This window comes from Somniosus microcephalus, chromosome 9 (genome assembly GCF_052327205.1).
Source record: "Somniosus microcephalus isolate GS21.2 chromosome 9, FLI_Smic_1.0, whole genome shotgun sequence".
Taxonomy (NCBI): Eukaryota; Metazoa; Chordata; class Chondrichthyes; order Squaliformes; family Somniosidae; genus Somniosus; species Somniosus microcephalus.
In genome coordinates, this window is record NC_140995.1 from 109,701,913 (window position 1) to 109,774,001 (window position 72,089).

Below are 72,089 nucleotides of genomic sequence, written 5' to 3' on the forward strand. Positions count from 1 at the left end.
GCCGATGTTGGGCCCTAGTCAATTTCAAAACCGGCTGTAAGTCCAGCGCAATGCCCTCTAGCGCCGCAAAATGGGCGCTAAGCCCACTCAATTTCTAGGCCACCCATTCTAATTCACCCTTCTTCTCAGTCCTTCCTCTGTTTATTTCTCAATCTTTAAATCTCATTGGTTAAGGAGATACACTGTTGGTCCCGTCGTTCACCAAGGTCCCAGATGCTCTGTTACTCTCACCACGCTGTTATCAGCTCGCACTTCCAGCAACTTAAAGGGCAATCTTTTTTGAGCAGACTGGCACAGGAAAATGCCTAACTAACCAGGCATGCCAGGAGATGCCTGGCTCCAGCAAATTCTGGTTTATTACTATGTTTATTAACTGTATTTACCAGGGAGATAGAACAGGTGTGTGGTAAACCACTTTTATCGTTACACTATAGTTATCACTGTTGTATTGTTATCACCGTTATCACTGTTGTATCACGATACGAGGTCGCCTCTTGTCGCGCTGTTATACCTGGGCTGACCACCTCCGACTCCGCCCATGGCTCCACCTACCTGCCCAGGTATAAAGGTAGTCGACTGGCTGGTATTCCTCCTTGTTGGACCCGATCACCCACGAGGGTGGGCTCTGTTATTTAGTCAATAAAAACCTTTAGTTACGTTCCTAACTCGTCGCTTTTTATTGGACGAATTGATAGGTATATCAATTTTATTGACTAAATTTTAAAGATGTCTACTACTGGCCAGCCAGAAGCCCTCCCAGAAGCACAGCCACACCAGCCGGCTTGGCTGCAAGCCCTCAAACCACCGTACCTGGATCTAAACCCACAGGCAGCAAACGCAGCCCTCAACTTCAAACACTGGCTGGACTGCTTCGAATCCTACCTGGAAGAATCCGGCGCCCCGCAGAGATCCAAACTAAGACTTCTGAACGCCCAAGCGAGCCCGAGAGTATACGCACTCATCCAGGACACGACTACGTACGAGGCCGCTATCAACCTACTGAAACAGCAGTACCGCAGCCCGGTAAATTACATGTACACCAGGCACCTCCTAAGATCCCGCCCGCAACAGCCAGGAGAGTCTGTAGCTGAATTTTTACGGGCGCTAAGAGCACTCGGCAGGAACTGTGACTTTAAAGCGGTGACGGCTGTTGAAAATACGGAAGATAATATCCGCGATGCCTTTGTGAAAGGCCTACGGTCCGACTACTCACGGCAAAGACTGCTTGAAGCTAAAGACCTCGACCTGGACAAAGCTGAAGCCCTCGCTCTCTCCCTGGAGGTGGCCCATCAGGACCAGGAGGCGTTTTCCAGGTACTGCTTGCGACCCTGGGACTCGGGCCCGACCCCTACCGCAATACCCTTCGCAGCGCCGCCCCCGGGACCTACCTCAGCGTCGGCGTCCCGGACCCGACCGGGCCCGCCACCCCCGGTACCGGCTCCGACATCGGGCACCCGCGATCGGGCCGCCGGCTGCTTCTTTTGCGGCCAGGAGAAGCACCCGAGGTCGCGCTGCCCAGCCAGGAACTCTACCTGCACAACCTGCAGGAAGAAAGGCCACTTCTCTAAGGCCTGCAGGAGCGGATCTTCAGAGGCCAGCAGTGCCTCATGCGAACTGTGGGGGCGGCCATCTTCTTTCACGGCAACTGAGGCCAGTATCCCCACACGTGAGTCATGGGGCGGCCATCTTTGATCAAGGCAACCGACCCCAATAGTGCCTCATGTGAGTTATGGGGGCAGCCATCTTCTCCGCCATTTTGTCCTACCTCGTGGGAGACGCCATTTTACCCACCACGCCCGACTGCCACCGGGCCCCCGGACCCGACGACCGCCTCGCCCGCAGACGACAACGACTCGCTTACCTACACGCTAGCCTCCGTCACTCTGGATCAAGCCCGCCCACACCACCTGTCCAAGTCGATGATGGACATCAAAGTAAACGGCCACGCCACGACCTGCCTGTTCGACAGCGGAAGCATGGAGAGCTTCATCCACCCAGACACGGTGAGCCACTACTCCCTCCCTGTCCTGCCAACGCGCAACCGAATCTCGATGGCATCGAGGTCCCACGCCACGGACATTAGCGGCTACTGTGCTGTGACCTTGTCGGTTAAGGGTACAGAGTATAAAAACTTTAAACTCCTCGTCCTCCCCCAGCTGTGCGCTGCCGTCCTACTAGGGCTGGACTTCCAATCCCACCTCCAAAGTGTAACCCTAGCATACGGTGGACCCCTCCCCCCACTCACAGTCGACAACCAGCGAAGGTTAAACCGCCCACCGCGTAACACCTGCAGCCTATCCACCCTCAAGGTGCCGCCACCTTCCCTGTTCGCTAACCTCACCCCCGACTGCAAACCCGTCGCTACCAAGAGCAGGCGGTACAGCGCTGGGGACAGAGCTTTCATTAGCTCTGAGGTGCAGCGTCTCCTGAAGGAGGGCATCATCGAGGGGAGCAACAGCCCCTGGCGTGCCCAGGTCGTGGTCGTTAAGACCGGCGATAAAAATCGCCTGGTCATCGACTACAGCCAGACCATAAACAGATACACCCAGCTGGACGCATACCCCCTTCCCCGCATATCTGACATGGTCAATCAGATTGCACAATACCGCGTATTCTCGACCATCGACCTTAAGTCGGCCTACCACCAACTCCCTATCCACCCCGAGGACCGCCAGTACACCGCCTTCGAGGCGAATGGGCGCCTATACCACTTCCTTAGGGTCCCCTTCGGTGTCACCAACGGGGTCTCGGTCTTCCAAAGGGAGATGGACCGGATGGTTGACCAGAACGGACTGCAGGCCACATTCCCCTACCTAGATAACGTCACCATCTGCGGCCGCGACCGGCAGGACCACGACGTGAATCTGGAGAAATTCCTCCGTACAGCCCAACGGCTGAACCTCACCTACAATAAGGAGAAATGTGTGTTTAACACCTCGCGCCTTGCCATCCTTGGCTGTGTAGTAGAGAACGGACTCATCGGCCCCGACCCCGAAAGAATGCGCCCCCTCATGGAGCTACCCCTCCCCCACTGCCCTAAGGCACTTAAGAGAACCCTGGGGCTCTTCGCCTACTATGCCCAATGGGTGCACAATTATGCGGACAAAGCCAGACCCCTCATGAAGTCCACATCCTTCCCCCTTACGGAGGAAGCGTGCGCAGCCTTCTCCCTCATTAAGGGAGACATTGCCAAGGCCACTATGCACGCAGTGGATGAGTCCATCCCCTTCCAAGTCGAGAGCGATGCATCCGACTTCGCCCTAGCCGCCACCCTTAACCAGGAGGGGAGACCGGTGGCCTTCTTCTCAAGGACCCTACAGGGCCCTGAGATCCGACACTCGTCGGTCGAGAAGGAGGCCCAGGCGATTGTGGAGGCGGTACGACGCTGGAGGCACTACCTGGCAGGCAAACGATTTACCCTCCTTACCGACCAACGTTCGGTCGCTTTTATGTTTAATAACAAGCTGAGGGGCAAAATCAAGAATGACAAGATCTTGAGGTGGAGAATCGAGCTCTCCACCTACGATTATGATATCTTGTACCGGCCAGGTAAGCTGAACGAACCCCCCGATGCTCTGTCACGAATTACATGCGCCAGCGCGCAAAGTGATAGACTTCAGACCCTCCACAACGACCTCTGCCACCCCGGGGTCACCAGACTTTACCACTTCATTAAGGCCCGCAACCTGCCCTACTCCATCGAGGAGGTCAGGACCATAACCAGGAACTGCCAGACCTGCGCCGAGTGCAAACCGCACTTCTTTAGGCCGGACAGAGCAAGCCTGATCAAGGCCACCCGCCCCTTCGAGCACCTGAGCATCGACTTTAAGGGGCCCCTCCCGTCCTCTGACCGTAATGTGTACTTCCTCAACATTGTTGATGAGTACTCCCGTTTCCCCTTTGCCTTCCCCTGCCCAGACATGACCAGTACCACGGTCATTAAATGCCTGAACGACCTCTTCGCCTTGCTCGGGTTCCCAAACTATATACATAGTGACCGGGGCTCCTCTTTCATGAGCGAGGAACTCCGTCAGTTCCTACTAGCGAGAGGTATTGCAGCAAGTAGGACCACCAGCTACAACCCCCGAGGGAACGGCCAGGTGGAAAGAGAGAACGCGACGGTATGGAAGGCCGTCCTCTTAGCCTTAAAGTCTAAGGGCCTCCCAACCTCCCGCTGGCAGGAAGTCCTCCCGACAGCGCTGCACTCCATCCGGTCACTACTTTGCACTGCCGTTAACGCCACCCCCCATGAACGAATGTTTGTTTTCCCCAGGAAGTCGACTACGGGAACCACTCTACCAACCTGGCTGACCTCTCCGGGGCCCGTCTTGCTGCGAAAGCATGTGAGGGCCCATAAAACAGACCCCCTGGTCGAGAGGGTGAACCTCCTGCACGCCAACCCCCAGTACGCCTACGTGGCTTACCCAGACGGGCGGGAGGACACTGTCTCCTTACGAGACCTCGCACCCTCGGGCACTCCGGAGACACCACCTTTACCCCCCCCCACCACCCCCCCAATTCCAGCCCAGGTAGACGGCATGCCGGAACCCCACGAGCCTTCGCCGACCACGCAGACACCAGCACTAACACCGGATAATGCAGCACCGCCGCTGCGACGATCGGAGAGGCTTACGAGGCCTCCGGACAGACTGACATACCAGAACTGGTAGTACACTTCACCCCGCCGGACTCAAATCTAAACAAGGGGTGAATGTGGTAAACCACTTTTATCGTTACACTATAGTTATCACTGTTGTATTGTTATCACCGTTATCACTGTTGTATCACGATACGAGGTCGCCTCTTGTCGCGCTGTTATACCTGGGCTGACCACCTCCGACTCCGCCCATGGCTCCACCTACCTGCCCAGGTATAAAGGTAGTCGACTGGCTGGTATTCCTCCTTGTTGGACCCGATCACCCACGAGGGTGGGCTCTGTTATTTAGTCAATAAAAACCTTTAGTTACGTTCCTAACTCGTCGCTTTTTATTGGACGAATTGATAGGTATATCAAGGTGGACATGACATTGGATGATGAGATTAGTAATGAGATAAGTGCATTTAAAATTTAAAAAGGGGATAAATAAATTAATCAAACTCAAAGAGGATAAAACCCCTGGTCAAGATGAATTGCATCCGCGCATTTTTAAAGAATCTAGGTAAGAGATAGCAGAGGCATTACTACACATATTTAATAATTCGTTAGAAAAAGGTATAGTGCCAGAGGACTGGCGGATAGCTAACGTAATCCCGATATTTAAGAAGGGGGATAGAACATGTCCAGGGAATTATAGACCAGTCAGCTTAACATTGGTGGTAGGAAAAATAATGGAATCCCTACTAAAGGAAAAAATAGAAGAACATTTAGAAACCAAAAATATAATAATGAATAGTCAGCATGGATTTCAAAAGGGGAGGTCTTGCTTGACCAACCTTATTGATTTTTTGAAGAGGTAACAGAGAGGGTAGACAATGGTAATGCAGTAGATGTAATTTATCTGGATCTTAAAAAGGCCTTCGATAAGGTACCCCATAATAGATGGATGAATAAGATCAGAGAATGCAGAATCAGGGGACAAGTAGCAGAATGGATTGCTGGCTGGCTTCAGGACAGAAAGCAGAGAGTAGGAGTAAAGGGTAGCTATTCACAGTGGCAGAAGGTGGGTAGTGGTGTTCCACAAGGATCAGTGCTGGGACCACTGCTGTTCACAATTTATATTAACGATTTAGACTTTGGAATCAAAAACACAATTTCTAAATTTGCGGATGACACTAAATTGGGGTGGATAGTCAATACTGAGGAGGACTGCAACAAGTTACAGGAGGACATTAATAAACTTGCAGAATAGGCATATAATTGGCAAATGAAATTCAACACAGATAAATGTGAGGTATTACATTTTGGTAGGAAGAATAGGGAGGTCACTTATCACTTGGAGGGTGCGAATCTAGATCGGGTAGCGGAACACAGGGGTCTAGGAGTACAAATGCACAAATCACTAAAAGTTGCGACACAGGCTAGCAAGGCCATAAAAAAGCAATCCAAGCACTAGGGTTTATTTCTAGAGGGATTGAATTGAAAAATAGTGAAGCTATGCTAAACCTGTATCAAACCTTGGTTAGGTCACACTTAGAGTACTGCGTACAGTTCTGATTGCCATATTATAAAAAGGATATAGAGGCATTGGAGAGGGTGCAGAGAAGATTTACAAGGATGATATCAGAAATGCGAGGGTATTGTAGGATTTTGATTGACTATCTTAGGGGACATCTGCCTTTAAGAGACACATGCAGTTGCACATGCCAGCCATAATACATATCAATTTACTGCTAATAATTACACTATTTATTTTAAGGCTTTGTTCAGGCATGTTATGAATTCTGCTGGAATTTTACATTTGGATCAGAATTACATACAATATAGCGATAATAAGAGTACTTCATGGTGTTATTTGCAAAGAGGGATATGGGGATAGTGCAGGAAAGTGGAGATGAGATAGAAGATCGGCCATGATCTTATTGAATGGCAGAGCAGGCTCGAAGGGCCAAATGGCCTACTCCTGCTCCTATTTCTTATCTTCTTATGTTCTTTTAAGTTCTGATCAGTATTACCCTTCTTTATTTTGAGGGAGACAAAGTTCACAATGTATTTTTATTATGATCTTAAATTTTTCGATAAGCTATGTGTTTAACTGCCCTACATTCCTGCAGAGGTTTGTCCAAAGGAAATGTTGGGAAGAAATTCCTTATTTGTGAATGTGATTATCATGAAGTCCAATTTGATATTTTGTGCAAGCTAAGGGTATATTTTAATGTATGCATTAAGTGCAGTCTTAAATGCAACATGATTGTTTTGTATGTCACACCCCTGCTTTAATTTCTATCAAATATTTATCATGTGACGGGTTAACAACTGTGCAGGGTGTTGGTGAGACCACACCTTGAAAGGATTCGCAAATTTCATGTCTCCCCTGAAGATTTACTTCTGGCTTATTGGAGAAGCCCTGGCTGGACTGAGTTTAAAATCCAGGGCTCCAGGGCCCAACAAGATGGCTACGGTCAACCTCATGGCCAAGGCCTGCAAAGTTCAGGTTTGGACTGACAAAGAAGGAATGTTCCAGAAATTAGAAGGCAGACAGGCCTTCTGCATTTATGTATGAGAAGCAAACAGTGGCATTCGGGCCTCTGATTAAAACCCATCAAGGCCGTTTGCACAGATAATCAACGGGTAATAGCTGCATTCAAACCTTCATTAGCTGACTTCAACACTGTTTGAAAACGATCAACGGGGCATTCAAACTGGAATGGCCCCATCTCAAGACCAGTTAGACAAAGGGAAACACTTATGGGACGTTTAAAAACTGATTAACCGGCCATCCAGGTCAATGGGCCCAGATCGGTTTCCTTTGTATCATCTTCAACACGTCCAGGTCAGACAAAGAAACAAGCTGATCTGGTGAGTGATAAGGGCTCCCAGAAAGGGGTATAAGTAGTCCCTCGGGAAGCCATCTCTCTCTCTCTCTCGCCTGGACTCCAATGCCCTGCCTTACCATCAAGAAGATCGACGATGAAGAGCCCGTCCAAGGGAAGCAGGATACCCGCAGTTACATTTTAAATCACTGGGGTATCTCTGCTCTGGGCGGTGAAAACCCTAAAGACATCAGCAGGCAACGGGGCACGGAGCAGGCATTCTAACATCCGAGACTGGTGAGCATAAACTTTCTGGCCCATCGCAAGACAACTTAGATAGGTGTAAAGGGTGGGAGTTAAAGGGATTGCTAAAATTGTCATTTTAGTCATTTTCCCTCGATGTGTCCATTTCTCCTCCCCCGCTAAGTGTAATTGTGTTACATACATAGTGATTTTCTCTGTATATTTGTCTCTATTTTTAATAAACATTGGTTTTCTTTGCACCAAACCACTGGTCTTGTTTTGTTTATATCGCTGCTCGTAATAAGTCCGGTGGTCAGAACCAGAGGGGAAGCTGTAGTGTATGTATCCGTCTACCTTTAAGAAAATCATTGTATGTAACCGTTCACCTTTAAGAGAACTATTTTAGGTGTGGCACTACTTTGTTGGCTTCTGTATACTGTAATACCGACGGTGACCACACCGGTATATAAGTGCTGTGTCAGGATTTATTTGGCAGATTCGCCCTGACCTTCGAATAGTAAAGTCCTGTTTTAAGTTACTCTGGTAGTCTGTGTATTAATTTACAGACTTTACAGTGGCGACGAGTCCGATCGTACCCTGCGGCAACAATACTTCCGAAGCAGTTAACGAGCGTCGAGAAGAGGCAACCGCCCTCGTCATTCTGCTGGGAGAAAACTCGTGTCTGCAGAGCTGGAAAGGAGGAAGAATTCAGAGACAAAGACTTCCATCAGCAACAGGCACTGACTGTCCCTTCTGCCACGGTGAGCAGTGAGCCGATCAGCACGAGAAGCAAGCCGGCCACGGTGACTGTGAGTAAGGGAAAAGTAAAAAGAATAACCGGAGGATAAGGGCGGTGCACTCGACCACGGTCGAGGGGGAAAGGAGCCGGACAGAAGTCGGGCCCAGAGGCGCTGAGACTGGGGCAGCGTGGAGCAAGGAAGCCGCGGTACAGACAGGCTGGGGACGCAACGGCGTCGTGAGACAGCTAGACCGCGACCGGCGAAAAAGGCCGGGCAGCGACCGAAGCCACGAAGCGTTGCGACCGGGAGCATAGGCACGGGAAGATATAAAAACTCAGCCGCAGCCAGGGAGGGAAGCACCGGACTGCGAGAGGGCTGGGCGGCGCGATTGGGAGCCGAGCGAGCGGGAGAGGCAGAGCCGACCAAGGGAGACTGAGCGAGAGCCAGTCCAGCGGCTGAAACTGTTCGCCGTCAACGGGGTGTACCCAGCGCCGGTAGAGCCGAGCGAGCGGGAGAGAGACAGAGCCCGAGCAAGGGGAACTGAGCGAGAGCCAGCCCAGCGGCTGAAACTGTTCGCCGTCAACGGGGTGTACCCAGCGCCGGTTGCCCTGCCGAGAAAAGGGAAAGCACTGAAGCCGACGCGCAGGCTGTGAACCTGAAAGCCAGCGGCCGTCGCCCGTGGGGAAAGTGTACCCCTCCCGCCAGGGGAAGAAACGCGGGAAGCCGCCATTAGGCGGGGAAGAAGACAGAAGCGGGAAACCGCCATTGAAGTGGGCGGGGAGAGAAGATAAGCGCGGGAAACCGCCATTTTCGTGGGAACCGCCATCTTGGGAAAAAAAAGAAAAGAAAATTTAAAGAAATAATTCGTGGTGTTATCAGGAAGAGAGGAAGATGCCTAAGCGTGGTAACATCAACGATTTTAATTCTGAGGTAGAAGACTGGGCCACGTATGTGGAACGCATTGAGATCTATTGTGAGGCCAATAAAATAGAAGAAGATGACAAAGCTATAACCTTGCTAAACTCGATGGGCGCGAAGACATATGGGCTCTTGAAGCATCTACTAGCACCAGCTAAACCAGCGGATCAGACTTTCGATGAAATTGTGACTGTTCTGAAGGATCACTTGAACCCCACACCGTTGATGTTGGCGGAACGATTCAAATTCTATGCGAGAACGCAAAGGAAAGACGAAAGCAACGCAGAATACTTGGTCGAACTGCGTAGACTAGCGAAACACTGCCAGTTTGGAGGGAATCTGACAGAGGCATTGCGAGACAAGTTCGTGTGCGGGTTGTCAAAGGAAGGAACGCAAAAGCGACTACTCGAAGAGAACGACCTTACACTTGACAGGGCGGTCCTTATTGCAGCATCGCACGAAGCCGCAGCGAAGGGAACTGCGGAAATGCAGCTAAAGGCAGCGGCACTCAGTGTGGATCAAATTACCTCGAGTACAACAAAATGCTATCGTTGTGGGAAGACAACACACGACCAGAACCAATGCTGGTTTAAGAACCAGGAATGTAGGAAATGTGGCAAACTGGGTCACATAGCTAAGGTATGCCGGTCAGGGAAGAAGACCAACAACCAAAGGAAGCCATCACAGGAAAAGTACAACAAGGTACACAAGGTGGCTGAGAAGAGTTCAGACGAACAGAATTCAGACTCAGACCCAAACGGCCAGGAGCTGGGCAGTCTGAGAATTCACAATGTGAATAAGAAAGCTGACCTACAAACTATCTGGGTCATGCTAAAAATAGCTGGAGTCCAAGTGAAAATGGAGTTGGACACTGGATCAGCTCTATCAGTCATAAATTGAAGGGATTACCACCGGCTATTCTCACATATACCCTTAAGAGATACCAAGTTCGTATTGCAGACATACACGGGGCATAAAGTATACCCCATGGGGAAGATAAGAGTCAAGGTGAGAGATGGGGGTAAAGAACACCCAAGAATGAACTTATACGTACTACCTGAGGGAGGACCACCACTTCTGGGATGGGAGTGGATCAAGAAAATAGACATGGAATGGCACTATCTAAAAGCCATAACGAGTGAGGACTCGGTGCAGACAATCAGCTCAGATTCTGAAACGGATGACGATAAGACCAACCCAAATATGAAAGACAAGGCTAAAATGGACTTGCCGACTAAGGTTGGAAGAACGAAGGCATGCATAAAGGCTTATGCTCCAGAGAAGAACAAAGTTTCAGAACAGAACTCCACCGAACAACGACAACATAGTTTGACAGAGAATTCTGAGTCTGTTCAGTTTACGGACATATCCATGACTGACGAACACCGAGCTCGGACTCAACTTTATTTCAAATTATGACAGCAAGTAGAACAAGTGAGTTACCGTCTCGAACAAGAGATGAAAACAATGAAAAAGTTCTATGACACCGAATGGGAGAATCTGGAAAGACAACAGAAGCAGCTAACTCAAGCAGAGAGCTACCATAGAGCCATTGTGACCAATTACCGATCACATCTCCCTTATGCTGTTCAGGAGTTAGAATATTTGCAGGAAGGAGCAAATGAAGAGGAATCTTCAGGAAGCCAGGATTTTATTCCCGTTCTTCTCTACGACTCCTTACAAGCAGAGTTTGAGAAGTTGAAGGAACAGTATGAACAGGCCCAGGCTACAATCCTGGAGGGGATTAACTCGGCAACCTCCGAAAAGCTAGTTTCAGTAGAAGCATATGAGCAACTAAAGGTTGAACATGAGCAAGAAGTCCAAAGGCTGCAGGAAATTCTTGATGAGCTCAAGGCCAAGACAGACTCATCGGTAGAAGTTCCATCCATAGATGAGAAATTAGAGGTGAAAGACATGGCAGAACATGAAAGACAAGATGTCCAAGAACTCATAAAAATATTGAAGGAAACCCAAGACAAATATGAGGCGGCAATGACCGAGGTTCAACAACTTGAAGAACAGATTCAGCTGGGAATCCTTTCAGTGGAAGAAAAGGAAACTGTAAGAAACACAGAGACTGTAAGAATGGCCCCTGAACATGAGCTAGAGAGCATCAAGGCGCAACTTCTCCGAGCGCTGAAAGCCAAAGTACAAGAGGAAAAGAAGGTGAAAGCATTGGAGGAAAAGGTGGATGAAATGGAGAAGACTCTGATCCACAGTGTTCCCGTGGAAGAGTTAACGGTCAGCCAACTCCTTCATATGCTGAGGGACAAGACTCTGCAATGGGAACAATCTGAACACGAGCTTCAATCTTCAAAGGGAAGGAGTTCGGAGCTCTCAAAAGTTATGGAAATAGCTGAGGTTGCAACACAGATTTTACTGGGATGCCAAAAGTATGCTGAATCACGTCTATGTGAACAACAGAATGTTGAAACAGCTGCTCCAGTAGAAGGATTGAATAGCCCGATCAATCAATCCCCGATGGAAGGGGAAGTATTGAAATCACAAATGAGGTCATTAGTGAAGGATTTGCAGGAAACCCAGGAAGAGCGGGATGAATATGAACGCATGAAGAAGTCTCTTCAGGAAAGATGTCTAGGGAGGGAACAACAGTCGGCTAACGTCCAGTTGGGTAAGGAAGAAGTAGCAGGCCCTCTCGCTAGACTAGTTCAGGATGACACCGAATATTACCATGACCTGTTGAGTGACACGGAATATTACGAGGACTTGGTCTGCCCAGCTTGTGATGAAAACTCCCAAAGTGCAGAAATCAGAATGAAGCACTTAAAGTCTAAGGAACATAGGGAGATGGTGGCGCTACAGCTGGCAGCTGATAAGGGAGCCCCGAGAGTCTCCAAGAAGCAGAAAAGAAAAAGACGAAGCAGAAGGTGATAACCATCTAAATCATTATCACTTCTACCAGATCATGTACTGCCTACGAAGGGAGCCAAATCAGTTGGCAAGTAGGAAAAATTACCAAGGCAGTCCAGCTGTTTGTAAAAGTCAGCACTGCTGGTTCAGCAGGACGGAAGTTCAAGCTGTTAAGTTAAGGGAAAGACTATTGGATGAGTCACGCTAGCAATGTGAACCGGCTACACCACAGAGATGTTGTTCGGACCGAGTCAAGACCAGAGACGGAATCTGTGAACTGTTCCCGCAGAGACTGAATCTGTAAACTGTTTTCCGCATAGATTATACCTGTGAATTGTTTTACATGAAGTTGAATATATGTTATGTTTAATGGGGGACTAAGTATGTTGTAAGCTAAAAAGGGAGGATTGTAGTGTATGTATCCGTCTACCTTTAAGAAAATCATTGTATGTAACCGTTCACCTTTAAGAAAACTATTTTAGGTGTGGCACTACTTTGTTGGCTTCTGTATACTGTAATACCGACGGTGACCACACCGGTATATAAGTGCTGTGTCAGGATTTATTTGGCAGATTCGCCCTGACCTTCGAATAGTAAAGTTCTGTTTTAAGTTACTCTGGTAGTCTGTGTATTAATTAACTAAACAACTCACAGACTTTACAGAAGCGATTCGAACTGCACAGGGCTGGAGCAGCTCAGATACACCTGACTGGCCAGACACAAACCCCTTACAACCTGGAGTACTGCGTACAGTTTTGCTCTCCTTATTTAAGGAGGGATGTACTTGCATTGGAGGCAGTTCAGAGAAAGTTCACTAGGTTGATTCCTGAGATGAAAGGGTTGTCTTATGAAGAAAGGTTGGGCCGATACTCATTGAAGAATAAGAGGTGACCTTATTGAGACATATAAGATTCTGAGGGGGCTTGACAGGCTAGATGCTGAGAGGATGTTTCCCCTCGTGGGGGAATCTAGAACTAGGGGGCATTGTTTCAGAATAAGGGGTCACCCATTTAAAATGGAGATGAGGAGGAATTTCTTCTCTCAGAGGGTCGTGAATCTTTGGAATTCTCTATCTCCGAGAGCTGTGGGGGCGGAGTCATTGAAAATATTCAAGGCTGAGATAGACAGATGGTTGAACTACAGGGGGGTCAAGGGTTATGGGGAACAGGCAGAAAAGTGGAGCTGAGGCCAAGATCAGATCAGCCATGTGCTTACTGAATGGCGGAGCAGGCTCGAGGGGCCGAATGGCCTGCAGCTGCTCCTATTTCTTATGTTCTTATGTAACCTAACAATAACCCAATGGTGTCACGTTTTGGTTTGATTTTCAAAGTTTATCCCCAATTGCAGCAGGTAACTGTGCTGATGAATTGACAGCCAGGAGCTTTCAAAGAGAACTAGCATATCTAATCCAAGTACACATGTTACCAACTATAAGAAGCAGTTGAAGTATCACCTTGGCTTATATTACCAGAACATTGGCCTCTGAGTCTGAAGATTGTAGGTTCAAGACCTGCCCCAGGGCTTAAGCACAAAGGGGGTGAATTTCCACAGGGGTGCTACTATTCCTACATTACAATGGTGACTACACTTCAAAAGTACTTAATTGGCTGTAAAATGCTTTGGAACACCCTGAGGTCGTGAAAGGCGCTATATAAATGCAAGTCTTTCTTCTTTATTTTATTCGTAAGAGGAAAAACCGTGTTTACGCCAATGTTCCAGAGTTTCTGTGAAGCTATGGGAATGATTGAGAGAAAGCCTGTGGAAATTTACCCCCATAATGTAATGCTCTGGTGCCGGACTGAAGGAGTGTGGACACAAAAAGATGGCACTATTTCAAAGACGAGCAGGGGACTTATCCCTGCCAATATTTATCCCTCAACCAACATAACAAAAACAGATTATCTGGTCATTATCACATTGCTGTTTGTGGGATCTTGCTGTGTGCAAATTGGCTGCCACGTTTCCCACATTACAACAGTGACTCCACTTCAAAAAAAAGTACTTCATTGGCTGTAAAGCGCCTTGAGATGTCTGGTGGTCATGAAAGGCGCGATATACATGCAGGTCTTTCTTTTTTTCATTGTCGGAGATGTTTATGAATGAGATGTTACATAGAGGTTCCATCTACCTGTTCTAGTAATTCAAGTAGATGTAAAAGACCCTACAGCTTCACTTGGAGAGGAACAGAAAGTTCCCCAATGCCCTGGCCAGCATTCCTCCCTCAACCAACTCAAAAAACAGATTATCTGGGCATTCATTTGCCTTTTGTAGAACCTTGCTATGTGCAAGTTGGTTGGTGCATTTGCCAACATAACACAGTGACTGCATTTCATAAGTAATTAATTGGTTGTGAAATCCTTTCAGGCGTCCCTTGGATATAATAAGACTCAATTCGAGTGCATATTTCATATACTGTTTAATATTCTCCCAAAAACCAAATGAGTTATGAAATGTTTAAAATCTATTATGCAATACAAAATGTATGTGCTAATGTGTTAATTAATCTTATTTGCTTTGATGAGACACTTTGCTAATTGTAGAATCCATGAAATATAATTGTTAGCATCCTGGTATTTGCTCAAATCATATAACAACTCTCTGTCAGAGCTAATGAGGGAATTTCAAACAGCATTAGACAATAAAAAGACATGGATACATCAATGTATTTATTTAAGAATTCATTAGCCTTTCCATACACCTGAAAATGGAATCCAAATTCTAGGCAAAATAGCAAGACAAAGCTGCAATAACTACCACTGTTTTTAGTTTAAAATGATTTTACACACATTATCGTAGAATATGTAGGAATATAACAGTAATGGAGATAAAATCCAATCCAACACATCACTTCTGGCTAATTAGAGAAGTGTCTACTGTCGAATGACATGCTAGAAAGTCATACATAATTACTTGGAAATAAAGCTATTTGGGAAGCAGCATCCAATTAATGCAATTAGATCATTCATAAAAAGTCAACAAGTTTCTAGATGATTGTCTAAATCGTGGAATGTTGACGTGTTTCTGATTTTCTGTCCATCAGAGTGATTTATAAAAATTCGAGATATGTTATTGGCGGTTGTGATTGTTTATACTGTGGCGAAAAATCCACAGGGCAGTCGGATTTCAGGGTAAGTCCCGTAACGCACCCACCAAAAAGCTCTACCACTGACTCTCGGAAAGACCAGAGTGACCAGAATCAAAAATATTCTCACAGGCTAACAATCTCTTAGCCCTTGATCTTTGGCCTTTGTAAGGGGGCCAAAGATATATTCAAAAAAATTGGGGTTCTGGACCTCACCTGGGCCTGCGCTCCTCCGGGTGGGGCCCACAGCTGCCATTCGCCATTCTGATCCTCCGAGAGGGTGGAGAGACACGAACTACCAGCCCCTGGTTCTGCGCCCTTCCTATGCTGCTAGTTTTGTTTTTGGCAGGCAGGGGCTCCCTTTACTATACTGAATATGATGGCATTAATAACACTGGCTGAAAATTGAGGTTATATATGTGTACATACTGTACAGAACAGATGGTGAAAGTCTCTGGTTGTCCTGCTCACCCGCACCATAGCCTACTTTTTCTTAAAGTTGTTCTTAAATATTCATTTAAATATGTCTAATGTTTTGGACCTTTTCTCTTTAAGCTTTTTTAGCACATTGAACTTTTACATTTTCAGCCTCTGGCTATCTCCCAATCCCCGTTTTCTGTGCTGTGTATTCTATGTAATTCTATGTAATAACTGGGTTAGGCTGTAGCATTTTCAGACACCGTAAGGCCAATTTTCCTCTCCCATTACCCCCTCCCAGCACTAGGTAGGTGCATTACACCCAAAATGTTTGTCAAGACCTCAATCCGCACAATTTTGCTGTCCAGTGCACACTATAAATGGTTGCGTTGGAACCAGGGATGGAAACAGGAGATTCCATCCACATCTATATTGCACTAAAGTCCCTTCAGCCTCTGTTTAAATTACACAAAGTTTGAAGTACCATTTACTGGATTTTCTTTGCAGTACAAATAGATATTCTCCAATCTGCTGAAATCAGTTATTTAATTGCTAAATTAAAATTGTTTAAGTCAACATAACCATTCTGATTAGAATCACTTTTTTGAATACTTAAAAATCTAGATCATCCTCATCGATCTCACTGTTACCAGGTTTCTTTGATTTGTTTCTCATAGAAGCTTTTTGATCTGTATCTGTATCTGAATTGTTCCCTGCATCTTTCTGATCTTCAGATGCTTCAGGACTTGTGCAAGTACTTTTGCTGTCTACATCTGATGAGCTTTCCGGGTACATTTGAGAAGATTTGTTTCCTGGACTGTTTGAGCTGCTACTTGTAGTTTCTTTAGTGCTAATCTGAACATTACCACCATCAGTGTCCTCCTTTGCAGAATCTTCCGGTATTCTCTCATCGGAATGCTGTGGGCAACTAATAATATCTAATGAAGCACTTTGTTCTGCAGATAATTTTACATTCATGTCTTCTACCACCTCTTCATTTTGGCTTTTAACAGCATTAGATTTTACATGCTCATCAGAAAGTTCTGAAAGGTCATTATCCAAACTTTTATCCTCATCTAGCTCTCTAATGTTATTCTCTGCAGTGTCTCTTGTATTGTTTTCCTGTTGACTGTCAACAGAATGTGATTCTTCTAATTTGTTATTGTTTTCTGTCTCTGGATCCATATCGTTGCGCAATACATTATTTTCTTCATTCTGTTCCTTGTATTCCTCAGTTGCAGTGCTGGCTTCTTCATTATTGTGTTCACTGCTATCAGTTTCACACTCAACACAGTTAGAATCTTCTCTGTCATTTCTGTGTTGATTTTCGTCTTTAAAAGCATCATCCTCTTTATCTTCATTAGGTTCTTGAGCACCATTTGGTTTTATATTTGGCGATTCTCTACCTCCTTCACTTTTATCTTCTAGATCATCTTCGCATTTATCCACTTGTTTTTTCTTCTCATCAATATCCTCCAAATTTGGACCTACTACATGGTTACCAGTTGACACTTTTTCTTCACCCTGATCCAATGTTCTATCTAATTTGTGATTTTCACATTCATTATTCACATTGACATTTTCTTGATTCTCATTCACTGGTTCATCGTTTTGAATCACATGTTCTATTTTATTTTGAACAGGTTCCATGGATTCACTCTCACCAAAATCATGCTTATTAATTTCCCTATCCAACAATTCCTCAGGCCCATCTGTGTCAGTGGCGTGATTCTTTATTTTCTCATTAGATCTATTAATTTTCATCCTAAGGATCTCTCTCAGGTCAAAGTCTTTAACAATAGGAATATTTGTCTGCATTGCGGTTGTTGGAGCCTTACATTTTTCCGTGCAGGAATCACAAGGACAGAATTTATCAAGGTTAAATTGTTCATGTGCATCAGTATTGTCACCTAACATTTCACTAAAATTCAAATCCTCATCACTTATCAGAGATGAAACATCATTTGTGCTGTGATCATGATTATGTTCTTTAGAATGTGGAGAAAGCGTTTGCATTTTATACATAGCTTTTAGCCGTCTCCGTCTTTGTTCTGTTTGCTCAGATGATTCACTTCTACGTGGTTCCTGTGGAGGTGATGGCTTCTTTCTTCCTGCTCTGCTTTGGACTTTTTTTAGTTCTCTTTCAACGCTTCCTTGGATTCTCCTACTAACATCTTCTCTTAAATCTTCAATCATCTGATCTAATTCATCACTAGCTTCTAAATTCCACTTAGTTTTAAATTCATTCATTGCATCTACATAATGTGTAATAAACTGCTTTTCCATTTTTTTCAGCAGTTTCAGTAACCAGACTGGGTCAGGATCAAATGATTTCCTCTGTGTTGGCACAGGCTCTTGGTCTGCTATGACAGCTTGTGTTGCACAACAGTGATCTGATGTTATTTGCGGTGGTGTTTTTATTATGCCAGTACTATCGCATTTTTCTTTTATTTTATTATGCACAATTTTCTCTTCCTCAGGATCATCTACATCTACTGCCTCATTATGGTCTTTTGCCTTAGTCTGATGAACTATTTCTTCCATGTCACACCTGTTCCCAGCCGATGGTTTCATTCCCTCTACATCTGGAGCAGCTTGTTTCTCCAAGTTTTGATTTGTGTCCTGTGGGCTTTTCCCAGTGTTGATGTCTACATTTTCATCCAAATCTTCAGCATCATTACTTTGTTCACCACTGTTCCACTGAACACGACAAGCTATGTCTGGAGTGACTGGACTGGACGGTGCAACATCTGACTGCGATATTTTTGAGTTTCTTGAAAGGGATCTTTTTTCAGTGATAACAATATCTTCTGACTTGTTCTTTGCATTCCTGCAGTTTATTAACTTTGGTTTCCTACAAGAAGCATTAGTCAGTATTGATTCTGCAGATGATATTGAGTGTTCTTCATTTTTCTCATTTGGCTTAATACATATCACAGATTTCTCATCAAAAGAGTTTTTCATTAAAGAAGGTTGATTGTGTTTTGATGCGTCACCCTTCTTGTTATTAAAGGTTTTTAAATTTAAGTTACATTTTTTTTTCTCTGTTGCTAGAGAGACATCAGTTGCCCCACCCACACTCCCATCGCCTGAACCCCCTGATCCACTATTGACATCCACTCCAGAGGAAGACACTAGTGTGACATTATCATCTGCTGAATTATGGCCTTTAAATGTTTTTGAATGTTTTCCAGCAGTTTGAGAAACCTCTCCCACACCTTCTTTCGCAATATCAGTAAACCAGAGTGACTTTAGGATACTTAGAAGCTCTTTTTGTGCAGAATTATTTGTATTATTGAACTTGTTTGCAGAATCCAAGGATTCTTTGTCAAAAAATTGCAGACTGGCAATGCATGTCAACAGGGCCTTAGCTGAATGGCTTAGATTTCTTTCAAGTGCAAGATTTAAATCTGGCAGACTGTTTGACCTACCCAATTTTACTCTCTGTCTAGAAGAAAGAAGAACTTTTATAACCTCAACAGAGGAATGCACATTGTTGGGCAAAACTTTCTCATGCAGGTGATTAGTCGTAGGCATTTCAGAACAGCAAGAACTAATTGGTTTTGACTGTAAAATATCCACCTCTTTGACAATATGTTGGCCAGCACTCTTTTCTTCTGCTTTTGGGCTTCCATTGTTTTCCAACTTTACCATCTTGGAAACATTTTCCTCTTTAGATTCCTGATTACTTACAGTAGATTCCACTTCACATGGTTTCTCTTCTAATGTTGTAGTAGCCTCTGCTTCACTTCGTTCCCCTTCTGGCATCACATCTGTTGCAGATTTTTCACACTTACCTTGGAATTCCTCTGTGCGGTCATATTTCACGAGCATGTTTTCGGATGGCATTTTTTTCAGCCATTCATGAACAACCTCTTCAAGTGATGCATTTGGCAGTACACCAGGAATAAGATCATTCTTCCCACAGGCAACTGCAACAGTATGTGTGGATTTTTTACTTTTATCCTTTCTGGTATTATTACTATGTTTACATTTTTCTTTGCTGCTGACTTTTTCACTGTTTCTGTCACTGTCACTTTTATTGACGTTTTCTTTGTGAGGTTTTTCACTGGTACTCTTTTCACTTAAATTGGACCTAGTTCCTGATGTGGTTGGCCTAGATGCAGGAGGTTTTTCACCTGCTACTTTATCAGTAGTCATGTTGCTTTTAGACTTGAGACCTGAGTCTGTTAATAGCTGTCGGGTACTTTTACCACCAGCCTTTCCCTTTTGTGAAAAAGACTGAGGCATGCTCTGAACAGAAGCGTTTTCTGTAAATGAGTTTGTCTGAGTTATTGTATCTTCATCTACTTTACAAGACATAAGTTCTACCTCTGCTACATTTGATAATTTTGAAATACCAGTTTGTTCCAGCTCATCTTCAACTTGTTTTTGGTCTTGACTTTCAGCTTTAGCTTTGACTCTATATGCTTTTGAAGCAGTAGAGCAAATGCTACCAGCTGTTTCACTTCTCTCACGCTCCATTTTTATATTGGTTTCTATTTGTAAAACTTCTGGAAAACTTGATGTACACAAAGTTGGTGTTTTATCCTCATTGCTTGTATTTCCTTCTTCGCCAGCTTTAAAATTTGGCTTTGAATTACCAGAGACAGATGTGGAAGGCCTGCATTTATCATCTGACTTGGCCTTTCTACTTCTACTTGTACTGTTAGAACTGCTACAATTTATTGATTCAGAGTTTGAGGATCTCTGACTTTTGTCATTGGAGTTTTTCACAATAATTTCTGTATGTTTGCTCTGTGATGATAGTTCGGAATGAATGGAAGTAGCTGGCTGATATTTTAGTTTCACTCTATTCTTTTCACTTGAGTCTTCTGAACATGAAACATTGCCATCTTTACCTACTGTGAGTGATGGTGTCATCTTCCGTGCTGCTGAGGATGTAGATGACAAGGAGAGAACAGAATCCACGTGGTCATCATCAGCATCCATATTTGTTGTACATTTATTGCTCTTTTTGGAAGTCGAGTAAGTTGTATTGCTTACTGGTCTTTCATTAGTGTCATTATCTTGGAGATGTAGTTCATAATTAATGCCATGGCCCTCAGGAGAAGACTGTCTTTCTGATTGATTTAAGTTTTGTTTAATATGGCTGTCAGTGTTGGATTTCCCTGAAGATAATGAAATGTCACTAGCTGGCCTATTGTCTTCATATATTTCTCTATTTGGATTTTTATCCTTGTGGAGGGAGCAACTGGATACAACTGAATATGCTTTGCCTTCTTCAGCATATCCAGCATTCCTTGTGGCATTTGTTTTACCACTGAATGGGGTGGAGCAGCACGATGCGGTGCTTGAAAATAAATGGTTCAATGCAACCGATTCTTTACAACCATCAATTGAATGTTTTGAACAGCTTGAAGGTACATTTTGAGCTCTTCCTTCTGAACTACCTTCATCTTTGATTTGTTTGTTGCATTTCAAGCAATGAAAGGATTCAGAGGTGTTACTTACTGGTTTATCACCTGCTGCTGTACTATCAACGTCTTTTAAATCAACCGAAGCCTCTTCCGAGCTGGTGGACGATGTTGCTGGCCTGTCATTTTTTGCTATCTCTGCTGTTTTAATGGCAACCTTCCTCTTTGAAGAAGCTGTGGAATTGCTTGGTGAAACACAAGAGAGGCCATCATCATGTGAGTTTTGGTGACTGATGTTTCTAGAAGAACGTGATGAAGTACGGTGGGTAATGGCACTATAACTCCTAGAAATAGATGCTCTACTTTCATGATGTCCTACAGTTTTAGAAGCGGATGTACAGCTACCACTTTGGCTACTACAGCGACTCACAGAGCAATATTCTACTCCTCTATCTCCATTTTTCACAGTCTCCGTGTGGCTTTCCATCTGCTGTACAAAGTGTTGTGTATATTCCTCACTAGATGTTGTCTGTATGCTTTCAATAGATTCCTTTTTGTATTCAACTCTCCAGCAAGGTGATGCATGTGAGCAAGAAGAATGAGTGTGTCTGCCATTTCTAGAGTTTGCTTCTGGAATTTTATCAGCATACATTGGATTTTTCCAAATGTCATACCCCTGACAATGTTTGCAGCAATTCTCACAGTGGTTTTCTTCAGGTTCTGCTCCATTGAGCTTTGAAGCGTAGGCGCCATCGGCATCGTATGGATAAAATGACCCATCAAAACCATTGTCAGGATTCCTTTGCTCAACCTGTTCTGCGGCACAATCTTCTACTGAACATAAACGTTCATTATTGGTTTTCCCTGCTAAACTAGACCTCCTGATCTGTGTAGACCACTGAAGTGTCTCACGATTAAGCAAACGAAAGCGAACCTTCATCTCTACTGAAAGGCTGCCATCCTTATTCACATGAACTCTTTTCTCAATGTCATCCTCTATCATAGAATCAATAAATTCTCCATTTTTTTTGTGTGGGCGTGAGTCCATAAATGAAGCATGACCACTGTTGCTCGATGACGTGTTCAAGCCATTAGGATATGATTTATCTGATGATAACGAAACTCTGGGTGACTTAGATGGTGATCTGGGATGAATTACACTTTTCTTGGCTTCTAATCCAAAGTTACCTATAAAATACGGAATGGCATTTCACCAGAATATTCCAAGAATTCCAAAAGTACCACAGAGGGAAGGTGTTTGCCGAGTAAATTTGATATGGCAAAGGGAGAGAAAAAAGACAAAAGGAGAGAAAATATATTTAATTTGAGAAACAATCATATCATAATTAACTTTCATAATGTTTAAATCTTTCATGATAGAATAATTTAAAGTATATTGTAAACTAAAGCAAGGACAAAAACAGCAGATATTGGGCCGTATTTTCCGATCGGAGGCTTCCCGTGTGCGGAAGCCTCCGATCTGGAAAAAATCTACGCACTTGCCTGAGGGCCCCCGAGGTGCATATAGTTCCGTTGCTGGGCCTCTCCAACTCCAAGTGCGCAGGGCCCGCATATCCCAGAGGCGCATGCGGTTCGCAAGTGTCCCTGGGATCACGTGGGCCATGGGGAGCCAATCAAAGAAGGGAATCTCCCTTCATACACTTGACAGAGAGACCTGCCAAATATATGAATGAAGATCACCCCAAAAACATAGAAAACTTTAAATATATTTTAAAAAACCATCACCTTTTTAAAATTAGTTGAAATTACAATAAATTAAATATTTTAAACAAAAATTAAATTTTTTGAAAAAAATAATTAAAGTTTTTTACAGGGCTAAAAATAAACTTACCTTTTTTTAAAGTATTTTTAAATGATAAATGAGTGAAATTTTTTTTTTTACTTTTTTCATCTCTTATCCTGGTAAAAGCAGGCCTTACGCGTAAGAATTGTAAGGGTTTTCTGCTGTTGGAGGGTCTCCAGAAAGCGTAACTATCTGCCCGCGAAGGCCCTTCTCCAGGACAGGTGTCCAATCTGTCAAGACCATTCTTGACAGATCGGAAATACCGATTTTCAGTGCATGCGGTGTCCCTACGGGTGTGTACACAGCACGTACACACCCGTAGGGATCGGAATATCCGGCCCAATATGCTTAAAATAAGAAAATTGCAAATGTATACTATTACAACCATTAGGATTAACTCACTGTTGATAAAGAGAAAAACATTTCTTTTAGTTCAGTGGCACTGTATTAAAATAAAAATTTGAAATGATTAAAACATTGATGTTAGGATAAATATAAATTTCTCAGCGATTTTAAAAGAGTTTTATTATATTCTCACATGGTATAATGCTTTAGAATAGTTCACAATAAATGTAAATGCGCAAAGCAGCCAAACATATATAGGAAAATAAAAGTGTCTGCAGTGAGATAAGACTATCCAGACTAATGAGCCCGGTTGTGTTTATTTTATCCTGAACTCCCCCTCCCCCACCATTACCTGTTGATGTTCTACTTCAAGGAACACGAATGTCCTAAAATTGTGCCATGGGATCAGAGTGGTCTGAAATTGCTCTCTTCACTATTTTAGCAAAGGCATTAACCCATTTATTTTAAATACGTTAGCAATAGGTCACTGTAGTGTATGTAACCTGTACCACCTTAAGAGACTACCTTAAGGTGATGAACTACTTTCTGATGGCTCCTGTATATTGTAGTACCGGTGGTGACCACACCGGTATATAAACCCTGTGGAGCAGTTTGTATTTCAGTTCAGCCCTGACCCTCAATTACTAAAGACCTGTTTAAGTATTCTGTTGTCTGTGTCCAGTTATTCAGCATAACTACATTTGGAAAACACAGACTCAACAGTGGCGACGAGTCTGATCGTACCTAGCGGCAGTTTTGCATCCAAGGAAGCTTCGTCCTCAGAACGGGCGTCGAAAAGGGGCATCCGCCCTCATCATCCTGCTGAGCACCGCATCGCATGGGAGGCATCGAGAACCCGGTTTGGATTTGCTGGCCACGAAGTCCACCATCAGCAACAGGCAGTGATCATCCCTTCTACGACGGTGGCGGGTAAGCCCGATCTAGCGACACGGAGAGAAAGTCGGCCGAGTTGTCAGTGGGAGAAGGGGAGGGAAACCGAAGAAAAGGGCGGAGAACACGACCGCAGCCGGTGAAAAGGGCCGGACTGCAATCGGGCAGAGACACGCAGCAGCCAGAAAAGCGTTAATGTCCATGAGGACCGCGGGAGCGGCGGGGAACAAGAGCAGCAGCGTCGGGGGAAATAAGGACCGCTGGGAGGCGAGAACGGCAACAGCGCGGTAATCGCCATTTTAGTCGGCGGGGGAAGAAGATAAGCACGGGAAAAGCCGCCAAGCGCGGGAAGCCGCCATTTTGGAAAAATAAATAAAATAAAGGAAACTCAACAAGATGCCAAAAACGGGTAACATCACTGCTTTTGATAGCGATGTAGAAGATTGGGCCACTTATGTGGAATGCGTTGAAGTTTACTGTACAGCGAATGAGGTACCGGCGGATAAGAAAGCACTAACCATATTAAACTCGATGGGTGCAAAGACGTACGGGTTATTAAGGCACCTTGTAACACCAGATAAACCGGTAGGAAAGAGTTTCGCTGAGATTGTTACTATCCTGCAAGAGCATTTAAACCCCACGCCGCTGCTGATAGCGGAACGATTTAAATTTTACAAAAGAATTCAGCTTAAAGAGGAAAGCAACGCTGAATTCTTAATCGAACTGCGCAAGTTATCAAAGTACTGTCAGTTCGGTACAGGACTAGCAGACGCTCTGAGAGAAAAGTTCGTGTGTGGGCTACTAAAGGAAGGAACCCAGAAGCGACTGCTAGAGGAAAAGGATCTTATGCTGGACAAAGCTTTCAGCATTGCAGCATCGCACGAGGCAGCAGCACGAGGCACTGCGGAAATGCAGCAAAGGCCATCGGAATTCAGCACCAATGAAATGGCATTGGGTGCAGCAAAGTGTTATCGTTGCGGAAGGACAACGCATGATCAGAACCAGTGCTGGTTCAAAGATAAAGAATGCAGGAAATGTGGCAGACTTGGTCACATAGCGAAAGTATGCCGGTCAGAAAAGAAGACCAGCAACAAAAAGTCGCCACAGGAGAAGTACAAGAAAGTACACAAGGTGACAGAGAACAGTTCGGATGAACAAAAGACGGATTCAGACTCCAGCAGTAAGGAACTGGGTTGTCTAAAAATACATAATGTGGGTAACACAGCAGACCACCAAACTATCTGGGTCATGCTTCGGATAGCAGGAGTCCAAGTGAAGATGGAATTGGACACGGGATCGGCATTGACGGTCATGAATAAGCAAGAGTACAAAAGGTTATTCTCACACATTCCCCTGAGGGATACGGAGATTGTATTGAAAACATACACGGGGCAAAGAGTATACCCCATCGGAAAGATAAAGGTAAAGGTGGTCTACAATGGTAAAGAAAGTCAGGGAATGGACTTGTATGTGTTACCTGAGGGAGGTCCACCACTATTGGGACGGGAATGGATCCGGAGAATAAATATGGACTGACATTCCTTACAAGCACTAACTGTAGATTCCTGTAAAGAGGACGATGTCAAACCTAAACGACTGTCCAAAATATTGGACGATGCTAAGGAGGTGTTCCAACAGGGACTGGGAACACTGAAAGGAATTACGGCAAACATCAAGGTTGAAGAACATGCAAACCCCAAATTTTTCAAAGCCAGACCGGTACCTTATGCGATACGACCTGCTGTGGAAGCAGAGCTGGAAGGGCTAGAACGTTCAGGAGTACTGTCAAAGGTGGACTGGAGCGAATGGGCCACGCCCATTGTTCCCGTCATGAAGCGTTCATTGAGCAACAAGCCGGGGGAACCTGGGAAGGTTCGCATCTGTGGCGATTTCAAGATCACTGTTAATCCGGTTCTTCACACGGTGCAATATCCGCTTCCGCGGATTGAGGATATCTTCGCTTCACTGTCTGGCGGGAAACACTTCACCAAGATAGACCTGGCGCAGGCGTACTTACAGATGGAAGTTGATGAAGCGTCACGCCAGTATCTCACGATCAACACACATAAGGGCTTATATCGGTATAATAGACTGGTTTTTGGAGTGGCATCGGCTCCAGCGATTTGGCAAAGGGCCATGGAGCAGGTATTACAGGGAACTCCAGGCACACAATGCTACCTGGACGACATTCTGATTACAGGAGATGATAAGGAACATCTCGCGAATTTGGAGCAGGTGCTCACCAGATTGAAAGAATATGGACTCAGAGTTAATCGGCAGAAATGTGAGTTCTTTCAGAAGCGAATCTCGTACTGCGGTCACGTCATTGACCAGGAGGGGCTTCATAAGTCACCTGACAAGATCGAAGCTGTTGTGAAAGCTCCCGCTCCGGAAAATGTATCCCAGTTGAGGTCGTTCCTTGGGTTGATTAACTATTACCACAAGTTTCTTCCAAATTTATCCATGGTGTTACACCCGCTGAACACTCTTTTGCAAATGGGAGTACCATGGAAGTGGAGCGAGGACTGTAAGCGGGCTTTTCAAAAAAGCAAGGCACTGATCACCTCTAAGGAAGTGTTGGCTCACTTTAACCCAACGCTGCCTATTTGCTTAGCTTGTGATGCTTCGCCATATGGTATCGGGGCAGTGCTCTCACATAAGTTGCCAAATGGCTTGGAAAGGCCAGTCGCGTTCGCATCCAGATCATTGATCTCCGCTGAGCGCAACTATGCTCAGATAGATAGGGAGGCTCTCAGCCTCGTGTGGGGAGTTAAGAAATTTAACCATTACCTGCAAGGCCAAAGGTTTACGCTGCTGACAGATCACCAGCCGTTGGTTTCCATCTTTAACCCTAAGAAGGGTGTTCCGGTTATGACGGCGCAGAGGCTTCAGAGATGGTCCCTTTTCCTAGGGGCACATCAATATGATATCGAATTCAAAGGTACAAAGCAACATGGTAATGCTGATGGGCTGTCGCGCCTGCCACTACCTACAGCGGAAGAGGCACCGGCAGTTGACCCTGTCGAGATATTTCACTCGACCATCATCGAATGCTTACCAGTCACCAATGCGAGTATTGAGAGAGAGACCAGAAACGACCCGACACTGTCTCGGGTCTACGATTTGACAGTGAAGGGATGGCCAACACATGGCGAACCACTGTTACCAGCATTCTCAGCCAGACGAGAGCAGCTGTCCGTCTGTCAAGGAACATTGATGTATGGAACAAGGGTGATTATTCCTCCTAAATTAAGGGAGAGAGTTCTGAAGGAACTGCATGAAGGTCATCTGGGGGGAGTCAAGATGAAAGGCCTTGCTAGGGCTTATGTGTGGTGGCCAGGTATCGACAAACAAATAGAGGATCTGACTAAAAGCAGCTCAGGGTGCCAAAAAGTTCAAAATGCACCTCCAATTGCACCGCTGCATCCGTGGGAATGGCCTTCAACCCCATGGCAACGTGTGCATATCGACTTTGCAGGTCCATTCATTGATTCCATGTTTTTGATAGCGGTAGACGCACATTCTAAATGGCCAGAAGTGATTAAGATGTTGACCACTACCTCTGAAAAGACGATCACAGTTCTAAGAACCATATTTGCAAGGAATGGGCTGCCGGAACAAATATGTTCAGACAACGGACCACAGTTTGTGTCAGAAGAATTCCAGAAATTCATGAAGAAGAATGGGGTGAAACACTATACATCTGCCCCATATCATCCGGCTACAAATGGGTTGGCCGAGAGATTTGTACAAACGTTCAAAAAGGCGATAAAGGCCATGAGCGAAGACCATATTCCACTACAACACAAGGTGGACAATTTCCTGATGGCATATCGAAACGCCACGCATGCAGTGACAAATCAAAGCCCTGCCATAATGTTCTATAACAGGAGGTTGCGGTCCCGATTGGATTTGTTAAAACCCAATGTACGTAGGGAAGTCGAAAACAAACAATTCCAGCACGTAAATAACAAGGGCACTCGGAGTTTCGAAATAGGACAACCAGTGTTGGCCAGGGACTATAGGAATGATAAATGGCAATCCGGAACAATTCGTGCCCGACAAGGACCCTTGATGTACACGGTAGACGTTGGTGAGAACGTAATACGACGTCATGCTGACCAACTTGTGGAATCGAGAACAAGGGTCGACCCCATGTCTACGGCAGAGACACCAGTTGAAGAAGTTATTGAGCCTGTAGCATCTACCTCAGACTCGAACGTACATGATGATGTTCAATCCATAAGAGATCAAATGGATGAGTCACCCCAGCAACGAGAACCAGAGACCCCTGAAAGGCGTTATCCGGCCCGGATCAGGAGGCCTCCTCAGAGGCTGAATCTTTGAACAGTTTTGTATGAAAGTTGTATATATGTTATCCATGTTATGTTTAAATTGGGGTGTACACTGTTAAGCTAAAAGGGGAGGAATTGTAGTGTATGTAACCTGTACCACCTTAAGAGACTACCTTAAGGTGATGAACTACTTTCTGATGGCTCCTGTATATTGTAGTACCGGTGGTGACCACACCGGTATATAAACCCTGTGGAGCAGTTTGTATTTCAGTTCAGCCCTGACCCTCAATTACTAAAGACCTGTTTAAGTATTCTGTTGTCTGTGTCCGGTTATTCAGCATAACTACATTTGGAAAACACAGACTCAACAGTCACTAGTATACTACACCCTAATTTCAGGGTCTAACTTCCTTCTCTACCTCTACTGAAAAAATAATCAAACTATGAATAATAAGTCTGTAAACATCCTTAACAGCTGATAAATTCCAATATATTTATATAATCTGACTGTGGGGATTTGGTTTATGTGCAATTATTCTTGTTTAAATTAGACAGTTTTTCAAATAAACATTATGGCCTAGAAATTCAGTGCCCTTAGCACCGATTTTGCGGCGCTAGAGGGCCTAGCGCTGCAATTGGCGCCGGTTCCTAAATTGCCTGGGGCCCTTCCGCGGCGGTAGACCGGTAGCGCTGCGCCGGCACCGATGACGTCATCGGTGTGCGCAGCGTCCCGGTTGCCGTGGTAACCCGGCCCCAAGCCGAAATTCAGTTGCGCCCGCCTCGCCCGTGGCAGGCGCAACTAAGACTCTGGCAACAGAGTCTTCCCCCAGTGTGCGCCGGCGCATAAAGGTGGAGCGGCGGCCGGCCGCGTTCCCGGCGGCCGCCTGCCCGCACCTCCCTTCCCGGACTCCTGCATTCCCCCCCCGCGGCCCTGATCAGTGTCTCATGCGAGCCCGGCACTTCCCCGAGGTGCCGGGCTCAGATGTCGGGTCAATCCGCCGGACAGTTGTCGGCTGCAGGCAGCTCCTCCTTAACAGGAGGAGGAGGCCTGCAGTTCCCCCGCCTGCCGCACCGCATCGGGGGATTAGCGCCGGGAAACCCAAGTTCACGCCCGTTTTGAGGCGCTAAAGGAGGGTTTTAGCGCCCGCCGCCGTCTGGGCCCGGCGCACCCGAATTTTCGGCGGGCGCTGCCACATTACCGCTGGCGCAAACTTTCTGGCGCTACAGCCCTAGCAAGACCAGAACCCAATTTCTAGGCCTATATAAACACAGATTAGCTGAAAATTTATACTGGCATTTTAAAAAAAATGTATTTGTTCATGAGATGTGGGCGTCGCTGACAAGGCCAGCATTTACTGCCCATCCCTAATTGCCCTTGAGAAGGTGGTGGTGAGCCGCCTTCCTGAACCGCTGCAGTCCCTGTGGTGAAGGCACTCCCACAGTGCTGTTAGGGAGGGAGTTCAAGGATTTTGACCCAGTGACGATGAAGGAACAGCAATATGCTTCCAAGTCAGGATGGTGTGTGACTTGGAGGGGAACTTGGAGGTGATGGAGTTCCCAAGCGCCTGCTGCCCTTGTCCTTCTAGGTGGTAGATACCGCGGGTTTGGGAGGTGCTGCCGAAGAAGCCTTGGTGAGTTGCTGTAGTGCATCTTGTAGATGGTACACACTGCAGCCACGGTACGCCGGTGGTGGAGGGAGTGAATGTTTAAGGTGGTGGGTGGGAGCCAATCAAGCGGGCTGCTTTGTCCTGGATGGTGTCGAGCTTCTTGTGTTGTTGGAGCTGCACTCATCCAGGCAAGTGGAGGGTATTCCATCACACTCCTTATTTGTGCCTTGTAGATGGTGGAAAGGTTTTGGGAAGTCAGGAAGTGAGACACTCGCTGCAGAATACCCAGCCTCTGACCTGCTCTTGTTGCCACAGTATTTATGTGGCTGGTCCAGTTGAGATTCTGGTTAATGGTGACCCCCAGGATGTTGATGGTGGGGGTTTCAGCGATGGTAGTTCAGTTGAATGTCAAAGGGCAGTGGTTGGAGATAGTCATTGCCTGGCACTTTTTTTTATTCGTTTATGGGATGTGGGTGTCGCTGGCGCGAATGTTACCTGCCACTTATCAGTCCAAGGCTGAATGTCGTCCAGGTCTTGCTGCATGTGGGCACGGACTGCTTCATTATCTGAGGAGTTGCGAATGGAACTGTGGCTGAGATGATTGTTCTCCAACAACCACAACCATCTTCCTTTGTGCTAGGTCTGACTCCAGCCAGTGGAGAGTTTTCCCCCTGATTCCCATTGATTTCAATTTTACTAGGGCTCCTTGATGCCACACTCGGTCAAATGCTGCCTTGATGTCAAGGCCAGTCACTCTCACGTCACCTCTGGAATTCAGCTCTCTTGTCCATGATTGGACCAGAGCTGTAATGAGGTCTGGAACTGAGTGGTTCTGGCAGAGCCCAAACTGAATATTGGTGAGTAGGTTATTGGTGAGCGAGTGGCACTTGATAGCACTGTCGACGAAACCTTCCATCACTTTGCTGATGATTGAAAGTGGTAATTGGCCAGATTGGATTTGTCCTGCTTTTTGTGGGCAGGACATACCTGGGTAGTTTTCCACATTGTCATGTAGATGCCAGTGTTGTAGCTGTCCTGGAACAGCTTTGCTAGAGGCACGGCTAGTTCTGGAGCATAAGTCTTAAGCACGACAGCCAGGATGTTGTCGGGGCCCATAGCCTTTGCTCTATCCAGTGCGCTCAGCCGTTTCTTGATATCATGTGGAGTGAATCGAATTGGCTGAAGATTAGCTTCTGTGATGGTGGGGACCTCAGGAGGAGGCCGAGATGGATCATCCACTTGGCACTTTTGGCTGAAGATGGTTGCAAATGCTTCAGCCTTGTCGTTTGCATTCACGTGCTGGGCACCGCCATTATTGAGCCTCCTCCTCACATAAGTTGTTTAATTGTCCACCACCATTCACGACTGGATGTGTCAGGACTGCAGAGCTTTGATCTGATCCATTGGTTGTGGAATCGCTTAGCTCTGTCTATAGCATGCTGCTTCCATTGTTTAGCATGTATGTAGTCCTGTGTTGTAGCATCCCCAGGTTGGCACCTCATTTTTAGGTATGCCTGGTGCTGGTCCTGGCATGCTCTTCTACACTCCCAGGCTTGGTCCCCTGGCTTGATGGTAATGGTAGGGTGAGGGATATGCCGGGTCATGAGTTTACAGATTGTGGTGGAATACAATTCGGCTGCTGCTGATGGCCCACAGCACCTCATGGATGCCCAGTTTTGAGTTGCTAGATCTGTTCTGAATCTATCCCATTTACCACGGTGGTAGTGCCACACAATACGATAGAGGGTGTCCTCAATGTGGAGATGGGACTTTGTCTCCATAAGGACTGTGCGGTGGTCACTGCTACCAATGCTGTCATGGACAGATGCATCTGCGATAGCTAGCTTGGTGAGGACGAGGTCAATAAAGTTTTTCACTCATGTTGGTTCTCTCACTTCCTGTCGCAGGCCCAGTCTGGCAGCTATATCCTTCAGGACTCAGCCAGTTCGGTCAATAGTGGTACTACCAAGCCACTCTTGGTGATGGACATTGAAGCCCCCTACCCAGAGTACATTCTGTGCCTTTGCTACCTTCATTGCTTCTTCCAAGTGGTGTTCAGCATGGGGGAGTACTGATTCCTCAGCTGAGGGAAGGCGGTAGGTGGTAATCAGCAGGAGGTTTCCTTACCCTTGCTTGACCTGAAGCCATGAGACTTTGTGGGATCCGGAGTCAATGTTGAGAACCCCCAGGGCCACTCCTTCCCGATTGTATACCACTGTGCCACCAAGATCCAGGATTCCTATCTAACCCATCCCCTGCAATCGAAGGCCTCCAATCACCTGGGTGATACTTAAAAAAAAAAATTCTCTGCCAATTGTATCCTCTCTCCCCCCATCCTTCATCTCATGAACAAGTTAGCTCCTTGCTGGGGTATGTTTCCAGGGGACTTCTGGTACCTTGCCCAAATGGTCATTCTTCATGTTTGAGCCTAGAAAGTACAGCTGAGATTTTCCACTGTCTCTGCACCTACCTGGCTGACTCTGGTGTATTTTCTGGCGTCAGCCTAATTGGGCAGGTTTCTGGAGGGATTGCTACCTGAGCCAGGTGGCCCACGTGATGGGGGCGGGACAACGTCTGTTGCAGGACTCAGATGCCGGGTATACTGGTGCGGGACTGGCTGCCTGCAGGACAAGCTGAAGAAGAGAGCCAATTTATTTTTTTAAGTTTCTAATTTGCAGGGTACTGGAATGCAATGAATTGCCCCGTGATTGATTGAGGAAGACTACTTTGAGTTTTGCCTTTGGCCATTTGATTTTTTTCCCAAATTTAAAAATAATCATCTTTGATTTCATGAGCTTCGCCAGTATGCTGCACCTTGCAAGATATGCTTTGTGGGGTAAATAGAGTCCAGATTATAAGCAAGCATGAGCCTCATTTAAATGGGCCACTTATGTTAATAAGGCTCCACATTGAATTTCATGAGATTGGACAAAGAATTTGCCAAAGCACAGCTCACCCATATAAAATTAGTGTATAACAGTTGAATGGCCTGACCTGCTTTAATGAAAAATTTAATTTCATAAATCATCAGTGACAAAGGCACCGCAGACATTACACCCACAACCCAAGCAGACATATTTATAGACCACTCTAGTACCACCTGTGTATGTCAGATGAGACCTTTCTTCACAGCCTCTGCTTTACTGCAAATACAGTGACAGATCTATGCCACCATCTTCAGACTGACTTGCAGACAAATTGAATGACTGAGATAGCTTCTTCCCATCGCTTGTGATGGTCACTATGATATTACGCATCTCTGCAGCAGGATCCTTCCAGGCCACCGCAGAGGACGTCTATCAGATAAGCCAGTCTGCAAGACATACCTGTATAAAGCAAGCTACCGACGGCGCATTTGACATGGGAAACACCTTTTTTACTTTTCCAATGGAAAGGAGATACCAACTGAAGAGGGCACAGAACTCTTAACATGTGTAATACATTAGCATGGATTGAGGGCCTTAAATAAGAAGATCGGCAGGGCCTTATTTAAATAATCTGCTGCAGACTCCCGCCGGCCAAAGTGATAGCCTGGCCAGTGGGTGGGAGCCCAAACAAGCGGCAGAAGGCTGCAGCCGGGGACCCATTGGGATGGCCCCCAGCAGTCAGTAGAGGCTGAAGGCTCCAGGCCACGATCGGTGCTTGCGGGGATGGGGAGGGGGTGGTGTTGGGGGGAGAGTGAGGACAATGGGGCTGCCATTGGGGAGAGGGGAAGACAACATCAGGGCCTCGATGTGGGCTGGGGGAGGCCAAAGGCTTCCTTGTGAGACCTTGCAGGAGCACTCCTGCTCCTCCTGGCCTACAAGAAATGCTAAAGGAGCTCATCTTCAGCAGTTACCTTGGCCAGTTGGTACCTTCCGCCTCGGATCTACAGCCGGGCCTCCCACAGGCTGGGCCCCCCCCATCACTTACTGTGAGCACCCCTTCACTGCATTCACTGCAGCAATACCTCCAGTCACTCATTACATGAAACTGCCAACTTCGTTGCTTCTTTCAGCCTCCAGCAGTATAATTATAGGCAACTTCCTAATAAGGATGACAGCAGCCCTTTAAGAACTGCAGGCTTGCCCAATTTTGAAACTTGCAGCAAACCAACTTTCAAGCCAAACTCCCTGTGCACATTTTCCATGTGCAGGGAGTTTATTGAAATGAAATGAAATGAATTGCAAAATTTATAGTGGTCAGCCAAAAGGCAAGCGCATCCTTGATTTTGCTGGACTTGTACAATTGGAGCTATTATTTCAACTACTTCAGAATTAAAGCCATGTGGGCTAGATTGCTAGCTCTTCAATGACAGCTTGAACAGTTTTTAGATTTGTTCACAGTTGCATTCCATTTTTATACTTTTTTTAAACGAAATGAAAAAATAAATCACTAACCGTTTTTCTTGATATCAACTGATTCATTATTAACATTGGCACGAGATTGCCTGGACAGGCCTGGCAGCTTTTCAGAAGATCTTCTTCTGAAGTCCTTATTCACAATTGGTTTGAATGCTTCATGTCCAACACACACCAGAACATTAGGGCAATGAAAAAGAACCTGCAGGGTGTCAATCTGTAAAATACAAGCATTATCTTTTTCAGATTAGGGAATATTTTCCCCTTTAAATGTGTCAACATTTTGGTAGTTTTTTTTTAAATTTGACAATACGTTACCCTTCAATGAACGAAGCGCCATCTTTCATCCAATTCTCCTCCCCCCATCCCAAGCCACCAACCTCTGATACTAGCAGCCTGCTTCACTGCCAAAACTGCTGTTGGACAGCAACCAAGAGACACAGAAAGAAGCCTGATAGACACAGCATGGGCCTGAAATTCAATGGAGCCTTTCAAGGGGGCAGAAGTGCAGTGAGGCAGGACTTCCACCCACTTGTTTAGTCTGCCAGTGATCCTATCCAAAATCCCAGGGATGAAGTAATTTAAATATGCAGAGTGGGTGCCCTATCCTTGTGGGGGCAAGACAGAGGTGCCCACCTCGTTAGGGTGGTGGAAATCAGAGTGGCTCCCTGCCGCTCCACTAAGGAGCTTCCAAGCACCGAAGAAAAGTGACTAAAACATTTATTTATAAGGGAATAAATGTGATTGATCCCTCTGGGAATGATTACCTTGTTTTGCTGCAGCAATGGGACCTTCCTTTATGTTGGGCCTATTAGACATTGCTCTTGGACATAATAGGCAGAAGAAGCATTTGTCTCTCTAGGGGTGCAATTTCCTGCAAGACTTACACGGGCATCAATCCAGCAGATTGGGACCCCAGCAGAATAGCATCACAGTTCTCCCTTCCCTGGTCCCCTGAATTTCAGGGCCCATTCCTAATATTCCTTGCCTTTCCCATAGGGCGTAGCCTGGTCGCCACAGACTGGCTCCTCATGCAGTGTAGCTGGTACTGGGAAGTCACTAGGTTGAGGATGTGAACCCACACACTTCCATGCCAATGTACAGCATCACTCCGCTGTTTTAGATTTATAAAATGATGTGGACCATGATTTGAATACAATATACGATTTTTGATATGATTATTCTATATATGTGATTATATAAAAACAAAACGTAGAAGAAATGCTGCACACTGCTCAGAATAGTTCTCACACCAACACAAGGTCATCCAATTAATACATGACACTCATAGAACACAGCGAACCAATCATAACATTTCATCTCAGTACTTTCAATGCAAACAATGTGTGACACTAGCCAAGATTTATCAATATACATAGTTCCAGGTGCAGATTTGGATCTGTGTGGGAAGCACATGTGATGGAAGCAGAAAATTGAGTGTAAGTGACATTTAAAGGGGCTGGAACAATTAAAAAGGTTGACAATAATTCTAAAAACCTTTGGAAAGGCTCAAAAGCCTGGAATTGATTCAGCAGGATGCTGCCATGGAAGGAAAATTATACTTATGAAGAGAAACCTGCGATACTGGGAGTATGTCCACTGGAGCAGAGATGGCTACGAGAAACTCTAATGGAGGTTTTTAAAATTATGAAGGGTTTTGATAGAGTGAAGATGGTAAGATTATTTCCTCTGGTGGAGGAAATTGATGAGGGGTCATCAATTTAAAATTGTCACTAAGAGATGGAGAATGGAGATTGGAAGAAGTTCCTTTACACAGAGAGTTGTTGGAGCATAGAATGCTTTGCCACAGGGAATGGTTGAGCAAAGACCATTGACTCTTTGAAGGGAAAATTGGATAAGTATTTGAAGCAGAGAAAGATACAAGGCTTATATACATTTAAGCACACTAAAAAATCTATTTGCCATTCCATAACCTGTCATCTAACTGGTTCTGATGGATGCTCATTAAATTAGCATTGTGTCCTCTAATTCTGTGCAATTTAAATACCATTTTTTACATTAGGTTAAGGTGTTGGATGGAAGACTGAAGATATCACCCATCTGCTTCTAGATAATTAGGGTTATACATTTTTCCAGTGGAGTTCCAGAGTCAGGGAACCTGATGAATTTCATAGAACTGTTTTACATACATTTTAGGAACTTCTATGAAATTCATTTGTTCCCCCAACTTCATTGAACTTCAGGGACTTCATGGAAAAATGCACTTTGTGAAAAATATACTCATCTGAAAAAATATCAGATAAGCTTTATCAAAAATCAAAGATTGGCATTTTTCATCTGGCCCAAGATTAGGGCTCATGGGATTGGGGGTAATGTATTAGCATGGATTGAGGATTGGTTAATGGACAGAAAACAGAGAGTAGGGATGAACGGGTCATTTTTGGGATGGCAAGGATCAGTGCTTGGGCCTCACCATTTAAAATCTATATCAATGACTTAGAAGAGGGGACCGAGTGTAATCCAAGTTTGCTGATGATACAAATCTAGGTGGGAAAGTAAGCTGTGAGGAGGATGTAAAGAGGCTGCAAAGGGATAGAGACCAGTTAAGTGACTGGGCAAGAAGGTGGCCCTTCCTGTAGTATAATGTGGGGAAGTGTGAAATTATCCACTTTGGTAGGAAGAATGGAAAAGCAGAATATTTTTCAAAAGGTGAGACTAGTAAATGTTGGCGTTCAGAGGGATTTGTGGGTCCTTGTACACGAATCACAGAAAGTTAGCATGCAGGTACAGCAAGCAATTAGGAAGGCAAATGGTATGTTAGCCTTTAATGCAAGGGGGTTGGAGTATAAGAGTAAGGAAATCTTGCTGCAATTTTATGGGGCTTTGGTGAGCCCACACCTGGAGTACTGTGTACAGTTTTGGTCTCCTTATCTGAGGAAGGATATACTTGCCTTAGAGAGAGTACAGTGAAGGTTGACTAGATTGATTCCTGGGATGAGAGAGCTATCCTATGAAGAGAGATTGAGTAGAATTATCCTATATTCTATGGAGTTTAGAAGAATGAGAGGTGATCTCATTGAAATGTATAAAATTCTTAAAGGGCTTGACAGGGTAGATGAGAGGTTATTTCCCCAGGATGGAGAGTCTAGAACCAGGGGTCACAGTCTCAGAATAAGGGGTCGGCCATTTAGGACTGAGATGAGGAGACATTTCTTTACTCAGAGGGTTATGAATCTTTGGAATTCTCTACCTCAGAGGGCTGTGGGTGCTCAGTTGATGGGTATATTCAAGACTGAGATCGATAGATTTTTGGGCACTAAGGGAATCAAGGGATATGGGGATAGGACGGGAAAGAGGAGTTGGTGTAGAAGTTCCGCCATGATCTTATTGAATGGCGGAGTAGGCTCGAGGGGCTGTATGTCCTACTCCTGCTCCTATTTGTTATGTTCTTAAGTTCTTATGATGATTGACATTCATCCTGGTCCTGAATATTGATCCACGGTTCCACAGTTCCAAACTAATACCAAAAAAATCAATTCAACAATTTCAGACTATAACCCCTGCTCCCATTCTTTCAGGCGGCAGCTGTTGATGATTCTGCCATCCCCATTTGCAACATTTAATCTCTCCTGCCTTCCATCCTAGCACAGACCGTCCCTTTTGTTCTTTCCTCCCCTCTACCCCTTTCCCTTCCTCTGCACCTGCTTAAAACCTGTTACATCTCTAACTTTTTCCAGTTCTGACGAAGGGTCACAGACCTGAAACGTTAACTCTGTTTCTCTCTCCTCGGATACTGCCTGGCCTGCTGAATGTTTCCAGCATTTTCTATTGTTATACCAAAAAAATCAATACCTGCTGAGGCTACGTAACATACAGTTAGTCCTGCCGCAACTGATTCACCCATTACTTTGTAAAACTAGGATCAGCATCCAGGACTGGGAAGAATGCGGGTTCTTGCTCCCAAAGTGTTGATTGCTGTCTAATGAATCAGATACCTTTGTCAGCAGAACTGCTTTCTTCCTTCCATCCCATCCCTAATATTCCCGTTTAATTATATTAAGTGCATAGTCATAGTCAGCATATACATTGCAACAATAAATTGTAAAATTTGACAAAACGAAATAAGTACTTACATTTCTTCCATCCACTGTATAAAGTTTTCTCACATTGTACTGCATGAGCTCAGAGATTTCATCGAGAAAACTTCTGAAGCTGTGTACATTTCCCTTGTGCAGAACAATTGAGTACTGAATGTCAACATTCCCATTTTTTATAAGTATTAATTTTTTATGCGCCATATGAATACGATGTATGTGACTGTCTTCCTGCCTTGCCTTCCGTGTGGTATGTCGACGGGCACTCGTTGGGTTAATGCCTTGCCATGTAGCTGGCTTTCCCCCAGCTATGTTTATATTGATTGGTTTGACATGCTTTTTATCAGAACAGAGATATGAGCCTCCATCTTCCAACTGCTCCAAACTGTTAATGCTGTGCACTCCATGAGGTGTTGTCACTGTCCGTACACCAAATGGAAGAGAAACCTTCTGTGTGAGGTCATCCAGGAGGGCATCAAAGGTCTTGAAGGTCCGTGTGTTTACAGCCATTTTTACTCCAGTGAACTGAGGGTCACCACTCTTGTAGAAGGTTATTTTCTTAGCTGGAGTTACCTCAGTTAGGTTGGTGCCCTTGGTAACTGAAGGCAGAGGCTGTTCAAGGTTGAATGGATAGATAGCAGAAGGGTAACCCAGAGAATTTTGGTTCATCTTGCTCTGTTAGACAAACCTGAAAACAGAAAAACAAAGTTCCATCTCTTAGATCCTAACTCAAAGGAATTGACTTTCTGTACATCATAGCTTTACTGGAAGATTTTACCCAATTTTTCTCCCCTTCTCTTCGAAAGTGTTGACTTATGCTCGTGTGTGTTTCCTTATGGATGAGTAGTCCATCAGTAATTTGCTCAAGTGGTCATTGTTTATACATGAGCCTAGACAGTGTGTGTCAGTAGATTAATTGGACCATGGGGGGAGGGTAGATGGGGGCATCATGCCCAAACTCAATGTTATGCTCACCCCATGTGAACCTTCTTGTAGTGCTCACTGGAGAATAAATAAGAATTAGAATCATAATGATCACAAAAGCTGTGGATTGTCATAAAAACCCAACTGGTTCGCTACTGTCTTACGAGGAGGGGAACCTGCCACTCCTATCAGGTCTGGTCTACACGTGCTTGTCCCACACTATGTGGTTGGCATTAATGGCCTCAGAGCAGCTAGGAATGGGTAATAAATATTGTCTTGCCAGTGTCGTCAACATGCCAAGAACAAATTAAAAAAACGTGAGTGATCAACATGTGGAATGTAGTGTAGGTGTAAACCCTGAAATAATTTAAGAAACAGATGCTGCAGTGGGGACTGCAGGATCTTTCTCGATAGATGAACTAAGATGGGATGAAAGGTCTTCTGCATCTGTATATATCTAGTGCTCTTGTAAAAAGTATGAAATGAGAAAAGGCCATTCAACCTACTCTGCCCACTCTATGTAACAATTTTTTTTACTGAATTGAGTTCTTCATAACTTATGTTTCTAAGGCTTGGAGGTAAAGTATACTCTAATTTTTTTTTTAAGTTACGTTATTTATTCTTTAATCTTGTGTGTTCCTAACACAGCTGCCCTTACCTCACTACATCAGCTGAAGTAACTGGATAAATGAGTCTGGCTATGGTAGCCCTCACAGGCTAATGGGAATCTGATCCTCATTTTTGCATTTCTTTTTTTAAATGGGCAGGTGTTGCTGATAAAAATCACTAGTTTTACGATACAACTGCTCCTTTTAAATGTGAAAAACTTCAGACATGTCTTAGCACAATGACAGTTGATGGTACAATAGCAAAATAATGCAGATGCTGGAAATCTGAAATAACAACAGAAAGTGCTGGAAACACTCAGCAGGTCCGGCAGCATCGAGGAGAGAGAAACAGAGTCAACGTTTCGAGTTGAACCCTTCGTCAGAACTGGAAAAGGTTGGTGTAATGGTCAATAACATGTCATTCTATAGTGGACACTAGGTGGAGCCGTAGAGCTGTGTAGCGCTGTATATAGCTGTATGTATATAAGACTACACTACCCAGCTGTATGTATATTAAGACTACATTACCCATGAGGCACTAGGCTACCCACAAGGCAGCAGTCAAGATGGATGCCTCTATAGATACTGTACCTAGTCCACATGTGCTCAATAAAAGTGTCTAGCAAAAGCTAGCTGTGTTCATAATAAGAATGTCTATTTATTAATGAACATAAGATGGTACCAAGAGTAAATTGTGAAAAGCAACATGGAGAATTTGAAGCCACCAGAGCGTTTGAAACTCACAGGAAATATCGACTACAATTGGCAGACTTTTAAACAACAATTCGAACTCTACATTGCAGCCATCGGATTCGGTACGAAGCCAGACGCAAGGAAGATAGCGTTGCTGCTTACGGTTGCAGGCCCACAGGCGATAGAGGTATTTAATACATTTGTATTTAATCCAGAGGAGAACAGAGAAAAATTAGAAGATGTGCTAAAAAAATTTGATGCACATTGCTCTCCCAAAAAGAATGAGACCTATGAAAGGTACATCTTCCGTTCTCGGACACAGCAGCAAAATGAGACTTTTGATAGCTTTATAACTGATCTGAAACTGAAAGTACAGACATGTAATTTCTCTGAGCTCAAAGCATCCATGATTCGTGACCAGATTGTGTTTGGTATTCATGATAAAAAAAGTCAGGGAACGTCTGTTGAGAGAAACCGAACTAAATGTGGAAAATGCAGTGAAAATATGCCAAGCCAGCGAGCTAGCTCGAAAGCACGCGAAGACTTTCAGTGAAATCAATAATGATGCGATTGTAATGAGTGATAATGCTGCTGTCGGTGCTGTGTCCTACAAGGGGAAGAAACGTGGGCAGAACAGAAATGAAAAGCAATCGGAGGATGAAATTTTTAATTGTAAACGCTGTGGTTACAAACACCAGTTAAGACAATGCCCAGCGTTTGGAAAAATGTGCACAAAGTGTAATGGAAAGAATCACTTTGCCAAACAATGCTTTTCAAAAGTACAAACTAAGAAAGGGCAACGAGTTAATGTAATTGAGGACACTGATTTAAGTGAGACATTTTTTGTAGGAATGGTGTCATGTGACAATATCAAAAAGGATACAGAAAATGTGCAGCCCTCAGAAATGGACAATGCTGAACATAAAGTTAATGCAGTAAAAGAGGACAAATGGATGATCCCACTGCAGGTAAATGGAGCATTAGTTACCTTGAAACTAGATACTGGGGCAAAAGCAAACTTAATCAGTATGAGTGACATTAACAATATGAAAGAAAAGCCCAAAATACAGAAAAAGTCAGTACTACTGAAGAACTATAATGGACAGAAAATAGATAGCTTAGGTGTATGCAGACTTAAAGTGACAGTCAAAGACAAAGTGCATCATCTCATGTTTTCTGTTGTGGCTGAAAGACTTGATTCACTACTGGGTGACAAAGCTTGTGAGGACTTAGAACTGGTCAAGAGAGTCTACCGTATAAACTGTGCCATAAGCAGACCAGATGACTCGGTGGATTCTGTAGTGAATAATTTCCAGGATGTGTTCAAAGGATTTGGAGTTCTCCCATTCACTTACAAGATCCAGCTAAAGGAGGATGCTCAGCCAGTGGTACATGCTCCACGAAGAGTTCCAGCACCCCTGCGTGACCGGCTCAAGAATGAACTGGACAGAATGACCACACTAGGAGTCATCAGGAAAGTCGAAGAGCCAACAGACTGGGTTAACTCCATGGTATGTGTAAAGAAAAAGAACAATGATCTAAGAATATGCATGGATCCAAAGGACTTAAATGCAAACATAAAACGTGAACACTACCAGATTCCCAAGTGAGAAGAAATCACCAGTGAAATGTCAAGTGCCAGATACTTCACAAAGCTCGATGCCTCACAAGGATTTTGGCAACTAAAACTGGATGAAGAGAGCACCAAATACTGTACCTTCAACACACCATTTGGCAGGTATTGTTTCCTCAGAATGCCTTTCGGGATAATATCTGCATCTGAAATCTTTCATAGAGCGATGGAACACATAATTGAAGGTCTGGAAGGAGTTCGGGTCTATGTTGATGACATCATCATCTGGGGCTCCACACTGAAAGAACACAACGAGAGACTGGCTAAAGTGCTACAGAGCATACGCCGGAATGGACTGAAGCTCAACAAAGCCAAGTGTCAGTTTGGCGTCCAGGAAGTCACTTTCCTTGGAGATAATCTATCTGGTAAAGGAATAGAGCCAGATATGGAAAAAGTAAACGCCATACTCAAAATGCCCCGACCCACTGACAAAAAAGGAGTGCTACGCATCATGGGGATGATAAACTTCATTGGAAAGTTCATTCCTAACTTGTCAGCCAAGACAGCCTGTCTGCGAGACCTGCTACATAAAGCAAATGAGTTCGCATGGACAGAAAGACATGAACAAGAGTGGATAAACCTCAAAACAGTTCTGACAACCACACCTGTACTCACCTTCTTTGACCCAAAACATCAAAAGATGGCCTAGGTGCAGTCTTGCTACAAGCAGAGGGTGAAGATTGGAAGCCTGTTGCCTATGCCTCCAGGTCTATGACTGATACTGAGTGTCGATACACCCAGATTGAAAAGGAATGTCTAGGCTTGGTAGTTGGACTAGAAAAGTTTCATGGCTACATATATGGACTTCCCACTTTCACAGTTGAGACAGACCACAGCCGTCTGGTTGCCATCATAAAAAAAACCTGAATGAGATGTCTCCAAGGATTCAATGACTCATGATGAAGCTGCAAAGATATGACTTTGAACTGATCTACACACCAGGCAAATACATAGTGTTAGCAGATGCACTATCCCGAGCACCCACAATGAGTCATGCGAGCTCTACTGAAAAAGACGTGGATGTTCATGTGAGTATGGTCACTGCTGCGCTGCCCGTGACAGACACAAAATCAAAGCAAATAGCAGAAGAAACAGTAAAAGATACAGTATTACAAACAGTAATAGAGAACATTCATCATGGTTGGCCAAAAGGTTCCTGTCCAAAATATTTTCACATAAGGTCAGAATTGAGTGTCGCAAGTGGACTATTACTAAAACAGAACAGAATAGTCATTCCACAGGCTCTATGTCAAGACATGCTCAAAAGGATTCATGAGGGACACCTCGGAATTGAAAAATGCAAAAGGAGGGCAAGAGACACTGTTTATTGGCCTGGCATAAATAAGGACATTGAGAACATGATAGGCAAATGTGAGACATGTCAGAAACACCAAAACAAACAAGCAAAGGAACCAATGATAGTAGCTGACATACCAACAGCACCATGGCAAAAGGTTGGTATGGACCTTTTTCATTTAAATGGTAAAGACTATCTAATAGTGATTGACTGCTATTCTAACTATCCTGAGATGGCGCTGCTCTCAAGCACCACAGCAAGCAGTGTCATAATACATGTGAAATCCATCTTCGCCAGACATGGAATTCCCAGGATTGCCATTAGCGACAATGGTCCGTGCTTCAACTGTAAGGAGTGGCAACAGTTTGCAGCACATTATGACTTTCAGCACATCACATCCAGTCCTTTGTATGCTCAGTCAAATGGTAAGGCAGAGAAAGGTGTTCAAGTTCTCAAGCAGCTACTGAAGAAAGCGACAGAAAGCAAGCCTGATCCTTATCTCGCCCTGCTGAGCTACCGAGCCTCACCTTTAGACTGTAGTTCTTCACCTGCTGAACTACTAATGGGTCACAAGTTGCGCACCACGCTACCCTGCTGTGCAAAAGAACAGCAAAGTGAGGAACTGAGACAGAGGCTTCAACTGTTAAAGCTGAAACAGAAATCATACTATGACAAGTCATCCAAAACTCTAAAACCATTGACAAGGGATGATGTTGTCAGGATTGAGGATCCAGATGCATGGAACAGGAAAGCTACAGTTCTTGAGGAAGTAGGACCAAGGTCATACACTGTTAGGACTGAGGAAGGACAGATTCTCAGGAGGAACCGCCGTTCCCTCCTAAAAACACAAGAGACTATTCAAGACCAGATTGATGACAATGCCGCAACTGCATCTTGTCATTCACCGCCAGAACAATCTCATGAAGACACATCAGACTTACCCGTGTTGAGAAGATCCACACGTGAAGTAAAAGAGCCTGATAGACTTACTCTTTGAGTACAATGTAAAGCTTTGAAAATGTGTTGACTGTTTTGAAAATGTTTATGTTTATAGAGCACTAACAAAAGTGTTACTGATATTATCTTTATTGTTTTCTTGAAAGTTGATTGATATTGATTTTGCTAAATCTCAAAGAAAGGGGGATGTAATGATCAATAACATGTCATTCTATAGTGGACACTAGGTGGAGCTGTAGAGCTGTATATAGCTGTATGTATATAAGACTACACTACCCAGCTGTATGAATATTAAGACTACATTACCCATGAGGCACTAGGCTACCCACAAGGCAGCAGTCAAGATGGATGCCTCTACAGATACTGTACCTAGTCCACATGTGCTCAATAAAAGTGTCTAGCAAAAGCTAGCTGTGTTCATAATAAGAATGTCTATTTATTAATGAACATAAGAGTTGGGGAAGAGAGATTTTTAAGCAGGGGCAGGGAGGAGGGGAGGAAAGAACAAAGGAAAGGTCTGTGATAGGATGGAAGGCAGGAGAGATTGACAGACAAAAGGGATGATGGTGCAAGGCAAAGGGAGAGGTAATGGGACAAGATAAGAAACAAAAGATGGCTCTAAATGATGTGTGGATGATGATGGCAGCAACATTAACAGCTACCATGTGAGGAAACAAGAGAAAAAAATATATAAACATAGAAACATAGAAGATAGGAGCAGGAGTAAGCCATTCGGCCCCTCGAGCCTGCTCCGCCATTTTATTGAGATCATGGCTGATCATCCAAATTCAGTACCCTGTCCCTGCTTTCTCCACATATCCATTGATCCCTTTAGCCTTAAGAAATATATCCAACTCCTTCTTGAATATATTTAATGAATTAGTCTCAACTGCCTTCTGTGGTAGAGAATTCCACAGGTTCACCACTCTCTGGGTGAAGAAATTCCTCCTCATCTCTGTCCTAAATGGCTTACCCCTTATCCTTAGACTGTGACCCCTGGTTCTGGACTCCCCCACCATCGGGAACATCCTTCCTGCATCTAGTCTGTCTAGTCCTGTTGGAATTTTATAAGTTTCGATGAGATCCCCTCTCATTTTTCTAAACTCCAGCGAATATAAGCCCAATCGACCCAATCTCTCCTCATACGTCATTCCTGCCATCCCAGGTATCAGTCTGGTGAATCTTCGCTACACTCCCTCCATGGCAAGAACATCCTTCCTCAGATAAGGCGACCAAAACTACACACAATACTCAAGGTGTGGTCTCACCAAGGCCCTGTACAACTGCAGCAAGACATCCTTGCTCCTATACTTGAATCCTCTTGCTATGAAGGCAAACATACCATTTGCCTTCTTAACCGCCTGCTGCACCTGCATGCTTACCTTCAGCGACAGGTGCACAAGGACACCCAGGTCTCGTTGCACTTCCCCTTCTCCCAATCCATTGCTGTTCAGATAAAAATCTGCCTTCCTGTTTTTGCCACCAAAGTAGATAACCTTGCATTTATCCACATTATACTGCATCTGCCCAATCACCCAACCTGTCCAAATCATACTGGAGTTTCTCTGCACCCTCCTCACAGCACAGACGCCCACCCAGCTTTGTGTCATCTGCAAACTTGGAGATATTACATCTAGACCCCTCGTCTAGATAATTAACATATATTGTGAATAGCTGGGGTCCTAGCACCGATCCCTGCGGTACCCCACTAGTCACTGCCTGCCACTCGGAAAAATACCCGTTTATTCCAACTCTTTGCTTCCTGTCTGCCAACCAGTTCTCTATCCATGTCAGTAACTTACCCCCAATCCCATGTGCTTTAACTTTGCACGCTAATCTCTTATGCAGGACCTTATCGAAAGCCTTCTGAAAATCCAAATACACCACATCCACTGGTTCTCCCTTATCTATTCTACGAGTTACATCCTCAAAAAACTCCAGTAGATTAGTCAAGCACGATTTACCTTTTGTAAATCCATGTTGACTTTGTCCGATCCTGTCACTGTTTTCCAAGTGCTCTGCTATTACATCTTTTATAATGGACTCTAGTATTTTCCCCACTACCGCTGTCAGGCTTACCAGTCTATAATTCCCTGTTTTCTCTCTACCACCTTTTTTAAATAGTGGGGTTACATTAGCTACCCTCCAATCCATGGGAACTGTGCCAGAGTCTATAGAATTTTGGAAGATGACCAGCAATGCATCTATTTCTAGGGCCACTTCCTTAAGTAGCCTAGGATGTAGATTATCAGGCCCTGGGGATTTATTGGCCTTCAATCCCGTCAATTTCCCTAACACCATTTCCCTACAAATACTGATTTCATTCAATTCCTCCCTCTCATTAGACCCTATTTTCCCCGACATCTCTGGGAGGTTATTTGTGTCCTCCTTTGTGAAGACAGAACCAAAATATGTATTTAGTTGGTCAGCCATTTCTTTGTTCCCCATTATAAATTCCCCTGATTCTGACTGCAAGGGACCTACGCTTGACTTCACCAATCTTTTTCTCTTCACATATCTATAGAAACTTTTACAGTTACAATCAGAAATACAGGGGCCAATTTATAATCTGAAATTGTTAAACTCGATGTTAAGTCCAGAAGGCTGTAAAGTGCCTAATACTGTAGAAAGATGAGGTGCTGTTCCTCGAGCTTACGCTGAGCTTCAGTGGAACAATGTAAGAGGCCAAGGACAGAGAGATCAGAATGGGAGTGGAGGGGAGAATTAAAATGACAAGAGACTGGAAGCTCGGGGTCATGCTTGCGGACTGAACGGAGGTGTTCCTCAAAGCGGTCACCCAATCTGCGTTTGGTCTCACCACTGTAGAGCAGTGAATACAGTATACTAAATTGTAAGAAGTACAAGTAAATCGCTGTTTCACCTGGAAGGAGTGTTTGGGGCGCTTGCATGGGAAAGTGTCGGGTGAAGGGGAAGGGGTGTTGGGATGAATGAGGAGTGGGCCAGGGTGTTGCGGAGGGAGCGGTCCCTTCGGACACGGTCGAGGGCCATGTCAACCATGGTAGAGAGAGACAGTTAATGGTTCCTGCTGTGATAATTATTTTACAGTCATCGTATCTAAACAATATTGGCTTATTGCTGTGTTGCTATTTGATGAAGTCACCAGTACAGCCAGATTCTCTCTCCACGCACCCCCCACCCCGCCGCCACGCCACGCCCCCCCGCCCCACAACTCCTGAAGTTGATGGCTTATCTTAGATACCGTTCCACAGGCAACAGTGGTCCTCTAGCACTTTGTTCAAGCAGGCCTTCTCCATCTGCCAGTCTGGATAGTGAGTGTTAAGTATTTCAAAGTTTACCTGCAGGGAACTGGAACCAGTGGCTCCTTCATAGCCCACACTAAAAAAGACTGGTGTTAGAATAAACCGCTTTTCAATTTCTGCTGATTAAGAAGACCCGCCTGTCCCATTGCTCTTTTCAGTCACTGCTTGAGCAGTAATGGATTACTATAGGTTGTATATTTCTCATAGTTTTATTCAGATTCCTGTAAGCAGTGCCCCATTTGAATGTGCATGCACAGAACTCTACACTCCCCTGCCCCACAGCGATGCGGGTGTAACTGTGACCTCCCCTTTGTGTTGCTGCTGAAATTCTGTCAGTACTGCATTGGTAGGTGCAGTGTAAAGACAATCTCTGCATAAAATATTCCTCTTGCTGAGGTTTTTGCAGTCATGTCATCTATTTGATTGCAACAATTTGTTTAAAAGTAGGAATTTCAGGATGGGTCCTGAAGGTTGGGGAACATACTCTACCTATTTTCAGTGACAATTGATGCTTCTTTTGTGCTCATCAAGGTGAGGGATGTTGGTGCATAATATTGAAATTAATACATTTCAATGTTAGGCACTCAATGTCAGAATCAAGAATTGACGAAGTAGAAATAGCAGGTATACAATAGCAAAATACTGCGGATGCTGGAAATCTGAAATAACAACAGAAAATGCTGGAAACACTCAGCAGGTCAGGCAGCATCGAGGAGAGAGAAACGGAGTCAACATTTCAAGTCGGGAATCTAGCTGTGGGGTAATTGTGTTCTGATGAAGGGTCCCCAAATCGAAACGTTGGCTCTGTTTCTCTCTCCTCGATGGTGCCTGACCTGCTGTGTGTTTCCAGCATTTTCTGTTGTTATTTTAGAAATAGCAGGTGCTACTTGTAGAGGGAAGCTCCCTAACACCATCCCAACAACGTGTTTTAACACCAACTTCGCAAATAAGCTGCATTTCCCAATGTAATTAAAAATGATCTACAGAGTCCCCTCATTAGCACCGGTGGTGAATGCACTGCCCAACCTAGACAGGGCTAGACAGACTGGGTGCAGGGAGGATGTTTCTCTTGGCTGGAGGGTCTAGAATGAGGGGTCACAGTCTCAGGATACAGGGTAGGACATTTAGGACTGAGATGAGGAGAAATTTCTTCGCTCACAAGGTGGTGAACCTGTGGAATTCTCTACCACAGAAGGCTGTGGAGGCCAAGTCACTGAATATATTTAAGACGGAGATAGATAGATTTCTAGACACAAAAGGCATAAAGGGGTATGGGGAGAGTGCGGGAATATGGTATTGAGATAGAGGATCAGCCATGATCATATTGAATGGCGGAGCAGGCTTGAAGGGCCGAATGGCCTACACCTGCTCCTATTTTTCTATGTTTCTATGTTTCTAGAACTGGCCATACAGATCAGAAATGCCATATATTCCATTCTTAGTTTGGACTGAGTTAGTTAATATCAGCTGTGGCAGCAGGCGGGGCACAATTACCCCACAGCTAGGGAAGGAGGGAAAAAAATCAGCCAAGGTTTCCACATCGGTCTCCGTCCAGTGACCATGCTGGAAAGGACACCGTGTGGGCATCCAGGATCGACTTGCCCGCAATACTATCCACAGTGAAATGGCCTGCCGACATTCATCACCTAGTGTCACACACCAGAAAGGTCCACCTGGAAAAGGCACTAGATGTGGCTCAGTGCTGTACCCCACCAGTGTTTTTGGTGGTGGGGGGGTGGTGGGGTGGGGGGGGGGGCGCGGGGGCAGCGCGGAGGGGTGGGGGGGGAGAAGAAGAAAATTAGACAAAAGTACTATCCACATCAAATTGATTTCTTCTGCAATATTGCACTGAAAGAATGTATCACAGCAGAAGGATGATGTAGGGAGAAGTTTTTCTGCTAATGACTGGTTTATGCTGGGTACCATAGATATCTGAGTGTATTATTGTTTCACGTATTAATCTGCATATGTTGTGGAAAAACATTTGAATTAAAACAGTGTTCCTATTAATTAAAGCATTTATTTTGTGGTTTTGTACGATTTATTTTTACAACTGATTTTAAGGATTTTTTTGTCACTTTCTTTGCAAATCAATTACAACAAGGTGGTGGAATTTCAGCTCCCTGCTGCCCGATTTTGGGAGATGATCCAGGGAGCTGCTCCATTACCTCTGTAGTACCCTGGGAGGTTATGAGTAACCTGATCCACCAGGTGGTGCTGTGGCAATTGGTCTCCTGAGTTAAGTCTGGTCTGTACTGGTTGTATTCTTTGTTTGTGCTGCCTCATGGCAGAAGCTTTTAAGTGCAAGTGTTGATTAAATCATGTTACGGAGTTAACATGTGTCCGTCTCCATCTATGGCCACCTCAAGATACCACATATGGCGACGAGAATAAAGGACGGAAAAGTTAGGGAGTATTCGGAAGAGGTGCTCGGGTTGGTTAGCAAACTAGTCAGAAAGGCACGAGGCTAGGCCGCGGGAGTCGAAACGGAGTTTGATTTTTTGGCTGAAGTGACTGGATTCCAAGGATGGCAGGAACGGTAGGCTCCGTGGCACCTTTTGACAGCAAGTCGCAGTCTTGGGAGGAGTATTGTGAAATACTGAGCCATTTCTTTATGGCAAATGAGGTGGACAGTGCTGAAAAGAAAAGGGCCATTTTACTGAGTTGTGTGGGAGCGCAAACCTATACGCGGATGAGGAATCTGCTGAGCCCGGAGCGGCCAGAAGAAAAATCTTTTGACGAGTTGGTGAGTCTACTAAAGAATCATTTCAATCCGAAACCTAGTGAAATAGTACAGAGATGGAAATTCAATTCGAGGATTAGGAGGCCGGAAGAAAGCGTTACTGAGTATGTGGAGGAGCTTCGGAAGCTCGCACAGGACTGTAATTTTGGAAATGCGCTCACAGTCATGTTAAGGGACAGACTAGTATGCGGAGTTAACGACGACAGTAAACAGCAAAGGTTGCTGTCAGAAGAAGGATTAATGTTTTAGACGGCACTTAAAAAAGCACAAGCCATGGAGACGGCTAACAAGGACATTAAGGACTTGAAAAGTATGAGCAAGGAGAAATGGAGTAAACCAGTGGGAGGAGCTGTTTTCAAGATGGAAGCTGGCGCGAAAAGTCCACCAGTCGGGGTTGGGGATTGCTACCGATGTGGCGGGACAAGCCATTATGCAAAGGACTGCAGGTTTGCAAAGACAAAGTGCCACAATTGTGGAAAAATAGGGCACTTAAAGAAAGTCTGTAAAAGGGCAGTGAGTGAGAGAAGCAGTGCTAAAGGGGCAAAGCATGCTAAAGGGGGGAGGGAGAAGTACACAAAGCGGGCAAATTACATACAAGAGGAGGAAGAGTCTAGTGAGTCGGTTTTCACTATATACAGTATAGACACTTCAAGGCCCAATGTACCCCCTCTCACTCAGTATTTGATAGTGAACGGAGGTCAAGTAAAGTTTGAGATTGACACCGGATGTAGTGTAACCATAATGTCGCAGACTGAGTACGCCAAGCTATGGGGGGAAGCAAAAGTACCAGAGCTAGGTATATGCCCCATTAGTCTCAAAACCTACACAGGACAGAAGGTGGACATTTTGGGGGTGGCCGAAGTACAAGTGGAACACAAAGGAGTCACCAAAGAGCTTACGTTGGTAGTGGTAGCAGGGTCAGGGCCAAACCTGTTAGGGCGAGGGTGGATCAGTGAGTTGAGTGTGGACTGGCAGGCAATGAATAAAATGGAGGACAGTACAGAGGCACTGCAAGAAGTGCTGATGAAGCATGAGTTAGTGTTCAAGGACGAACTGGGCACCTTAAGGGGAGCCACAGCCAAGATTCATGTAGCCAGTGATGCCACGCCTCGTTTCTTTAAACCAAGGTCGGTACCTTTTGCAATGAAAACCAAGGTTGAGGCGGAACTAGATCGCCTGCTAAAGGACAAAGTAATAGAACCAGTGAAATTTTCAGACTGGGCGGCATCAATAGTCCCGGTATTGAAGCACGACGGTAACGTAAGGGTGTGTGGTGACTATAAGTTAACAGTGAACAGAGTATCATCACTGGAACAGTACCCCATTCCGAGAATGGAGGACATGTTAACATCGCTCGCTGGGGGAGAAAGATTCAGCAAACTGGACATGAATCATGCGTATCAGCAGATATTGCTAGATGAAGAATCAAAAAATTTGTCACGGTGAACACGCACAAGGGGCTGTTCACGTATGCCAGGTTACCATTTGGGGTCAGTTCTAGCCCAGCAATATTCCAACGGACTATGGAGGGCATTCTGCAGGGCATTCCAAAGGTGGCCGTGTACTTAGATGATATTCTGCTAACAGGAAGTGACGATCAGGATCACGTAAAAACACTGGACAAAGTGCTACAGCGGCTGGAAGAGGCGGGGCTACGCCTGAAATGGAGTAAGTGTAGTTTCATGGAGAAGGAAGTTACATTCCTGGGACATCGGGTGGATGCCACAGGCCTCCATCCATTACCAGGGAAAGTGCGGGCAGTGCAGGATGCACCGGCACCCACCTCAGTGACTGAACTGAAAGCCTATCTAGGGCTCCTGAATTATTATAACCAGTTTCTTCCAAATTTATCGATGCTGCTGGCACCCCTGCACAAACTGCTGAGAAAGAAGGAGCCATGGCGTTGGGGGCCAGAGCAAGCAAAAGCATTTCAGCAGTCAAAGGAGCTACTTCAGTCCAGCAGGGTGTTAGTGCATTACGACAAGAAGAAGGAGCTGATAATGTCCTGCGACGCATCACCCTATGGAGTGGGGGCAGTGTTGGCCCACCGCATGCCAGATGGAGCAGAAAGGCCCATCGGGTTTGTTTCACGCACGCTCACAGCTGCGGAAAATAACTATTCACAGCTTGATAAAGAGGGGTTAGCCATTATATTTGGAGTAAAGAAATTCCATAAGTACATATATGGGAGGAAGTTTGTAATCAGTACTGACCACAAGCCTCTTATTAGCTTACTGAATGAGATGAAAGCGGTGCCTCAAATGGCATCACCGAGAATAATGAGATGGGCAGTAATACTAAGAGCCTATGAATATGTGATCACGTACAGAGCCGGCAAGGAAAACGGGAACGCTGATGCTCTTAGCCGCCTGCCCCTCTCAAAATCTCCTCGCAGTACTTCCCCTGAGGAGCACGTCCTGATGCTGGATCAGGAGATCAGTCCCCTGATGACTTCAGTGCAAATCCAGGGCTGGACAGCCAAGGACCCCGTTCTGTCAAGGGTCCGTGAGTATGTGTTGAAAGGCTGGCCAGATCACCGTGAGGGACCGGAGTTCGCGCCGTACAGACAGAGACAGCACGAGCTCAGTGTCCAAGATGGATGTGTGCTATGGGGAGCACGCATCATAGTCCCAGAGCGGGGACGCTCTACTTTGATGGAACAGTTGCATCAATCGCACCCAGGAATGACTAGAATGAAAGGACTGGCTAGGAGCTACCTGTGGTGGCCTAACTTGGATGCTGAAATTGAGTCAAAGGTAAAGTCATGCACTATATGTCAGGAACAGAGGAAAGCACCTGCCGGGGCACCACTTCATCCCTGGGAGTGGCCCAGCAAACCCTGGAGGAGAAATTCACATAGACTATGCGGGACCTTTTATGGGCAAAATGTTTTTGGTGCTGGTAGACGCTCACTCAAAGTGGATCGACGTTTATCCAGTGAGCTCTGCAACGACTGATGCCACACTGGATTGTCTCAGGAACAGCTTCAGCACGCATGGTATTCCAGAAATGATTGTATCCGACAATGCACAGTGTTTTGTTAGTGAAGGGAGCAAAGAATTCATGGTAAGGAATGGAATCACACGTGTCACCTCGGCTCCATATCACCCAGCCTCAAATGGGTTAGCCGAGCGAGCCGTGCAGACTTTTAAGGAGCTCATGAGGAAGAGCTCAGGTGACACCCTGGAGACCAAGCTCAATAGAGCCTTGTTTAGTTATCGTATAACACCCCAAGCTACCACGGGGCTTTCTCCGGCTGAGTTGATGATGGGGAGAAAGTTGCGGTGCACGTTAGACCTGGTACACCCAGATCCCAAAAGCAAGGTTGAGACAAAACAATCAAACCAAAAAGCGTTCCATGACAAACATACTAAAGCTCGCCATTTCGCCATAGGGGACTCTGTGTACACCCGGAACTTCGGCTATGGACCTAAATGGATACCAGGACTAATCCAGGACATTACAGGACCTGTGTCGTACTCCGTGTTACTAGGGGATGGTCGAGGGGTTCGTCGGCATGTGGATCAGCTTTTCAGCCGGCAGCAGGGGGAACTGCCTCAGATGGAACAAAGGGCAGTAGAGGAGGCTGTTCCAGGACCCAGCACGGCTTATAAGGTGCCAGTGGACACTGGTACAGCCAGGCCACAGCGGGACAGAGTAAAACCAACATCAGAGACTACTCCAATCTCAAGTGCGAGTGAATCTGAGAATCCACCACAAGTGGAATTAAGACGTTCACAAAGGATTCGCAAGCAACCAGAAAGACTTATACAAACCTGTTAAATTAGTCAGGGGTTAACCATGGTTAGAGCATACTGGTTAATTAAAATGTAGTACCTAGTAAGGGTTATTGTTTAAGAACTGCATACGGCAATCTTAAGGGGGGAGGAGTGTAGTAGCCTGGGAGGTTATGAGTAACCTGATCCACCAGGTGGTGCTGTGGCAATTGGTCTCCCGAGTTAAGTCTGGTCTGTACTGGTTGTACTCTTTGTTTGTGCTGCCTCATGGCAGAAGCTTTTATGTGCAAGTGTTGATTAAACCATGTTACGGAGTTAACCTGTGTCCGTCTCCATCTATGGCCACCTCAAGATACCACAACCTCCCTCGTGTTTTCCGCCACTTCTAAGATTTCTTGCCACTGGGTGTCGAATATATTTGCCCAGATTTGAGCGGGGATTCAAATTAGACGTTAATGCCGGGAAAATACCATCCAACAGATTTCCCGTCATTAAAATGCCGTAGAAACGCTAAGCATCGGGAACGCCCTGCGATCCTGCCATCTAACGACGCCAAGGGAGCGGAAGAAGGGTTTCAAATTTAGAGGGCTGGTGGCACCGCTGGTCATGCTGCGCCACAGCAGACACTGCAGCCAATCCCCCTACAGGTAGGACTTGCACTGCCGAGATGGGCAATTCAGCAGTAGTGCAAGTCCTGCCAGCATTCTGCCACCTGCCAAGGTCAGTGCTTACCAGAATTGCTGAGCACAGAGCCTTCCCCACCTCCAACTCAGCAGGATTCCTCCCTCATCAGAAAATCCAGCCCAAGGGCTTTAGAGGCCAGTTACATCAATGAATTATCTTGGAAAGTGTTTAAGTTAACTTAGTAAAGATGGCCTACCACAAATGATATTAGTTGCCTGTTAAATGTGTCCCGATGGATGTTAACAACCTTTTTAAGCAAGTGTCATGCTCTCTGGATTACATTGTCATTTCCATACATCATATTTTGTAGCTGGAATTAAAGTTGACTTTTGAAAATGTGTTCTAAATATCAACATCGTAAGACAGAAAATTAAGCAAACTGCAATTTGCTTTCAATCTACACTGGCTTCATGAATACTGAGCAAAGTCTCTGCTCAATATAAGCTGTTTGAAAAATACAGTGGGACTGCTTTAAAACACATCCACAGGGGGGAAAATAGTTACTTCCATCGGACAATGTAGACAGTATTACAACAGTTATATTTTAATTCATGACAAATCATTTCTTGTACATAACACTCGCATGCATTAAACAAACAGTAAAAAATTGCAGGAATGCTTTATATGCAATCCAAAGACTTGTAAAAGCTGATAAAACTGTATGGTACAATTCAACTTACTTCACAAGTGCTCATGATTCTTCACTCGTGCAAGTTTGCAACAAAAATAAACTGCCGTGCTTCACTCTGCAGTGAACAGCTTCAGCCTGATGTGCAGTACACAAGTGAAGGCCAACCAAACTATATCCTTAAACATGGCTGACTATCATGTGGACCTAATCAGTTTTCTAATGCCAGAGATAGAACTATAAACCATCTAATCTCTCAGCACAGGTTTCAAAAGCTCCTGCAACAATTAATATAGTAGTTAACAAACTGCATAATACGCAACATGAGTTTACAGAAATAGCAACAAACATTTTACTTGTTAATGTTTATGTATTTTTAATTTATATGTGAAGATAAATTAACTCGCTAGTCAGTAAAATAAAATGTGAAGTAAAAGCAATGCAGTTAGTCTTATCTTTGATAAGAAATGTGGAAAAAACAGGTTACACTTGGAAATACTGTACATTTTTCTGATATTTTATAGATATTTCTGTAACTTTAGGTCCCACTCACCTCTAATAAGAATTCAGTTCAGTTCCCAAGCTATTTTTCCTCCATTGTCCTTTTCTGTGTGTGCCTACTGATCAGAATTAGAGCCAAGCTAAGCTCCTATTTTGAGCATAGGAAAACAAAGCGCACACTGTAACTGATTTGGCAATCCTAGCTATGCAGGATTTTACAACATTTCTAAATATAAGGAAGTATTTCTTACAATCCAATGAAGAAATTTCCTAAATTAATAAATTCTTTTCTTAGAAATTGGTAACAGTTTCTTCTTTGGCTAGGTCCTTTTGAAGAAGATTATCTTGTGCATAAAGGAGATTATTACTTGAGACATCTGTACTGTACTCTGCATAATTAACCCGTAGACTGCGGCATCTCAGTGCAACCCCAAATACAAATCCTGTAGACACTGCATTTTCCTCTTTTTAAAAATGACATCCAGTGCTTAATTTTTCCTTAGGTTCAGATTGCAAGGGTAAAACAAAGCAAGCTTACTGTAAAACTTTATTTTAATGGACTAGAGGAGGATTCAATGAAATATGGATGCTGTTAAGTTTTTGGGTCTTTATTCTGGATTTTTTTTCTCAGGTTCAGCGCCCTCTAGGCAAGTCCTCGCTCACTATGCTTCTGCATGTGCCTCTACCTGCCCTACATCTAGGTAAATTAAAATGAGCCTGTTGAGTGTGTGTGTTCCAGATATACTTATTTTAAATAACTGGACACAGACAACAGGAAAAACGTAAACAGCTCTTTACTACTTGAAGGTCAGGGCTGAACTGCTTTACAAATTACTACACAGAGCTTATATACCGGTGTGGTCACCACCGGTACTACAATATACAGTAGCAAGAGAAAGTAGTCCATCTTCTTAAGGTAGTTCTCTTAAGGTGGTACAGGTTACATACACCACAATTCCTCCCTTTTTAGCTTAACAGTGTACACCCCAATTTAAACATAACATGGATAACATATATACAACTTTCATGCAACTGTTCAAAGATTCAGTCTCTGAGGAGGCCTCCTGATCCGAGTTGGATAACGCCTTTCAGGGGTCTCTGATTCTGGTTGCTGGGGTGACTCCTCTAATTGATCTCTTATGGATTGAACATCCTCATGTACGTTCGCGTTTGAGGTAGATGCTACAGGTTCAATAATTTCTTCCACTGGTGTCTCTGCCGTAGCCATGGGTTCGACCCTTGTTCTCGATTCTACAAGTTGGTCAGCATGACGTCGTATTACGTTTTCACCAATCTCTACCGTGTACATCAGGCGTCCTTGTCTGGCACGAATTGTTCCAGATTGCCATTTCTTATTCTTATAGTCCCGGGCTAACACCGGTTGTCCTATTTCGAAACTCCGAGTGGTCTTGTTATTTACATGCTGGAACTGTTTGTTTTCGACTTCCCTACGCACATTTGGTTTTAACAAATCCAACCTGGACCGCAACCTCCTGTTATAAAACATCATGGCAGGATTTTGATTTGTCACTGCATGTGTGGCGTTTCAATATGCCATTAGGAAATTGTCCACCTTGTGTTGTAGTGGAATATGGTCTTCGCTCATGGCCTTTATTGCCTTTTTGAACGTTTGTACAAATCTCTCAGCCAACCCATTTGTAGCCGGATGATATGGGGCAGATGTATAGTGTTTCACCCCATTCTTCTTCATGAATTTCTGGAATTCTTCTGACACGAACTGCGGTCCGTTGTCTGAACATATCTGTTCTGGCAATCCATTTCTTGCAAATATGGTTCTTAGAACTGCGATCGTCTTTTCCGAGGTAGTGGTCGCCATCTTAATCACTTCTGGCCATTTAGAATGTGCATCTACCGCTATCAAAAACATGGAATCCATGAATGGACCTGCAAAGTCGATATGTACACGCTGCCATGGGGTTGAAGGCCATTCCCATGGATGCAGCGGTGCAATTGGAGGTGCATTTTGAACTTTTTGGCACCCTGAGCAGCTTTTAGTCAGATCCTCTATTTGTTTGTCGATACCTGGCCACCACACATAAGCCCTAGCAAGGCTTTTCATCTTGACTCCCCCCAGATGGCCTTCATGCAGTTCCTTTAGAACTCTCTCCCTTAATTTAGGAGGAATAATCACCCTTGTTCCATACATCAATGTTCCTTGACAAACGGACATCTGTTCTCGTCTGGCTGAGAATGCCGGTAACAGTGGTTCGCCATGTGCTGGCCATCCCTTCACTGTCAATTCGTAGACCCGAGACAGTGTCGGGTCGTTCCTGGTCTCTCTCTCAATACTCGCATTGGTGACTGGCAAACATTCGATGATGGTCGAGTGAAATAACTCAACAGGGTCAACTGTCGGTGCCTCTTCCGCTGTAGGTAGTGGCAGGCGCGACAGCCCATCAGCATTACCATGTTGCTTTGTACCTTTGAATTCGATCTCATATTGATGTGCCCCTAGGAAAAGGGACCATCTCTGGAGCCTCTGCGCTGTCATCACCGAAACACCCTTCTTAGGGTTGAAAATGGAAACCAACGGCTGGTGGTCTGTCAGCAGCGTAAACTTTTGGCCTTGCAGGTAATGATTAAATTTTTTTACTCCCCACACGAGGCTGAGAGCCTCCCTATCTATCTGAGCATAGTTGCGCTCAGCGGAGGTCAATGATCTGGATGCGAACGCGACTGGTCTTTCCAAGCCATTTGGCAACTTATGTGATAGCACTGCCCCAATACCATATGGAGAAGCATCACAAGCTAAACGAATAGGCAGCGTTGGGTTAAAGTGAGCCAACACTTCCTTAGAGGTGATCAATGCCTTGCTTTTGTGAAAAGCCCGCTTACAGTCCTCGCTCCACTTCCATGGCACTCCCTTTTGTAAAAGAGTGTTCAGCGGGTCTAGCACCGTGGATAAATTTGGCAGAAACTTATGGTAATAGTTAATCAACCCTAGGAACGACCTCAACTGGGATACATTTTCCGGAGCAGGAGCCTTCACAACAGCTTCGATCTTGTCAGGTGACTTGTGAAGCCCCTCCTGGTCAATGTCGTGACCACAGTACGAGATTCGCTTCTGAAAGAACTCACATTTCTGGCGATTAACTCGAAGTCCATACTCTTTCAATCTGGTGAGCACCTGTTCCAAATTAGCAAGGTGTTCCTCATCATCATCTCCTGTAATAAGAATGTCGTCCAGATAGCATTGTGTGCCAGGAATTCCCTGTAATACCTGCTCCATGGCCCTTTGCCAAATCGCTGGAGCCGATGCCACTCCAAAAACCAGTCTATTATACCGATATAAGCCCTTATGCGTGTTGATCGTGAGATACTGGCGTGACGCTTCATCAACTTCCATCTGTAAGTACACCTGCACCAGGTCTATCTTGGTGAAGTGTTTCCCGCCAGACAACGAAGTGAAGATATCCTCAATCCGCGGAAGCGGATATTGCACCGTGTGAAGAACCGGATTAACAGTGATCTTGAAATCGCCACAGATGCGAACCTTCCCCGGTTCCCCCGGCTTGTTGCTCAATGAACGCTTCATGACGGGAACAATGGGCGTGGCCCATTCGCTCCAGTCCACCTTTGACAGTACTCCTGAACGTTCTAGCCCTTCCAGCTCAGCTTCCACAGCAGGTCGTACCGCATAAGGTACCGGTCTGGCTTTGAAAAATTTCGGGTTTGCATGTTCTTCAACCTTGATGTTTGCCGTAATTCCTTTCAGTGTTCCCAGTCCCTGTTGGAACACCTCCTTAGCATCGTCCAATATTCTGGACAGTCGTTTAGGTTTGACATCGTCCTTGTTACCGGAATCTACAGTTAGTGCTTTTAAGGAATGCCAGTCCATATTTATTCTCCTGATCCATTCCCGTCCCAGTAGTGGTGGACCTCCCTCAGGTAACACATACAAGTCCATTCCTTTGCTTTCTTTACCCTTGTGGACCACCTTTACTTTTATCTTTCCGATGGGGTACACTCTTTGCCCCGTGTATGTTTTTAATACAATCTCCGTATCCCTTAGGGGAATGTGTGAGAATAACCTTTTGTAATCTTGCTTATTCATGACCGTCAATGCCGATCCCGTGTCCAATTCCATCTTCACTTGGACTCCTGCTATCTGGAGTGTAACCCAAATAGTTTGGTGGTCTGCTGTGTTACCCACATTATGTATTCTTAGACAACCCAGTTCCTTACTGCTGGAGTCTGAATCCGTCTTCTGTTCATCCGAACTGTTCTCTGTCACCTTGTGTACTTTTTTGTACTTCTTCTGTGGTGACTTTTTGTTGCTGGTCTTCTTTCCTGACTGGCATACTTTCGCTATGTGACCAAGTCTGCCACATTTTCTGCATTCTTGATCTTTGAACCAGCACTGGTTCTGATCGTGCGTTGTCCTTCCGCAACGATAGCACTTTACTGCACCCAATGCCATTTGATTGGTGCTGAGTTCCGATGGCCTTAGCTGCATTTCCGCGGTGCCTCGTGCTGCTGCCTCGTGCGATGCTGCAATGGTGACAGCTTTATCTAGCATACGGTCCTTTTCCTCTAGCAGTCGCTTCTGAGTTCCTTCTTTTAATAGTCCACACACGAACTTATCTCTCAGAGCATCTGCTAGTCCTGTACCAAACTGACAGTACTTTGATAGCTTGCGCAGTTCAATTAAGAATTCAGCGTTGCTTTCCTCTTTCAGCTGCGTTCTTCTGTAAAATTTAAATCGTTCCGCTATCAGCAGCGGCGTGGGGTTTAAATGCTCTTGCAGGATAGTAACAATATTCGCGAAAGTCTTATCTGCCGGTTTATCTGGTGTTACAAGGTGCCTTAATAACCCGTACGTCTTCGCACCCATCGAGTTTAATAGGGTTAGTGCTTTTTTTCAGCCGGTATCTCATTTGCTGTACAATAAACTTCAATACGCTCCACATAAGTGGCCCAATCTTCGACATCGCTATCAAAAGCAGTGATGTTACCGTTTTTAGGCATCCTTGTAAGTTTCTTTAAGTATTTTATTTTATTTTTATTTATTTATTTTTTCCAAAATGGCGGCTTCCCGCGCTTGGTGGCTTTTCCCGCGCTTGTCTTCTTCCTGCGCCGACTAAAATGGTGGCTTCCCGCGCTTGGCTTCTTCCCCCGCTGGCTACAATGGCGATTACCACGCTGTTGCCGTTCTCGCCTCCCAGCGGTCCATAATTTCCCCCCGACGCTGCTGCTTTTACTCACCGCTGTCCTCGTGGGTATTAGCGCTTCCTTTCTTGCTGCGCGTCTATTCCGATTGCAGCCCGGCCCTTTACCCCGGCTGCGGTCGAGTTCTCCGCCCTTTTTCCTCCGGTCTCGCCCCCCTTCTCCACTGACAACGCGGCCGACTTTCTGCCCGTGTCGCTAGATCGGCTTACCCACCGCCGTGGAAGAAGGATGATCACTGCCTGTCGCTGATGGTGGACTTCGTGGTCAGCAATTCCAACCCGGGTTCTCGATGCCTCCCGTGCGAATGCGGTGCTCAGCAGGATGATGAGGGCGGATGCCTCTTCTCGACACCCGTTCTGGGGACGAAGCTGCCTTGGATGCAATTGCCGCTGGGTAAGATCGACTCGTTGCCACTGTTGAGTCTGTGTGTTCCAGATATACTTATTTTAAATAACTGGACACAGACAACAGGAAAAACGTAAACAGGTCTTTACTACTTGAAGGTCAGGGCTGAACTGCTTTACAAATTACAACACAGAGCTTATATACCGGTGTGGTCACCACCGGTACTACAACATACAGTAGCAAGAGAAAGTAGTCCATCTTCTTAAGGTAGTTCTCTTAAGGTGGTACAGGTTACATACACCACAGAGCCCAGGGATGGAACAGAGAACATACTTCACTGTATTTCAGCTAAGTGGTTATGTTATGTGCTCTCATGTGATCTTCCTCAATTTTGAAAGGTGGTAGAATAAACATTCCACGAGCCCGTGGATTAGAGTAAAAACTGCATAACAGATTTATTAAACAGTAAATGAATAAGTGAACAGAAGCATTGGCACACAGTAGAATTGCAGCAGACACAGACTTAACTATCCCTCTAGGTAAGATAGCAAACAGTCACATTGGCTATACTAAACTGCAATGTCTTTTTCTTAGGCAGTCCCTCGGAACCGAGGATGAGTTGCTTCCACACTAAAAATAAGTTCTCAGGTGACTGATGAGTCCAATGCGAGACCTACAGTCTCTGTCACAGGTGGGGCAGACGGTGGTTGAAGGGGCGGGTGGGGTGCTTGGGTTGACGTGCGCTCCTTCCGCTGTTTGCGCTTGGCTTCTGCTTGCTCCCGGCGAAGAGACTTGAGGTGTTCGGCGCCTTCCTGAATGCTTCTCCTCCACTTTGTGCGGTCTTGGACCAGGGATTCCCAGGTGTCGGTGGAGATGTTGCACTTTTTCAAGGAGGCTTTGAGGGTGTCCTTGAAACATTTCCTCTGCCCACCTGGGGCTCTCTTGCCATGTCGGAGCGCCGAGTAGAGCGCTTGTTTTGGAAGTCTCGTATCGGGCATGCGGATGATGTGGCCCATCCATCGGAGCTGATCGAGTGTGGTCAAAGCTTCGATGCTGGGGATGTTGGCCTGAGCGAGAACACTGATGTTGGTGTGCCTATCCTGCCAATGGATTTGCAGGATCTTGTGGAGGCAGCATTGGTGGTACCTCTCCAGTGCTTTGAGGTGCCTGCTGGACATGGTCCATGTCTCTGAAGCATACAGGAGGGCGGGTATCACTACTGCTCTGTAGACCATGAGCTTGGTGCTGGGTTTGAGGTCCTGGTCTTCAAACACTCTCTTCCTCAGGCGACTGAAGGCTGCACTGGCACACTGAAGGCGGTGTTGGACTTTGTCATCGACAACTGCCCTTGTTGACAGTATACTCCCGAGATATGGAAAGTGGTCCACGTTGTCCAAGGCCTCGTCATGGATTTTGATAATTGGGAGCAGTGCTGTGTGGTGGGGGCAGGTTGGTAGAGGACCTTTGTCTTACAGATGTTTAGTGTAAGGCCCATGCTCTCATACGCTTCGCTGAAGGTGTTGGCAATGGTTTGGAGTTCGTCCTCATAGTGTGCGCAGATGCAAGCATCGTCTGCATACTGTAATTCAATGGCAGAGGATGGCACGACCTTGGATCTGGACTGGAGGCGATGGAGGTTGAACAGTTTCCCATTTGTTCTGTAGATTAGCTCCACTCCAGCGGGGAGCTTACTGAGAGTAAGATGGAGCATTGCAGCCAGGAAGATCAAGAAGAGCGTTGGTGCAATGACACAGCCTTGCTTGACCCCGGTCCGTACATGGTGGATCCGTTGGTCAGGATCACGGCTTGCATGTCATTGTGAAGCAGGCGGAGGATGGTGACAAACTTTTGAGGGCAGCCGAATTTGAGGAGAACACGCCATAATCCCTCATGGTTGATGGTGTCGAAGGCCTTTGTGAGGTCAAAGAAGACCATGTACAACAGTTGGTGCTGTTCCCTGCATTTCTCTTGTAGTTGACACGCGGTGAAGATCATGTCCATTGCGCCTCTTAGTGGGCAGATTTCGCATTGCGACTCCGGGAGGAGCTCTTCAGCTACTGAGAGAAGGCAATTGAGGAGGATCCTTGCAATGACTTTCCCTGTGGCAGACAGCAGGGAGACTCCTCTTTAATTACCGCAATCGGACTTGTCACCTTTCTTGAAGATGGTCACGATTACGGCGTCTCTGAGATCCCCATGCATGCTTTCCTCCTTCCAAATAAGAGAAATGAGTTCATGTATTTGCGCCAATAGTGCTTCTCCGCCATACATAAATACATATTTTGGTTCTGTCTTCACAAAGGAGGACACAAATAACCTCCCAGAGATGCCGGGGAACATAGGGTCTGATGAAAGGGTGGAACTGAAAGAAATCAGTATTTGTAGGGAAATGGTGTTAGGAAAATTGATGGGACTGAAGGCCGATAAATCCCCAGGGCCTGATAATCTACATCCCAGGGTACTTAAGGAAGTGGCCCTAGAAATAGTAGATGCATTGCTGGTCATCTTCCAGAACTCGATAGACTCTGGAACAGTACCCATGGATTGGAGGGTAGCTAATGTTACCCCACTATTCAAAAAAGGTGGTAATGAAAAAGCAGGGAATTATAGGCCGGTAAGCCTGATATCGGTAGTGGGGAAAATGCGAGAGTCCATTATAAAAGATGTAATAGCAGAGCACTTGGAAGGCAGTGACAGGATCGGACAAAGTCAACATGGATTTACAAAAGGTAAATCATGCTTGACTAATCTACTGGAATTTCTTGAGGATGTAACTGGTAAAATAGATAAGGGAGAACCAGTGGATGTGGTGTATTTGGACTTTCAGAAGGCTTTCGATAAGGTCCCACATAAGAGATTAGCGTGCAAAATTAAGGCACATGGGATTGGGGGCAAGGTATTGACTTGGATAGAGAACTGGTTGGCGGACAGAAAGCAAAGAGTTGGAATAAACGGGTCGTTTTCCGAGTGGCAGGCAGTGACTAGTGGGGTACCGCAAGGATCGGTCCTAGGACCCCAGCTGTTCACGATATATATTAATGATCTGGATGAGATAATTGGATGTAATATCTCCAAATTTGCAGACGACACAAAGCTGGGTGGGAGGGTATGCTGTGAGGAGGATGTCGTGAAACTCCAGTATGATTTGGACAGGTTGGGTGATTGGGCAGAAACATGGCAAATGCACTATAATGTGGATAAATGTGAGGTTATCCACTTTGGTGGCAAAAACAGGAAGGCAGATTATTATTTGAATGGCAATAGATTGGGAGAAGGGGAAGTGCAAAGAGACCTGGGTGTTCTTGTGCACCAATCGCTGAAGGTAAGCATGCAGGTGCAGCAGGCGGTTAAGAAGGCAAATGGTATGTTGGCCTTCGTAGCAAGAGGGTTCGAGTACAGGAACATGGATGTCTTGCTGCAGTTGTACAGGGCCTTGGTGAGACCGCACCTTGAGTATTGTGTGCAGTTTTGGTCGCCGTACCTGAGGAATGATGTTCTTGCCATGGAGGGAGTGCAGCAAAGGTTCACCAGGCTGATACCTGGGATGGCAGGAATGACGTATGAGGAGAGATTGTGTCAATTGGGCTTATACTCACTGGAGTTTAGAAGATTGAGAGGGGATCTCATCGAAACCTATAAGATTCTGTCAGGACTGGACAGACTAGATGCAGGAAGGATGTCTCTGATGGCCGGGGAGTCCAGAACCAGGGGTCATAGTCTAAGGACTGAAATGAGGAGGAATTTCTTCACCCAGAGAGTGGTGAACCTGTGGAATTCTCTGCCACAGAGGGCGGTGGAGGCCAGTTCATTAAATATATTCAAGAAAGAGTTGGATATATTTCTTAAGGCTAAAGGGATCAAGGGATATGGGGAGAAGGCAGGGACAGGGTACTGAATTTGGATGATCAGCCATGATCTCATTGAATGGCGGAGCAGGCTCGAGGGGCCGAATGGCCTACTCCTGCTCCTATCTTCTATGTTTCTATGTTTTAGCGCCTCGGCAGGGATTCTATCTGCTCCTGAGGCCTTGTTGTTCTTCAGTTGTCAGATGGCCTTTTCAACCTCATGCCGGGCTGGGGTTGTGCTGAGGTGGTGGCGGGTAGCTTGCTGCGGGATGGAGTTGAGGACACACGCATCAAAGACAGAGTCTCGGTTAAGGAGATTTTGGAAGTGCTCCTTCCAGCGGGCATTGACTGCCTCTCTGTCCTTGATGAGTACCTCACATTGGCTATACTAAACTGCAATGTAAACTGACATTGGGTCACTGACTATTAGCCTTTCTGTGGGGATTTGTTACCGATCGCTCATGGAGCCCCTTTCTCAGCCAAATTTACCTCTCTGTAGTGGCTTCAGATAGACTGCTCAATTTTAAAAAGACAGACCGAGAAATACTTTTCCAAAAAATATGACCAAAAAAGATTTACATTTGTATAGCACCTTTCACTTCCTCAGGATGTCTCAAAGAGCTTCACAGCAAATTAATTACTGTTGAAGCGCAGCCACTGTTGTTTTGTTGGAGAACGTGGCAGCCAATGTGTGCTCAGCAAGGTCCCACAAACAGCATGAGATGAATGAACAGTCGATCTGGTCTGGTGCTGTGGGTTGAGGGCTGAATATTGCCCAGGACACTGGGAGAATTCTCTGCTCTTCTACAAAAAAAAATCTTGCGATCTTTTGTGTGCCCTAAACAGGCAGCTTAATGTCTCAACTAATAAATCTAAAGATGAAAATTCTTCCCTGCATATTTTACCTTCTGAATATAAGTGCATATCTTCAAGGCCGATTCAAGAAACTTGACTCTCCCCTTGATAATTTATTTGCAATTGTATATGACTTTGTAGCTTCCAAGACCTTCAACTCCCTGTAGTCCAAGAAGGATTTTCCTTTAACAACATTTGGTTTTACTTTTAGTCAGCCCAGGCTCATTAAGTGCTAGTGTGGATTCATGGCCCTTTGGATCATTTTGGTTGAGCATGAAATGGGTGCATTTAAGTCCCATCCTCCTTTGTAACATTTCCTAACCAATCTGGTTCTACATGATCATCCCCTCCCATGTGGGCAGACTTAGAAAGTTGTTCTTTGTTTTTCTCTAATCCATTACATCTTTCAGTCATATCACCTCTTTGATGTAATACAGATCCCCCTAGAGCAAATTGAAGGGGTACGCAACACCTGACCGGTTCTGTAGAGCCTGGCAAATACTTACAGTATCTTAGTTTAAGATGGTGATTTTTTACCATCGTTAATGGCTCCCTCTGTTCAGGCACTATCCCTCTTCCTTTCAAAACCACCATCGCTGCTCTCCACAAAAACCCCTCCCTTGACCCATCCATCCGCTTCAGCAACCACCAAATTCTAACCTCCCCTTCTTGTCTAAGGTCTGTGAATGTATCATTGCCTCCTATTTGTGTGCTTACCTCTCGCACAATTCCCTGTTCAAATCAAAGCAAAATAATGCGGTTGCTGGAAATCTGAAATAAAAACAGAAAATGCTGGAAATACTCAGCAGGTTAGGCAGCATCTGTGGCAGAGTTAACGTTTCAGAACTGATCAAATCCCTATTCAAATCCCTTCAATTCAGTTTCTACCCTGTCCACAGCACCATGGTCAAAGTCACCAACAATGTCCTTTGTGACTGTGACCATGGTGCATTATTCCTCCTTAATCTCTTGCTGACTTTGATATGGTTGATCATGCCATTCTCCTTCATCGCTTCTTCTCTGTAATCCACATCAGTGGGACGGCACTACCTGTCCCAAAGCAGCCAGTGCATTAGTAGCAATAGGTTCTCTTACAGCTTCCACACAGTCACCTCTAGAGTTTCCCAAACAATCATCCTTGGCCACCTCCTCTTCTTCATTAATATGCTGCCCCCAGTGGCATCATTTGTATAAATGGTAACAGCTTCCACATTTTTGCTCAAACCTACATCCACCTCTGTGCTGTCAGCCTGTCTAACATTATGATGTGGATAAACCAGAATTTCCTCTACCAAAACCATCATTTTTGCCCTATATCAAAAAATATGCATCCTTGCCGTTGATTCCATCCTGCTCCCTGAAAGTTTGCTCAGGTTGAACCAAACCACATAAACCTTGATGTTCTGTTTGTACCAGAGCTGAGATTCAAACCTCATATCCTATCCACCAAAACCGCTAATTTCTGCAACACTGCCTAATTCCACCCCTACCTTACCCCTACTGCTGCTGAAACCCTGATCCAAACCTTCTCACCTCTTGACTCAACATCACTAACACCTTTCTTGCTGACCTCCTATCTTCTACTCTTCATTTAAGAGAGGCTGGAGGGGGAAAATAGAAGACGGTTGTTATTGAGGAGTGGAAAAATGTTTTGCCACCATAACAGCACCCTGCAACATCCAAAATGCTTAACATTGTGGGGGAAAAAAGATAAATCATTACAAAATATTGGGAAATGAGTTCACACTCATGACACCCACAGCACTGACTTTCTGGTCTTAGCCATATTGCTATGGAGAACTATAGGTGATTCCCCAGGGGATGAGAGAGAGTCATCCCTGTCCCAATCTTATCTCCTAGTAACTGGCTCAGAGAGATATTACAAAGTCTTCAAAGGAGGTGACACACACAATTTTTCAACTGCAATTAGAACCAGCCATTTCAGGGGTGATGTCAGGAAGCACTTCTTCATACAAGGGGTAGTGGAAATCTGGAACACAACCCACTCCCAAAAAAAAGCTGCTGAGGGTAGGTCAATTGAAAATTTAAAAACTGAGATTGATAGATTTTTGTTAGGCAAGGGTATTAAGGGTTATGGAACCAAGGCGGGTAAATGGAGTTAAGATACAGGTCAGCCACGATCTAATTGAATGGTGGGACAGGCTCGAGCGGCTGAATGGCTTACTCCTGTTCCTATGTGGTTGACTCTTAACTGCCCTCTGAAATGGCCTAGCGAGCCACTCAGTTGTTCAAAACCACTACGATAAACAATAATAAGAATAAAACCAGACAGACCACCCGGCATCGACCACGGCACCGGCTTCGGACACGACAACGGCATATCCACCCAGTTGACCCTGCAAAGTCCTCCTCACTAACATCTGGGGACTTGTGTCAAAATTGGGAGAGCTGTCCCACAGACTAGTCAAGCAACAGCCTGACATAGTCATACTCACAGAATCATACCTTTCAGCCAATGTCCCAGATTCCTCCATCACCATCCCTGGGTATGTCCTGTCCCACCGGCAGGTCAGACCCACCAGTGATGGCGGTACAGTGGGATACGGGAGGGAAGGAGTGGCCCTGGGAGTCCTCAACATTGACTCTGAACCCCATGAAGTCTCATGGCTTCAGGTCAAGCATGGGCAAGGAAACCACCTGCTGATTACCACTTACCACCTTCCCTCAGCTGATGAATCAGTACTCCTCCATGTTGAACACCACTTGGAAGAAGCACTGAGGGTAGCAAGGGCATAGAATGTACTCTGGGTGGGGGGCTTCAATGTCCATCACCAAGAGTGGCTCGGTAGTAGCACTACTGACTGAGCTGGTCGACTCCTGAAGGACATAGCTGCCAGTCAGAGCCTGCGACAGGTGGTGAGAGAACCAACACGAAGGAAAAACCTACTTGACCTCGTCCTCACCAATCTAGCTGTTGCAGATGCATCTGTCCATGACAGCATTGGTAGCAGTGACCATCACACAGTCTTTGTGGAGACAAAGACCCATCTTCACACTGAGGACACCCTCCATTGTGTTGTGTGGCACTACCACCGTGCTAAATGGAATAGATTCAGAACAGATCTAGCAGTTCAAAACTGGGCATCCATGAGGTGCTGTGGGCCATCAGCAGCAGCAGAATTGTATTCCACCACAATCTGTAGCCTCACGGCCCGGCATATCCCTCACTCTACCATTACTATCAAGCCAGGGGACAAACCCTGGTTCAATGAGGAGCATGCCAGGAGCAGCATCAGGCATACCTAAAAATGAGGTGCCAACCTGGGGAAGCTGCAACACAGGACTACATGCATGCTAAACAGCGAAAGCAGCATGCTATAAACAGAGCTAAATGATCTCACAATCAACAGATCAGATCAAAGCTCTGCAGTCCTGCCACATCCAGTCATGAATGGCGGTGGATAATTAAACAACTAACAGGAAGAGGAGGCTCCATGAATATCTCCATCCTCAATGATGGAGAAGTGAAAAAGACAAGGCTGATGCATTTGCAACCATCTTCAGCCAAAAGTGCCGAATGGATGATCCATATCGGCCTCCTCCTGACAATTTCACCATCACAGAAGCCAGTCTTCAGCCAATTCGATTCACTCCATGTGATATCGAGAAATGGCTGAGCGCACTGGATACAGCAAAGGCTATGGGCCCTCACAACATCCCAGCTGTTGTGTTGAAGACTTGCTCTCCAGCACTAGCCGTGCCTCTAGACAAGCTGTTCCAGTACAGCTACAACGTGGCATCTAGCCGACAATGTGGAAAAGTGCCCAGGTATGCCCTGTCCACAAAAAGCATGATAAATCCAATCCAGCCTATTACCACCCCATCAGTCTACTCTCAATCATCAGCAAAGTGATGGAAGGTGTCGTCGACAGTGCTGTCAGGCAGCACTTACTCACTAATAACCTGCTCACCGATTGTTCTGGACCGATGGACATTATGTGACATTCTGGACATTTTTACATGCAATAGCACCCTCTGGTGGCGGTTATTGTGTTAACAGTTTGTATGCTGGAAAGGTCATCTGATCTTTCTTCCTGTGAGAAGTCATTTGACCTTCCTACCTTTCTTCCTGTTGACCCCAGGAAGCAGTTTTGCCAGGAAGAACCTGACTTGAGTAATGGACAATCTGCCATGAGAGGTTCCATTTACAATCCAACGTAATCTGATTTCATATGTTAGGCCAAGCGCAATATCTTTTCACAAATTTGTTCAAGTAAAAGCTTCAAAACAGCAACCGCTTCAGAAGAATTATTTTTGAACGAGTGTTTAACTTGCTGGATAGCTAGATAGGAGCACGTCTAGCGCGGCTAGTACAGTGAAAAGATAGCACTATGGCTAGCAGTGAAAAGATATCAGTGAAAAGATATCAGTGAAAAGATAGCAATACGGCTAGCTGTGAAGAGCGGAGCAGGAGGAGCCCAGAGTAAGCCTTAACCTCGTAGAGCACATCTACCTCACATCAACATGTCAGAAGATAATAACGAAAATGCTTTGCAGCAAGTAGAAGACCTTAAACAGGCAGACGAAACTGTAGAACGTGACAATCGGTCTATAAGCACCGATTACTACAGATCGCAAGTTGGTTCACGGTCATCGGGTGGTTCTAGAGTAAGCATAGCCATCGCCAAAGCACGGGCTAAACTAGTAGCAGCTCAAGCCGGAGCTGCGCATACGGACAGTGAAATAGAAATAAAAGTAAGACAGGCCCGTCTCCAAGCTGAACCCCAAGCAGAACAGGCCTGGCTCCAAGCAGAACAGGCCCGGCTCCAAGCAGAACAGGCCTGGCTCCAAGCAGAACAGGCCCGGCTCCAAGCAGAACAGGCCCGACTCCAAGCTGAATTCCAAGCGGAACAGGCCCATCACCAAGTGGAACACCAGGCTGAACAGGCCCGTCTCCAAGCCACATTAGAGGCTCTGCAGCAACAAAAAGAGATAGATGCTGCATTAGCCGAGACACAAGTATTCGAGGCAATTTTGGAGGGAGCTGATCCCGAGACAGCTTACAAACCTTTAATTCCCGTTCCGTGGCAGAGTCCACGACAGCGCACCATAGATTACGTGAGCGACCATGCCAACATACAGTTTACAGGAGAAAGGGATGGAGGCCCGCACATCTCTACAGACGCAAACACTTCGTATAACATGCCACAAGTTGCCAACCAAGGTCAAAGCAGACGGCGTGCCTCAAGCCGCAGAGTCTCCGCTAGCAGAACTGAAGACACGGTGCAAAGGAATAGGACGCCGAATAGAGAAAGTCAGAAGCAAATCCCCTCTCGGTCCCTTGAGACCCCCAACAGAGCCCCCAGCCAAGGCAACCCTGGCACAGGTCCCAGCACCTACGACCTCGCCAAATACCTTGCACGCACCCAGCTGGTGACTTCGGGGTTAATCAAGTTTGATGACAGGCCGGAGAATTATCGGGCTTGGAAGTCCTGCTTCCACGATGCCATATCGGGCTTAGACCTGTCGGCAGGAGAAGAGCTCGGCCTCCTTATCAAATGGCTCGGCCCAGAGTCCGCCGGACAGGCCTGCAGGATAAAAGCGGCCAATGTGGGGCAGCTGCCAGAGGGGTTGAAGAAGGCTTGGGTGAGGCTGGAAGAAAGCTACGGCTCACCCGAAGCCATTGAAAGGGCTCTCTTTGACAGGTTGGAGAACTTTCCGAGGTTGACGAGTAAGGAACCCCAGAAGCTCCGCGACCTTGGAGATCTGCTGTCGGAACTTGAAGCCGCAAAGCAGGACGGCTACCTACCC

The 72,089-nt window shown here is 45.4% G+C and overlaps 1 protein-coding gene across 2 annotated transcripts; it reads right to left on the bottom strand.

Moving 5' to 3' along the window:
• Nucleotides 1-13,652: 13,652 nt before the first annotated feature.
• Nucleotides 13,653-56,444, bottom strand: LOC147112588 (uncharacterized). 2 transcript variants are annotated; one of them, XM_085996999.1, is made up of 4 exons: nucleotides 56,135-56,444; nucleotides 38,436-39,084; nucleotides 34,381-34,558; nucleotides 13,653-22,247 (listed from the first exon to the last, which is right to left on the bottom strand). In XM_085996999.1, exons 2-4 carry the CDS (start codon nucleotides 39,063-39,065, stop codon nucleotides 16,294-16,296), a joined length of 6,762 nt encoding a protein of 2,253 aa, XP_085853125.1. In that variant the 5' UTR covers nucleotides 39,066-39,084; nucleotides 56,135-56,444; the 3' UTR covers nucleotides 13,653-16,293. The 2 variants fall into 2 exon arrangements, with proteins under 2 accessions (XP_085853125.1, XP_085853124.1); XM_085996998.1 differs by lacking the exon at nucleotides 56,135-56,444 and adding an exon at nucleotides 55,634-56,121.
• Nucleotides 56,445-72,089: the final 15,645 nt, after the last annotated feature.

Excerpts from the sequence above, each read along its gene's own strand:
- LOC147112588 (XM_085996999.1), bottom strand. The coding sequence starts at position 39,065 with ATGAACCAAAATTCTCTGGGTTACCCTTCTGCTATCTATCCATTCAAC. Across the intron at positions 34,559-38,435 it reads ATACAGTGGATGGAAGAAAT|ATTGACACCCTGCAGGTTCT; the intron begins GTAAGTACTTAT and ends TGTATTTTACAG. Across the intron at positions 22,248-34,380 it reads AGTTGATATCAAGAAAAACG|GTAACTTTGGATTAGAAGCC; the intron begins GTTAGTGATTTA and ends CGTATTTTATAG.